A 72089-nucleotide genomic window follows, 5' to 3' on the forward strand; every position below is an offset into this window, starting at 1 on the left:
ACACGGCGGGGAGAAATGGCTTTCTTTGGTGAGAGGATTCAAGAAAGCTGTTGGATACATATCTTTTCATAGTACACTCCACCCTCCCCCCAAAAAAACTTCGCATCAACAACCTAACAGTAACAATTTGGGAAGTGCAAATTTTATTCACAGCACCAGAAAATGTTCAAAACAGCACCAATGACCTTGGCTCAAATTAATCACAGCCCGTAACCCCCGCCCCCGCCCCCACTGCCCTTGCTGTGTTGGCCTGCGCCATAGAAACAGAGGTGGGTGGGGCCTCTGGGACCTTGCTTTAGACAGGGCTGACTCATTAGAAGGAAACCAGTTTTCCTTTCCCCTTGTAACCTTCCAGAACGCAGATGTAACAGCTAGAGTCCTTGTGAGGTTATGGCATGATCTTGAGGAAGAAGCCACAAGTTAGCGATGGAAGAACAGGAAGGCAGTGCCTGGGTTGCTATGGAATCGTGGGCTCACGCATTTAGCCCTGGACTGGCTACATCCAACCTTCACACCCACCGAAAGGTGAACAAGCTGCCTATCTCATTTGAACCACCAGGTGTCGAGAGTTCTATTGAGCAGGTGTCTGCAATTCCCCATTGGCTGAGAGGGCTCTGGGGACCCATGGAGCTGGGTTAAGATTTTCATGGACTCCCACATGTTTACGAAAGTCAAAAGCAAATACATTAAAAAAAAAAAAGCCAATACGTTTTATAATGAGAAATGCGTTGGAAGAACCCACCTGGCTACTTGGATCTTTTCTTTCTCATGAAGTCACATTAATTATACTAATAAAGTGTACCCAATTTTTTTTTGTCAAAATCAATTCTTATTTCTAAAGCCACTTCTACACTTGAAGGTGGGATTTAAGAGATGGTATGAGTTTTATAAGAAGCTAATTCCAGCTTTTAAAATCTAGCTCCACAGAAAGCTCGGGCAACAAAAGAAAAACTAAATAAATTGGATTTCATCAAAATTAAAAGTCTTGCGCATTAAAGGATTATTAAGAGAGTGAAAAGACAACACACAGAATAGGGGAAAAAATGATTGCAAGTCATATCTCATAGAAAGGCTTAACATTCACAGAATAAAGAACCCACACAACTCAACAACAAAAAGCCAACAATTCAGTTCAAAATAGACAAAGGGTTTGAATAGACATTTCTCCAAAGGAGTTAGAGAAATGGCCAGTAAGTGCATGAAAAGATGCTCAGCGTCACTAGTCATCAGGGAAAAATAAATCAAAACCACAATAAGATACACTTCACACCCATTTAAATGTCTAAACAGAAAGGAACAGGTTGCCAAGGATGTGCAGAAATCAGAACAAACGCAAAAACGGTGCAGCCACTGTGGAACGTGATATAGCAGCTCCTCAAAAAGTTATCACGAAACTATCCTGTGGTCCAGTCAGTCCTCTTCTGGGAATACAGGAGAAAAGAACTGAGTGCCATGACTCTAACAGACACTAACACACCGATGTTCACAGAAGGATTACTCACAATAGCCAAAAGGTGGAGACAACCCAACAAACCCAAGATACACTGTGATATCTGTCAGTATTTCATTATATGCTCAGGGGTGGGCACAAAGTAGGTTTACCGTTGTTCCTATGGAAACCAATGCAATAATTAATCACAATACAAGAGTGTTCTGCGTACTTCCCACTGTGGCCCTCCGTTTGCCCACCCCTGTACTGTGTATGATGGACTAATAAGATGCCAGAGGGAAGGAAATGATGACATGAGTGAACTCAGAAAACATCGTGCTAGGTGAAATAAGCCAGACACAAACGGACAGCTACAAAGACTGCGAATCCATTCACACAAGCATGTGTGAAATGAACCTAGATGTGACGTCATCTCTAACCACAAGCACCAACCTGGCTGGGCTGAAGGGGGCGCAGATAACCCCGGAACATGATTTCTGAGCATCTGTGAAGGAGAGAGGCATCTCAATTGGTGGGCTGAGTAAAGAGGACCACCCCCCCACACAAGGGTGGTGATGTCACCCAGTCCACTGGGGGTGAACAGGACCAAAAGGCAGAAGAAGGGGATCCACCCTCCCTACCAAGGCTGACATCAATCTCCTCCCTCCCCTGGACATGGGCGCCCCTGATTCTCAGGCTGCGGGACTCGGAACAGAACTTACACCACAGACCCCTCTAGTCTTAGCCCTTTGGTCTTGAACTGAATCACACCAACTGAATTATACCAACTGTCCGGGGTCTCCGGGTGGCCAGCGGCAGGTCACGGGACTTCCTAGCCTCCATAATCACATGGGCCAATTCCTATTACACACTTACACACACACACACACACACACACACACACACACACACACACCTCATTGGTTCTGTTTCTCTGGAGAACCCTGCCTAATACACAACAGCAGCGATTTTCAACCTTTTTCATCTCATGGCACACAAACTAATTACAAAAATTCTGCAGCATGCCAGAAAATTTTTTTTTTTCCCAATCCAACCACTACGACAAGAACCCGACTGAGGACAAACAGGAAGCACCTCCTTTCTTGGCTCTCCCGTTCCCAGTTCTCTCTAGTGCCTTTTGTCAGAGTCTAACAACCAGCTGGCCAGGAGGTCCCATTTGCAGACTCCAACCCTGACATCACAAAGCTCACCCTGGCCGGATGGTTCAGTTGGTTAGAGCTTCGTGCCATAGCCCAGAGTTTGTGATCAATCCCTGGTCAGGGCACAGGCAGGAACAGATCGATGTTCCTCTCTCTCTTTCTCTCTCCCCCTTCCTCTCTTGCTACACAATCAATTTTTTTTTAATTAAAGCAGCAGGAAGTTGAGAATGAGCAATTTCTGTACAAATAGACGTTGTTGACATTCTTAAAACACAAACTAAAAGCAGACTACAGGACTCGCAGGAGTAGAGTGACTGGTGCAATCTAGCCCTTTGGCTACGTATCATCCACTCAACATGCTTTCTACACACACTCGGACTTTCCTGAGTGACAAGAGGACTCCAGGGTCAAGGCTGATTTACTTCTGTAATGGGCGCCACAGCCCACACAGCTGCCAACTGAACTCAGCGCCTGATTACACGGAGGGTAGTCCATGGTCGTTCTCCAAGCTCCGCACACTTCTACAGAGTCCAGACCAGCACATTAAGCAGAGATGAGATTTGTATAACTATACCGGTCTCCTCCAAGTCTCCAATGGTGGTCACAGTCCCTGGCATCTATCCAGAGATGCTTTGTTGACCTGCAGGGAGGGGGACGCTCCAGGGGCATCTGCTGGGTCCTCCCTACCTAAGGTATTAACTGCGTGGGTTCTCAGAACCTATGTGACGACTCTTCCAATTGACAAGTGCCCGTCTACCCAAATTATATGTTCAGTGACCTAGGAAATAAAAACAGGAGTCTGCAGAAGTACTGAGCCCACGGTGATTTAACTTGAGGTCAAATGACCACCGTGGCACTTGGGTTCCCCTGGACTTTGCAACAGTTCAGGGCCAGCATGTGGCAACCCTCCGAAAGTCTGGGTAGTTCCTTTTTCCCCAATGCTCATCCCTGCTGGTTGAATGCCACAGTTCTCTGTGGAGAAGACTAAGAAGAAGAATTACAATACCTTTCTGAAAACTTTTCTGACATGATTGGATAGCTCAAAAATATATGGTTTGTTCATTTGTTTTTGTAAAAGCATCTACAGCAGAGCAAGAAAATGACAAAATGCTCATTTCCTTCCATTCATTCATTGATTCATTCATTCAAAAAACATCACTGAGTGCCCAGTCTGCGCCCGCCCGTTTAAGTTGGTAGATAGAAAGAAATACCTTCAACGATCTTCCTGAACAGGAAAAAAAAAATCATCAAGTATTCCAGATACTTGCAGATGGCGGTAAGTTCAACGAAAGGCATGAACACGGTGATAGGAGGGATGGGGGACCAGAGGGAGATCTGAGGGGCGTAAGGTCAGAGAACAGCGTTGCCATGCATACACAGGCCAATCTAGAGAAACGTGAACTTGAGGTTAGAAGGTGAGGAAAGCGATAGAGCCTGCCCGGGCGCGTCTGGGAGGAATGCACACGGTAAGTTCTGCTACAACACGACCCACACGTTTCTCAAACCCACTGTGCGACCTCTCACAGGTGATGCCTCCCCACCTCGGCCCAGGGCGGACCGACAGGAAAACCAGAGCCGAGTGTAACGCACTCCACAGTTTCCTAAGCAACGCCCCACCAAATGATAGAAACCTAACAAAACAGCACCTGTTTGCACTTGTGAAGTAATGAAGCCCATAAAAAAGACAATGAAATAAGGCACTTTACCTTACCAGGGCCTGCAGGGTGCTGGCGGACGGGCGTCAGGAGGCCGCTGCTCCGAGCTCGGACGGAGGGTGATTGGGAAGCTCCTGGAAAGCTAGCACACTTGGCGGACAGGTGCGCCCGGGTGCCATGGGTGCTGGGGCTGCGCGCATACACGTGAGCATAGCAGCGCCACGCGGGAGGGGCTGGAGGCGGGGATCTGTCTGCCTGTGAAGCCAGCGGTTTTCACGCACAAGCAACGGGCAACCACCGGTGCTCAAGTTGCTCCTTCACGTGTCAGTCACTTTTTCCATCCGGCATGGTGGCAGAAGGGACTGTGTTTCATTGTCACGGTCAGGGGAACCGTAGGAAGGCTGTAACATGGCCAAGTGACAGGATGCAACGTGCATTAGAAACTCTGGTGTCTGTGGCGGCCATCCGTTAAGAGAGGAGCAGGTGCACAGGGTGGTGGGCTTGTGGGGACAACGCGTGGGCAGGTGAGTCCAGGCTGGTCCCACCCCCAAACCCTACCCACCCACCCCCACCCCCGTGGGGAGGTCCGGAGATGGAGCAGCAGCCAGCACCTGGAGAGCCCTGAGTGATGGGCTGCCCAGAGGACCCAGGAGGGCACAGCCAGCCCAGCCTTTCTCACCACCACAAGAGTGAGTTTGGAAGCCCAGGCAGGGCTAGCTAATGTCTTGTTCTGGTTGCAGTTTCTAAAGGCATGAACATCTGCAGGATTTGTCCAATGCGCCCTGCCTTCCGCACAGTTCCTAGCCCTTCATTCTGCCTGGGACCTGTCCTGGGATTCAGAGAGAAAGAGAAGTCCACGCGGTTGCTGACTAAATGGGTATCTATTGTCGTGGACACAGGCGGATTCAACTGAGCCTCCGCAAACCTTTTCTCATGCAGGGATCTACCCCAAAGTAATCACCTTCTAAGCATTAAAAATGTCTACAAAGAGTGCAAGGCCAGCCACCTAGAGAAGTAATTTGGAAAAATGCTCCCCTATGTCCCCAGGGTTAAGAGTTGAATAACATATAAAGACACAGATTTCGTAAGTGGTTTCAGGAGGTCTTCTGTCACAAAAGCGGCTGCTTTTCCTCTCCAGCAGCGGGGCACCGTGTGTACCCACTTTGCGCCTGTCCCCTTCCCGTTCCTGGATCCACCCCATCCCAGCCCGCCCTCTTTTCAGTCCTGATGCTGGCGCTTTTTTAATGTGTAAAATCTACTTATTTTTTCTTAACAGCTTTCTTTTATCTCAGAATAGTGCTAGTGTTACAGAAAAAAAAAAAAAAGCTTATCCCCATATTCTGGGGGAACCGAGCTTCTCATTTTATTAATGTCTTGTAGGGTTCGCTACCTATGACTTGACTTGGGGTGCTGAACACACAATACGGTGCACAGAGATGTGTTGTGGAGTCGGGCACCTGAAACCTGTATAATTTTGTTAACTCACGTCACCCCAAAACATTCAATTAAAAAAAAAAGAATGTACATAGAATCAACCCTGGCCATTTGAAAAGCTCAGCCTCAGTTGACAGGCGTGGGCAGAGGAAAAGGAGGATGAGAAATGCAGGACAGAGTCCCCGTGCCCTGTCCTGTCCACCCACAGGAGGAGTCTAGAGATTGTTCCTAGAGTCAGAACAAGAACGAAACATGTTACGGTGGCGGGAGGAGCTAAGAAGAGTGACAGGTGTGTGGAGAGGCCCGGAGATGGAACAGGAGTGGGAAACAAGCTTAACCGGCATCCACGCATCCACGGCAACGAGAACTCAACGGGGGACCTTGAACTGAATGAGTAAGGGAGTGGTCTCTCTGTTCCACGCACATCGCTCGGAACTGTGGATGGATCTGCCCGGTGAACATCCAGCTGGAAAGTGGTGAAAACGTGTAACTCTGTGACGCCCACCCCAGTGGGGATGCCGTGGGTGGGGGACTGCGGGGACAAGGGCTTCCTGTCTTTATACTTTCAGGCTATTTGACTTTGTCCACTGGTGTCTTTAGGGCTTTGATAAAAATAAAGATTTTTTGTTTTTTCCTTTAACAAAAAGAAGTCATTTGTGTGTAGTCCAAATGAGGTCATTCAGGACACAGGCCCATAGCAGGGACAGGAAGGAGGGGGCGGATGGGCTAGACAGAATGAGGGAAGAGTGTCTGGACTTGGTCATTCCTTTAACACGAGGGACAAAGAAAGGGAGCATATGCAAACATTCCCAAAGCTTCAAGACCGAGAAGCAGAAGGATTTTAGAACCACTACCCAAAATAGGGAATCTGGGAGGGCAAACTTTTCTGTGGGAAATATGGTAAGAGTCATTTTAGACATTTGTGTGTGAGAAGATAACTGGGGGGGGGGGGGGGGGGGTGAATTTTAATTTTTAAAACATTCCTTCATGTCACATATCAAAAGCCCAGAAGGCAACTTCATTCTGCACCATCGGGGTTTTTCTCCTCCTGTGCACCTTTAGGTGTGTATCTAATTGCTCTCAGGTTTTCCAAAGGAGAGAAATGTACCTCATTTGTAAAAAAATACACAAAGATTTCTCCAAGTAAGGAAACACGCTGTGTGCTCAGTGCTCCGTCAGGAGCAGGAGGGAAGGTGGGAATTCATTAGACTGTAAAATATCACGGGGGGGGGGGGGGGGGGGGGGGGGGTAAACCAGCGCTTTCGGAAACAAAACTGAGTGTCCTGCACCAGGAGTACAGATGAGTAACTAAGTACAGGATTAAGATTCAGACCTGCTTTTTGTTGGAGGGACAGGGTGAGGGAGGCAGTTGCAGTAGGAATGTCCTCTGATGCTGAAAAATGCTTTAAGTTTCCATGTCAACCAAGTGTATGTAGTTGGACCTTCCTAGAAGTTAAGTCTATGCCAAGGGCACCATCTACTGGGCACAAGAGGGACGGCCGCAGACTTGGCCGGAGAATGGCGTCATGGAAATTAGGTACTAGTACACAATCAGGTAATGAAACATTTTCTTCCCAGTTTATGGGAGCTAGATTAACTGCTGAATGGTCTATTGTTTGGGAGTTCCGCTTACACCTCGGGTGCAGAATATCACCTCTACCCTCACGAAGAGAAAATGCTGTGTATCTTATAAACACATTTTCTTGAAACCATCTGGATTGCAGTAGGCAGGGAAATGCCTCATCCCAACCCTCTAAAAAGGATGTCCATGTCTTCATCTCCGAGATCCATGAATATGTGGCCTTGCATGGCAAAAGAGAATCTGCAGATGTGATCCTCAGATGAAGAGATTGCCAGGGTTATCCAGGTAAACCCAATGGAATCAAAGAGGTTCTTAAAAGGGGCGGAGTTAGAGAGGTGCGGGGTCAGGAAGCAGACCCTGGAGTGGCTGGATGGCTGGCTCTGAGGGTGGAGGAGGGGCCCAGCGCCTCCAGCAGCTGGCACAGGCCAGTGAGTGGCCTCTGCCCCAGAACCTCCACAAGGAATACCATCCCACCTTGCCGACCCAACTCAAGCCCACTGAGACTAACTTTGGACTTCTGACCTCTGGAGCGCTAAGATAAATAATATGTGTTATTTTAAGCCAATAAGTTTGCGATCCACAAATATACATATTTGATGTCTATATACAGGGCGTGGCAAAAGTAGGTTTATAGTTGTTTCTGTGGAAAATAATACCAGAGTTAATAAATAATAATACAAGACTACCCTCTGTGTTTCACAAAAACTTGTAACTGTAAACCTTTTTCCCCACCTTGTGTTTAAAAGTGTGTGTGTGTGTGTGTGTGTGTGTATACATTTGTAGTTGAAAATTTTCCCCTTCCAAAAAAAGAAAGTTCATGATTGACTTCACTGGCAAGCCTACCAGACATATAAGAAATTTTCAGACCAAATCTATAGAAACCTGTATACAAAATAGAACAGGAAGAAATATGATTTTATGAGGCCAGCATTACTCTAATACTAAAACTAGACAAAAATATTTAAAAGAAAAAAATTTAAACTACTAGCCAACATCCCTCATGAATACAGCAACAAAAATCCTCAAAAACATAGTGGAAAACAAACCCAATGATACATAAAAATGATAACACATCATGACCAAGGGCAGTTTACCCTGGGAAGGCAACATTGTTCAACACTGGAAAACCAGTGGGTGTAATTCATCTGATCAATAGAAAAGTCAACAGCTCTGCCCTGGCCGGATGGCTCAGTGGGTTAGAGCATCATCCCGAGGCACAGAGGTTGCTAGTTGCACATGCAGCAGCAGATCGATGTTCCTGTCTTTATCTCGCTCTCTCCCTCTCTCTCTCTCTAAAATCAATAAACATTTTTTAAAAATAAAAAAGACAAGAAAAAGCAAGAGTCCTGTTCAAGATAGTGACGTGCAAGGAGGACCGTGTGGTCACCTCCTTCCACGGACACATTGCACCTACCGCGAGGCACAGACCAACGTCTTCTGAAATAAAACTACACCCCAGATGAACAAGAGAACCCGCATCCAAGCGGGTCGAGGAGGCTGAGATACACAGCCTCACGGGAAACTCCACTCCCAGCACGGTGACTCAGTCAGGAGGGGATGCCAGTTTCTCCCTGAGGAGGGAAGGGTCTAAACCCCATGTCTGGAACCCCAACTTTTAGGACCTGCACCTGATCCAAGCCCCCAAAACATCGAGCTTTGAGAGCGCACAGGGCTCGCGTCCACAGGACCCACAGGGCTATGGCGAACTGAGAAACAGTTCTCCACGGGCTGGCGCAGACCACCCGGCCTGCACAGAGGCAGGAGACTGGAGAGTGCCCCCACATTCTGGGAAAAAAGGCTTCTATGCTTATGTTATAGTGTCAGCATGAGAGGCAGGCTTCTGACTGACACATAGCTCCGTGCTTCTGAAACCTCCCTTCACACAGAACCTCTGCCTCTCTCCTGGCCTCTGGAGTCTCCCAGAACAGAGCCGGGGGCCCTGATTTTTGTGGCTGCCACCCAGGAGGTGCCTGGACATCACCTGGCTCTGGTGGCCAGCGAGCTTATGCTCATGGGTCCCACAAAAGTGTTAACAAAAGAAGAAAGAGTTCCCAACTGGCCACCTTATCTTCACAGGGCAGCCCAAGAGGCAGGCTTCTTACTAAACACCCATCAAAGGCTGGCTACGTGCCCCCAGAGAACTGGGGGATGGCACCATCCTCATGCTCCCTCTCAGAGCTGGCGCAGGCCCCTGGGTCCCCTGTTTCTGTGTGGCTGCGCCCAGGAGACACCCCTTGATTGCCTGGCTCTGGAGGCCAGTGCAGCTGTATTCCTGGGTCCCCAGGGACCATCATAGATGAAGACAGTTCTTGGCAAGTATCAGCCCAGGACACGCACAGACATCAGACAGAAACACATGCAGTCCTGTGAAAACGTGTTTCTGTGAAAGGGGCCTATTTGCTTTCCTTGAGGTTTGCCTGAGTTAGGCACGCTTCTGGTTAGGCACGGGCACACAGGACTACTGGGGTGCTGTCAGGGGCGGGGGGCCAGTGGGCTGCATCTTCTCACTCGGCCTCCACCTTGCTCCAGGTACCACTGCCTCTCCTGGGAGCTTGTGCACTTGTGTGACACACAAATTTTGCGCCTGCGACCCAGGGGACACCTCTTCATCACCTGCCTCTGGTGGCCAACAGGGTGTGCTCCTGGGTCCCGCAGGACGGTTACAAACAGCGGACACTTCTTCCCCAGATCCCCCCCCCCACCACCACCAGAGCACAGCAGAGACAACAATGCACTAGGATGCATCCCTGGTGCTTCCATGAAGGGGGCCTATCAGCTTATCTTCACAGCTGTGCCTTGATGGCCAGCCTTCTAATTAAAGAGACATCTAGGGGTCAGTGGCAATCCTCTCTAGAGACCAGGGAGGCTGGTGGGTACCATCTTCATCTTCACACTATCCTTCTCATCTGCCCGAGGTGGCCTCTAACTCTTCGAGAACACATCTGACACCCTGGCCTTTGTGGCTACCAGCCAGAGGATACATCTTTTTGACAGCCTGTTTCCGGTGGTCAACGGGAGTTAGGTTCACAGGTTCAACGAGATGCAGACAAAGAAACAGTTCCTAACTGGCCATCACCCCAGGACCTGGGGCGGAGGGAGCAGCCAGAAATGCCCATCTCCCCGTCTCCTCCTGAAAGCAGTGTGCCTGCATACTTTAAAAGCTGCTGCCTGAGAGTCTGGCTTCCAGACAGCCGGGGCCCAGGTGCCGACTGAGGCCCTCCTCTTTGGGGACACAGAGTTGTTGGCACACTCTCGACGACTGGGAGCCATCGGGAATAAGGTAGGCTGCTAGAACCATCACAAGGGTTTGAGAAACGAGCAAAAGCAGAGTCCCCTACGAATCTGGGAGGGGTGTCTGTTTTATCTAACACAGAAACCAGCACTGGGAGGCAAGGAAGATGAAGACTACAGCCCCAACGAGAGAGAACAAGATGAACCGTCAGAAATCAACCTTGGTGAAATGAAGACAAATGATTTACCTCATCAGAAGTTCAAAACCCTGTCATAAATGTGCTCACCAAACTCAGGAGAACAACAGATAAACAAAGTGAGGATTTCAAAGAGATAGAAAATAGAAGGAGGTGCCACACAGAAATCACAGAGCTGAAGAATACAATAACTGAAATTAAAAAAAAAAAATACAAGAGAGGAGTTCAACAGCAGACTAGGTGAAGCAGAATGAACAGTATCAGTGAACTCAAAGGCAGGATGGTGGGACTCAGCACAGCAAAAAGAAGAAGGAAAAGGAGTAGAGAGAGTTTAAAGGACTTACGGGACAATATCAAGCAGACCAACATTTACATGAAGGAGCGGAAAAGTTATTTGAAGACTACCCTAACCTGGAAAAGAAACAGACATCCAGGTCCAGGAAGCCCAGAGAGTTCCAAATAAGATGAACCCAAAGGGACCCACACCAAGAGACATTGTGATTGAAGTGTCAGAAGTGAAAGACACACAAAGAGAATCTTGAGAGTAGCAAGGGAACCCCCTTGCTTGTTACAAACAAGGGAGCCCCCATGTGACCAGGAGGATTTTTCAGCAGGAAGTTTGCAGGCCAGAGGAAGTGGCAAGATACATTCAAAGTACTGGGGGGGAAAAACTGTCAACCAATCATGTTCTACCCAGCACACTGTCCTTCAGAATGGAAGGAGAGAGAAAGAGTTTTCCAGACAAGGAAAGCCTAAGGAGCTCATCACCACGAAACCTAACTTAACAAGAAATGTTAAAGAAACTTTGTTAAGCTGAAAAAGAAAACACTAATTAGTAACAAGAAAACATATCAAAGTTTAAATCTCACTGGAAAAGTAAACAGAGAGTAAAGGTAGTAGATTAGCAAAACTCAGCAATCCCACTTCTGGGTGTTCATTTGAAGAAATCCGAAACACAGATTTGAGAAGACAGATGTACCCTTCTGTTCCCTGCAGCACTGTTGACAATAGCCAAGATATGGAAACAACCCAAGTGGCCCACTCACAGACCACTGGCTAAGAAGACATGGTACGTATATAGAGTGGAATACTACTCAGACATAGAATGAAATCTTGCCTTTGTGACAACACAGATGGGCCTAGAAGGTATGATGCTTAGTGAACTAAGTCAGAGAAAGACAAATATCAAATGATTTCACCTGTGCATGCAATCTAAAAAACAAAATAAATGAACAAAAAGAAACAGACTGATGGATACAGAGAACAGATTGACGGTTGCCAGATGGGAGAGGGTTTGAGGGCTGTATGAAAAGGATGAAGGGATTAAGACGTACAGACTGACAGTTACAGAACAGGCACGAGATGTCAGGTACAGCACAGGGAATACAGTCAAGAACACTGTCATGACTATGGATGGTGCCAGGTGGGGACACTTATTGGGGGGATGGCCTCGTAACTTATATGCATGTCTAACCCCTATGCGGTACTCATATAATATTAATGTCAACTGTAACTGAAAAGAATTTTAAGTAAAATAAACTAAAAAGAATGTAGCAAACACAAGTTAATAATAGGAAAAAGAAGAACACTCCCCGTTCTTAGGAGAAGTTTTAAAAGTAGCTTTTCTACTAAGCAACGTAAATGTCACCCAAATGGATGCCCACAGGAACATGCAACCAATAAATCAGAAACACCCCCCCCTTAATCTCTGCTCCCACTGAAGAGGAACTTCGTAGTTTGTGGTATTATTGCATTTCTTTCTTTTCACCCAAAAAGCCAACTATACAAGTTGTCAACGGACACCATGGTTGATTGACAGCTTGAATAAAGATGCCACTATTAAATAAACTTTCTAAACACACACCCACACATAATGCTGGGGGAAAGGAATGTTTATTTTTTTTCGTTCATCTCTTGAATGCAACTATCCTAATTTTTCAGGTTGAATTTGCTAGGAAACTTGATTACTGAGGCTTTCTAGGTTGTCACAAGTTCAAGGCTAAGCTTCCAGTTAAGGTTACACGGTTATCAAGGTAACATCAAGGACGTGGTTTAAAAGGCTAACAGCAGTCTGACCTCTTAAAGGGACATGTAAGTGACATGGACTTTAGTCTTAGCAATGTAAGGACACTTCGGATCTACCACAGAGAGAAAGCGCTTGGCCAGAGGTCAGAAGGAACCTCCGCTATGTGCCTGGGCAGGTGGCTGGTCACTGGCATCTGAGCAGGAACAAGGCGGTGCAGCGAGTGTGGAGAAGGGAGGCGGTGGAGGCGGTGGCAGTGGGCATGGGGCAGGGTCCTGGGGGGGGGGGCACCTCAGTCATCTTCTCCCCCGCAGAGCAGCAGGAGGGCCTTCTTATAGTCCCCGGATGTATCGCCCTGGAACCGAAAAGTTCCCGTTACTTCTGTGACTCACAGAAGCCACGGGAAATAAAAACTAACGAACTAGCTGGCCAGAAATTGCATCTACGGGACTTTTCTCTCCCCAGGGTGCCATCGCTCTGGGACTGTCCCATCAGGAATGCCTGCCACTATCACGTCTAACTCCCCTAGCACGTCTAACTCCCCTAGCACGCCAGGGGAAGGTGCAGTTCTCCCTGAGACAGCGAGGTGGTCCTTCCCCCAGCATCACAGGGGACAGGGAAGCGTTAACAGCTACATTCAGAGTCCAGCCTCCCAGGCAAACTCTCTCCTCTGTGCCACCCGGGGGGTGGCTCAGGGGGGCAGCACTGGGGGCTGCCTGGCTGCCAGAGCTCGGCCGCAAAGGCTCTGCTTTCCCTCTGCCAGGGTCGTGTACAGACGTGTGACACAAATCAGCGCTCACTTCCAGCTGTGAGAGTGAGCGAGAACCTGAGGGTCCTCCAGCCCTGACAACCCAGACACTCCACTCCCAGGAAGTCAAGAGCCAGCTCAACTGAGAGCTGCAGAGCACACGCCCATGTTCCTTCCCTCTATTGGAGGGGGGGGGGGGGGGGGCAGCAGGAACCAGCTGGGGGGAGGGGACAAAGAAGAGGGGGTAGGAGAGAAAAGGGAGGGGGCAGGAGACAGCGGGGAGGGAGTGGAGGGAAGGGGAGGGGGGAGGAGAAAAATAGGAGGGGGTAAGAGACAGAGGGGAGAGGGGAGGAGGGAAGGAGGGGAGGAGAGGGGGGAGGGAAGAGAGGGGGAGGAGACAGAGGGGAGGGGGAAGGAGGGAAGGGAGAGGAAGGAAGGGGAGAGCAGTAATAGGGGAGGGGGAGGGGAGGGGAGGGAAGGAAAGGTTGAAAGGCCTTAAGCCAAGTTGAAGGATCAGCCACAGTGTCCCAGGGCTGTTAACAGAACAGAAACTGCACTAACCCCTAAGCTCTCCGATTACCGCTGCTTTGTATGACCTGGCTGGCTCTCCCCTGAACTGTGGACTGGAGATGAGGTGAGGTGGTGACAGACAGAGAGGAAAGGAGGACGGGTATGAAAGACAGAGGAACTTATCCAGACAGTGGGAGCTGATAAGAGAGAGAAGGAACAAATGCATTATTGTCACAGGCAAGGGGTGCGCCTGTTGACCTGTCTGTCGCCACTACTAAATAAGGCATCCGAGCTCATCGAAAGCCTCAGCCTGGCCAGACGCCAGCCCTCCCCCGGGAGTTGTCACCAGACCTCAGGAGACCTCAGGACGGCGGGCCCAGCTCTGCGTGGCATGGCTCTCTCACCCCAGTACCATCTGAAACGTGAGTACTGGTCCTCCCAGCCTGGTCTCGTCCACCGTGGGTTTCTGAACAGAACCACAAAAGTTCTAGTACCTTGATCATGGAGTAGAGCGAGGTGGCGAAGTTCTTCCTGAACTCCTTCCTGATGTTGAACAGGTCGATCTCACTCCGGGACACCACCACCCTGATGAGGGTGTGGTCGTCTGTCCCAGCGCCCTTTGGGAAAGAACAAGGGACAGGCCATTGGGACTTCGGACTCCCGAGCTGGGATGACTCGATCAAGTAGGACCCTTTGGTAGGATGGAACCCCACAGATTTTAAGGAGGAAGAGGAAACCCTAACCCATCAGCTGAAGCACGATCATGCAGAAAAAAAGGACGGCCAGAGAGGGAGACAACTCAGACAGACGCGAGGTGGGCACTTGCCTTCATGGCGTAGTACAGGGTCTCCGCGAGGTAGGCGGGGATGCTCCGGATACACTTCACTGGGGAAACAAGCAGAGCCATGTCAGACGCTGCCCCGGTGCGGAAAGGGTCAGGTCGTTAAGAGCCACAAGCCGCCTCACACTGGCGCCTTGACTCATCTGCGGGGCCGTGAGGCGCAGTGCGTGGTGAACTGAGCTGACCTCCCCAGGCATGCACTCCCACGCACGCCGTCTGCGCAGTGGGCCCGAAGCCACACCGTTCCACAGCACATTCTCGCCCTCGCCGTCTGGGTGGCTTTGGTGGTTACGTCACAGCTTTCTTCATCCCGACAAGTTACACAAACACGCTGGCGGCTGCATTCCAATGTATAAGCAAGTAACGCCAGACAGCTGCTGTCTAGTCTCTGACAAGACCTGTCTTCCTGGAACAGCAACCTAGGTGTTCTGTCCGTGTTTTTTTTTTTTTTTTCCTGTATTTTTCTGAAGCTGGAAACGGGGAGAGACAGTCAGACAGACTCCCACATGCGCCCGACCGGGATCCACCTGGCACGCCCACCAGGGGCGTCGCTCTGCCGCGACCAGAGCCACTCTAGCACCTGGGGCAGAGGCCAAGGAGCCATCCCCAGCGCCCGGGCCATCTTTGCTCCAATGGAGCCTCGGCTGCAGGAGGGGAAGAGAGAGACAGAGAGGAAGGAGGGGGTGGGGGTGGAGAAGCAAATGGGTGCTTCTCCCATGTGCCCTGGCCGGGAATCGAACCCGGGTCCCCCACACGTCAGGCCGACGCTCTACCGCTGAGCCAACCAGCCAGGGCCTCTGTCCGTGTTCTTTAACACCCACGATGCACACGCAGCGGTGTGAGACGTACCCACTTCAGCAGAAACGCCCAGGTACACAAAGGGCAGAAAAGGACACCTGCCCTAAACATGGACTGTCGGCTGTGAGGGCTGCTCAGACTTCTCGGTCTGCTAAGCTTCTATTACATGAAAAGTCCTTACTGTAGAAAAATAACAACCCTTCACTGGGGGGAGGGGTGTAAACTCCTTTTTCTGATGCTTAAAACAGACAGCCACCAATGACTAATAATGTTATAATTTTTATGTATATTCTAATCACAAAGATGTCCAAAAGACTTCTATTAAAATTCACTAACTGTGACCTGACTGGTGGTGGCGCAGTGGATAGAGCGGCAGACTGGGACACTGAGGACCCAGGTTCAAAACAAACCCCGAGGTTGCCAGCTTGAGCACAAGCTAATCCGGCTTGAGCACAGAGGGGTGCTGGTTTGAGCGTGGGATCACAGACCTGACCCCATGGTTGCTGGCTTGAGCCCAAAGGTCACTGGCTTCGTTGGAGCCCCTGGTCAAGGCCCATATGAGAAGCAATCAACAACTAAACTGACGCAACTACAAGTTGATGCTTCTCATCGCTCTCCCTTTCTCCCTCCCCCTCTCTCTTTTCCTCTCTCTCTCTCCTCTCTGGCTAAAAAAATTAAAAAAATAAAAAAGAATGCATTAACCGTGGGCCCAGATGAAAGGCTGCGGTCAGTGCTGGTTCATGCACGTCCTTAGCTTGTTCTCCAGAACACAGAGGCACAACACAGTAGCTCAGCACCAAGGACTCGGAACAAACAGCAGACAGACATTCATGGCAAACCTGGGTGAGCACTGGGACCTTTGGGCACTCACCAACTAGACCAGGGGTCCCCAAACTACGGCCCGCGGGCCGCATGCAGCCCCCTGAGGCCATTTATCCGGCCCCCGCCGCACTTCCAGAAGAGGCACCTCTTTCCTTGGTGGTCAGTGAGAGGAGCATAGTTCCCATTGAAATACTGGTCAGTTTCTTGATTTAAATTTACTTATTCTTTATTTTCAATATTGTATTTGTTCCCATTTTGTTTTTTTACTTTAAAATAAGAGATGTGCAGTGTGCATAGGGATTTGTTCATAGTTTTTTTTATAGTCCGGCCCTCCAACGGTCTGAGGGACAGTGAACTGGCCCCCTGTGTAAAAAGTTTGGGGACCCCTGAACTAGACTCTCCCTCCGCTTGGAGAGCACCCAATACTACAATAAACCACACAAGCTCAGTTCTCCAGTTTTTTCCAGATTATTCTGTATTTCACTAAAATAAAATTCCAAATTATTCACTCTGAAAACAACCTGGTCACATCTCCCAATAGATGAAACAAACTTTTCCTAAATCAGAGGCCAAGTTCTCCGTCTGCCTCAATGCTGTGAGGATGGCATTGGAAAAGATACTGAAGTTCCACATTCAACGCAGAACAATGCCCACATTTCAGGTCCCTCATGAAACAGTGATAATTCTAATGCAGCTTCAAACTGATGTTTAAACAATTCTCTTTGTACTTCCATAGGGTTAGACCAGGGGTAGTCAACTTTTTTATACCCACCGCCCACTTCTGTATCTGTTAGTAGAAAAAATTTTCTAACCACCCACCAGTTCCACAGTAATGGTGATTTATAAAGTAGGGAAGTAACTTTACTTTATAAAATTTATAAAGCAGAGTTACAGCAAGTTAAAGTATATAATAGTAATTACTTACCAAGTACTTTATGTCGGATTTTTGCTAAGATTGGCAGAATAAATCTTTATAAAACAACTTACTATAGTTAAATCTTTTTATTTATACTTTGGTTGTTCCACTACCATCCACACCACGAAAGCTGGAACACCCACTTTCCACTACCACTAGTGGGCGTTAGGGACCAGGTTGACTACCACTGGGTTAGACGAACTAACCGGATGCTCATGTATGTCCAACCCCAAAACAGGCACTGAACTGAAAATTTAGGAGGTGGGCTTTACCCAGACACCACAAGTTCTTCACCAAGATAAGAGGTGGTCATTTTCAGACACAGCTTACACTAGGTAAGAGATTTTTTGGCTCTTCGTACCGTGAATGTTATACATATTGTAAAATTACCTACCAACAGCAAGGAGTAGTTGCTCCAAATTACCGGAAGTCTCTCGGTCAATGGTCTCCTCGATTTGAAATCCCGATATAGTCATGTATTTGTCAAACACTGGAGAACAGAAAAAGGATTGGGCTAAAGAAGGATCCCTCTCCCCAGAGAGAAGGTATTTTGTGTTTGGAAGGTACTGTCCTTCCGAACACAAGTCTCCCCTTCCTCCATACTGATGGAAGCCCAAGTTTGTTCAAAGACTCAGTGTGCCAAGCCTTTGACGACTGATGATACAGGTTTTTCTCACTGATTTTCCAGCCCTCCCTTACTACTTATAGCTGACAGAGCCTAAAAAGTGGTGGGATTCAGCCGGTTCGCACCAGTTCGGCAGAACCGATACCTAATTTTTTGAGTTCAGCAAACTGGTTGTTAAAATGGCCCTTGTCATCAGGGTTCTCTCTAAGGTGGGCACCTGGGCAGCCGCCCAATGTAGAAATCACACATGTACACTCCTTACTCTTTGTTAACCGTCATCTGCACAACAGCGTATTCTAAGCACCCGTGGTCATGTTCATTCCGTCCACAGGTGAAAAAAATTGCAAGTGAGGATGCCAAACAAGAAGCAATATGGAAATATCTCAAATAACAGGGTTTTTTTTATTTTGTTAGGTATTATTTAATATTTTTTCATTAGTATTTTAAAACTCATAACATCATCTAGTTTTGTATACCACTTTTATTATTATTTAAGTATTAAATGCATAAAATAATAAACTACCTTTTGGTATATCATTTTTTTGCACTTAAATTGGTCACTACGGCAAAGAACCAGTTGTTAAATTATCTGAATCCACCACTGGACCTAAAGGTAAATCTTTGGGGAAGGGTTCTGAGAAGTCTTTCTCCTTCCTTACTAGAAATCACAGATGGGACTAGTTAACCTCTGTCTTTCCTTCTTGCTGTGAACATGGTTGACATGTTTGGAGCCACCGCAGCCATCCCATGACAATGAGGTACCAAGCACGAGAAAGTGCACTGAAGTGCTCAGGACAGTGGAGAGAAAAACAGAAAGAGCCCAAGTCCTGCCCCATCAGCCGAGGAAACCCACAGCAGTTTTTAAAGCCACCATTAGTGGGGTTTTCTGTCACTCGCCACTGAACTCATTCCTGCCCAATACCACAATTGCCAATGGATATCCAGGGCAGAGGCCTCGGTGACCATTATCTAAGGAGGAAATGCTTGTGGTGAGCCACGTCTCAGTGACTTGGGACTGAGAGTGACAACCGGGAGGCCTCCCTCTCCCTCTGATGGTGATGGGTGAACGAAGGATCTCTAGTTCCCGGAAAGCGACAAGAGCAGTGCAGAAGATCGTGAGATTCCTCGAAGTCACCAAAAAGAAGAAACACGAACACGGTCCCCGTTGGGAAGGGCCTGTGTGCGGCAGGTGAGCTGGCTCCGCCCCTGCACACTGCCCGAGCATCTGTAGCGCACATTGTATTGTCCACTCACCCCTTCGCAGATGAGACACGCTTCGCGTTCCGAAGATGGTGATGAACTTCTCTTCGTCCGTCCCCCATTTCAGCTCCCCGGCCTGGAACAACGCCTGTGAGGATGTCAACCCCAGTGAATACGCAGCTCCCTCCTCCCACTTCCAGGCTCTTGGTCACACTTGGGTTTTACTCACTGAATAGTAATCTGCCCCAATCATCCTCTGACACTTTGTGACTCTAAGGCTTCTGGCTCTGAACCTTGGTGAGCTGAGTCCGGGGCTACCTGGGAGCTCACCACGGAACTACGTCCCAGGACACACAATGTGTCAAAGCCCAGCGTGTAGCACCGGCACAGGGCGGATGTTCCCAAAGTTTCAGTGTGACTTCCTGTCTTTCAGGAGCGAGGGTGGGGTTGGCAGAAGGTTCTGGGCAGCTGCTTACAGATAGGGGAAGGAATTAACCAGCAGCTACGCAGTCTGCCGTCTGTTTGTCTTGCTCTGTGGCTGCCCAGGGACACCTGATAGAAAATAACTTTGTTGGCCCTGGCCGGTTTGCTCAGTGGTAGAGCATCGGCCTGGCATGCAGGAGTCCTGGGTTCGATTCCCGGTCAGGGCACACAGGAGAGGCACCCATCTGCTTCTCCACCCCTCCCCCTCTCCTTCCTCTCTGTCTCTCTCTTCCCCTCCCACAGCCAAGGCTCCATTGGAGCAAAGTTGACCTGGGCGCTGAGGATGGCTCTGTGGCCTCTGCCTCAGGTGCTAGAATGGCTCTGGTTGCAACAGAGCGACGCCCCAGATGGGCAGAGCATCGCCCCCTGGTGGGCGTGCCGGGTGGATCCCGGTTGGGCGCATGCGGGAGTCTGTCTGACTGCCTCCCCGTTTCTAGCTTTGGAAAAATACAAAAAAAAAAAGTAACTTTGTTTCTCTTTACAACTGGAATGTAACCAAAGCTAGCTCCAGAACTTCTCCATGTTTCTAAGAGCTCAGGAGGAATTTTCTCCCTGCCTAACACACACTTAATAGGTACTTGTTCGAGTACCACATTAACTTCCTCACATGGAAGGAACGCATGCATGCTTTCTAGTACCCAAGGCATTACTGAGAACATGGAATTATGTACAAACATCATCATTAACACTGAGTCTGCTTACTGAGATGTGAATAATTTAGTAACTCCCAGGGAAGCAATCTTTAAAACGTCCCTACTACCCTTTCTACATATTCATTTCAAGGTAAGTGTATCTGTTTAGCCAAGTGAATACAATTTGCAGAGACTGCTACTTGGAGCTGGCCCGCCTTGCCCCTCCCCCACAGACAAGTGGCAAACCAAACAGAGGGGCAGTAATCACAGCACGTGTGTGTACACGTGGCAACTGTAATCACAGTGTGTCCCAGAATGTAGACTGTGGCAGCACAGGTCCGCTTATCTTTCCAGGGACCGAAGAGAAAGGAGTTGTTACATCTTTGCACTCGATTCTGAAACTCCTCGAATGATGACAGTAAAGAGTTATCCATCCCGGCCGGGTGGGCGCGCTCTTCCAGAACTGGAAGGAGCATCCCTACAGAGGCCACGCCAGGAACTCAGGTTTCGAGCCACCTCAGTATCGTAGACCTCTCTTAAGACGGCCTTTGACATTTCATTACGCAAATAACACACATTCAACTGAAAAACTCTATAAAACACAGGAAGACATACATGAAAAAGAAAACAAAACTGCAAACAGCAACGTCGTAGAGATGTTTCTTCCATCCTCCACGCAATGATACCTGCACAGGACCCTCCAAGGAGGGGGGTGTCCCGTGCAACACCGCCCCACTGACGCACTCCTCCCTGACCGAGGGTCCTGCATGGCTAAGACTTTTCTCCCTGGTAGGGACAGCAGTGCTGCCTCCTGTACGGGAATAGCGGGTGAAAACAGCTACTTTGACTATAACCTCATCTTCCTGGAAGAACTGTGTTTGGTTTCGACGTCTATTCTAAAGCTGCTGCTCAGTGAATCGTACACAGTAATGACGATGGCGTCTTCGTGGAGGGCAAAGCCACTTCAAACCTTCGTGCTGTCCTGCCCAAACGTGAGGGTACTCTCTCCTACGTGAGGCTGCCGTATCCATGGAGCTGTCCGGAGGAGGAACCCCACCCCTCCTCCACCTGTCCCCTCACTCAGAGGGGACTTCATGGTAAGCCCAAGCCCACCGTCTGAGAACCTCTGGTTCAGTGCAAAGTTTCGGAGTCAAAAAGGACAGGAGTCCCTGTCCTTGTCCGTGAATCTGCACAAGGTACTCCATGCCCTCCTGAGCCCCAACAACCTCACTTACAGAGCGGGACTGATATTTCTGCAGGGCCATGAATGGAAATACCTTACATAACGAATGCACTGGACAGGGTCATGTGACCAACAGCAGGTGCTCAATAAACACCTTCCTCCTCCTCCTTTGAGGCCAACGTTCCCTCCAGAGAAAGCACAAGACCAGGATGTGACAGCGGAAGGGAGTGAGGTGAAGTCACTTCAACCCATTGTAAGTGTTAAAAAAATAAAGTGGGAGAGGGTTTTTAATTTTATGGTTTCTGGGTGGTAGTGTTCCTTTGCTGATGGTTCTATATCTGGTTTTGGAGCCGAGAACTCTTGCACCTAAGAGGTGACGTCACGGAAATGGCGCCGTGAGCAGCGCGTCCGACAGATCTCCCCAAAATCACAACAAATTTATCAACTAGAAACAGGAAAATTTATCTTCGGAGCATTACGGAGTTCCACACAAACTGAAAGCAAAAGGACTGTTATCACTTGAATCTGAGAGACGAGGGTGTGGAGGAAGCTACCGCAGGGACGTTCATTCAAGCCGCGAGGAAGTGCGCCTGTGGTAAGTCATCCCGCCGCCGCCGCGAGCCGCCGCGAGCAGCGCCCGGGTCGGTTGCAGAGCGAGCACCGCCCACACTCCGGAGCGGCGAGCAGCCGCTGGCGCGCGCCTGGTCTGGTTGCAGACAGAGCATTGCAGACCAAGCACCGCTAACGTTCCCAGCGGCCCGCGCACGGGGAGCGGGAGAGGCCCCAGGACAGTATTCCCTACTTGGGAGATTCTCTCCGCGGGCGGGGCACCTCACCCAGCCATTCAAGCTAACAATCAAGCGTTGGGGGAGGGGCGCGCACAGGCAGCCTGAAATACCTTCGGGAGCACAGCTGCGACCCAATTACTAAAATTAACTTAACCCGTGAAATCTGCGCACCCTCGGTTCTAATTGATAAGATCTCTCTCAGTTCACCGACCCAAGACAAGAGGCGTGATATTTTTTAGTGCCTCTCGCTAAAGGGGCGGGGGCAACTTCTGATTGATAGAGCCTCCATATTCAGGGATAAACGCTAACAAGAAGGACTTGGCAGATAATAAGATCTATACCACACTAGTCGCAAGCAGAGACTAGTGCCTCTTCTTACCAGCCAAAACAGGCTACAAAGTGGGGAAAGCCTGGGTTGAGAGGTCCAACTGAATGCTAGGCGCTGAACAGTCACCTTGACAACAATTGACTCCCACCCCCGCCTGATTACACTGGAGGCCCTGACTTCCAGAGCCCTTCCCAAAGTCTTGCACTGAGTGGGGATAGAGTGGGGATTTCCCAGCTCTTTGAGCCTCTTACTCCCCAGGCAGAAGCAGTGGCAGCCTTATAGCTGGATCACCAGGCTGCTAATTCAGGAAGGGGGGACTAGGAGAGAGAATCCAGGAAAGCAAACTCTCTCATCGTTGGACCCTGCAAACGCCAACAAGCCTTGACTACCAGCAAGACTAAAGCCAATTATATGACATTGCCATAGAATCCCATCAACTGCAAATCCCTACCTAAATGTGACACAGGGGCAGAGCCTGGGGTACAGAGTCACCGACCAGGAAGAGGGAGAGAAAAGAAAAAGGAAGAAGTTAACATCTCAAAATCAAGAAAAATCCACAGACTTTACAACTTGTTCCACTAATTTTTTTGTTGTTGTTGTTGTTTGTTTCTTCTATCTTATTGCCTTTATTTCCTCCACCTCGGTCCTTCTATTCTCTGCCCATCTTATGCTTCCCTTTTCTTGAACTACACTACCCATAAGTGTTACATTTTATTTCTCTTCTTCATCCTCACCCTCCTTTGGGGTTATACTCCAGGACACTTAACTCTCACTCTCTCCTCTTTTGTTTTTTTTTTGTTGTTTTATTTTGTTTTTTGCTTTATCTTGTTTTTTTCTCTTCCTTTTTTATTTCTTCCTTCGTTTTTCTCTTTTCCTTATTCTTTCCTTTCTATTCGTTTTTTCTTTTCTCGTTTTACTTTCCTCCCATTTAATCCTCAATCACGAACAAATTAGTTAATTTGGGACTCAAGGTTTTTTTTTGGCTTTATTTTTCTTTTTCGCTTTTGTTTTTGTTTTTTTCTTGTTAGTTTATTTTTGTGGCATTTTGGGTCCTCCCAACCCAAGGTCTCCATTGTATTTGGTCTTCGCTCCACTTAATACAACAGATTTTTACTTATTATTTTTATTTTTTTCTTCTTTATTATTCCTTTTTTTGTCCTTTTTTCTGGTTCCCTCTTATCCCTCTCATTATATCTCTTAGTTGACCATCACCCGCAGGCAGATCAACTTATGCTTGTCTAAGATTTTCTTCCCTTTTTTTTTTTTTTTTGCATTTAGTAGGTCCCTACTCCCCTTTTTTTTTTGCCCCTTGAACTCTTCACCGCAAACCAGGCCCTCCATTATAGGCACGATATTTCCCTGAGGAGGGGAGAGGAGGGAAGGAGAAGAAAGAAAAAAAAAGGAGGAAATAATAAATTATTACTGCTTTTTTTTTGTGGGGTGTTTTACCCTTTGGTTTTTTTTTTTTGGTTTTTTTTTTTTTGTTTTTTTTTTACTTTTTACTCTTTATTAGTTCTAATTAGTGCTATCAACAAGACCACCCTCAGATGCCAATAAGAAAGAGGAAATCGAATATTATGGATACAAAAGAAAGAGAGGTAACACAAATAGATGTGGAAAAATCTATGGAGAAAAGACTTAACATATTGGAAGCCTTGGAGCTAAATGACAGAGAATTTAAAATAGAAATCTTAAAAATACTCAGAGATATACAAGAAAACACAGAAAGGCAATATAGGGAGATCAGAAAACAACTCAATGAACACAAAGAATATATTACCAAGGAAATTGAAACTATAAAAACAAATCAAACAGAAATGAAAAACTCAATTCACGAGCTGAAAAACGAGGTAACAAGCTTAGCTAGCAGAACAACCCAGATTGAAGATAGGATTAGTGAAATAGAAGACAAACAACTTGAGGCACAACAGAGAGAAGAAGAAAGAGACTCAAAAATAATAAAAAACGAGAAAGCCCTACAGGAATTATCTGACTCCATCAGAAAGAATAACATAAGAATAATAGGTATATCAGAGGGAGAAGAGAAAGAAAATGGAATGGAGAATATACTCAAACAAATAATAGACGAGAACTTCCCAAGCCTGTGGAAAGAACTAAAGCCTCAAATTCAAGAAGCAAACAGAACACCGAGTTTTCTTAACCCCAACAAACCCACTCCAAGGCACATCATAATAAAGATGACACAAACCAATGACAAAGAAAAAATTCTCAAGGCAGCCAGGGAAAAGAAGAGTACAACATATAAAGGAAGGCCTATTAGATTATCATCAGATTTCTCAGCAGAAACTCTACAAGCTAGAAGAGAGTGGACCCCAATATTTAAAGCCCTGAAAGAGAGGAACTTTCAGCCAAGAATACTATACCCATCAAAGCTATCCTTCAAGTATGAAGGAGATATAAAAACATTCACAAATACAGAAAAGATGAGAGAATTTATCAACAGAAAGCCCCCACTCCAGGAAATACTAAAGGGGGTTTTCCAACCAGATTCAAAGAACAAAAGAAAACAACACCACAAGTAACAGCTCCACCAAGAACACAATAAAACCAAACTTAAACTGTGACAACAAAGGAAAAAAAAGGGGGGGAGAGAATGGAGATTAACAGTAGCAAAGGACGATGAAGTGCAGAAATACTTATAAGATAGGGTACTGCAATGAATATGGTAGGTACCCTTTTCATTACTTAATGGTAACCACCCTAGAAAAAACCACCACAAAAACACATGACTTAAAAAAGGTAGCAACAGAGGAAAGAAGTATGGAACACAAACAAACAGAAACAAATGATAGAAAAACAAAAGAGAAGAATCAAACTAGATACAAAACTAACAGAAAGCAATTTATAAAATGGCAGTAGGGAACCCACAAGTGTCAATAATTACACTAAATGTAAATGGATTAAACTTACCAATAAAAAGACACAGAGTAGCAGAATGGATTAAAAAAGAAAATCCAACTATATGCTGCCTACAAGAAACACACCTAAGCAACAAGGATAAAAACAAATTCAAAGTGAAAGGCTGGAAAACAATACTCCAAGCAAACAACACCCAAAAAAAAGCAGGTGTAGCAATACTCATATCTGATAATGCTGACTACAACACAGAAAAAGTACTCAGAGACAAAAATGGTCACTTCATAATGATTAAGGGGACACTGAATCAAGAAGACATAACAATCCTTAATATATATGCACCAAACCAAGGAGCACCAAAATATATAAGACAGCTACTTATTGACCTTAAAACAAAAACTAACAAAAATACAATCATACTTGGAGACCTCAATACTCCGCTGACGGCTCTAGATCGGTCATCCAAACAGAGAATCAATAAAGATATAGTGGCCTTAAACGAAATACTAGAACACCTGGATATGATAGACATCTACAGGACACTTCATCCCAAAGCGACAGAGTATACATTTTTCTCTAGTGTACATGGAACATTCTCAAGAATTGACCATATGTTGGGCCACAAAGACAATATCAGCAAATTTAGAAAAATTGAAATTGTACCAAGCATATTTTCTGATCATAAAGCCTTGAAACTAGAATTCAACTGCAAAAAAGAGGGGGAAAAACCCACAAAAATGTGGAAACTAAACAACATACTTCTAAAAAATGAATGGGTCAAAGAAGAAATAAGCGCAGAGATCAAAAGATACATACAGACAAATGAAAATGAAAATACGACATATCAGAATCTCTGGGATGCAGCAAAAGCAGTAATAAGAGGAAAGTTCATATCACTTCAGGCCTATATGAACAAACAAGAGAGAGCCGAAGTAAACCACTTAACTTCACACCTTAAGGAACTAGAAAAAGAAGAACAAAGACAACCCAAAACCAGCCGAAGAAAGGAGATAATAAAAATCAGAGCAGAAATAAATGAAATAGAGAACAGAAAAACTATAGAAAAAATCAATAAAACAAGGAGCTGGTTCTTTGAAAAGATCAACAAAATTGACAAACCCTTGGCAAGACTCACCAAGGAAAAAAGGCACAGGACTCAAATAAATAAAATCCAAAATGAAAGAGGAGAGATCACCACAGACATCATAGATATACAAAGAATTATTGTAGAATACTATGAAAAATTATATGCCACCAAATACAACAATCTAGAAGAAATGGATAAATTCCTAGAACAATACAACCTTCCTAGACTGAGTCATGAAGAAGCAGAAAGCCTAAACAGACCAATCAGCAGGGAGGAAATAGAAAAAACTATTAAAAACCTCCCCAAAAATAAAAGTCCAGGCCCAGACGGTTATACTAGTGAATTCTATCAAACATTCAAAGAAGACTTGGTTCCTATTCTACTCAAAGTCTTCCAAAAAATTGAAGAAGAAGCAATACTTCCAAACACATTTTATGAGGCCAACATAACCCTCATACCAAAACCTGGCAAGGATGGCACAAAGAAAGAAAACTACAGACCAATATCTCTAATGAATACAGATGCTAAAATTCTAAACAAAATACTGGCAAACCGAATACAACAACATATTAAAAAAATAATACATCATGATCAAGTGGGATTCATCCCAGAATCTCAAGGATGGTTCAACATACGCAAAACGGTTAACGTAATACACCATATCAACAAAACAAAGAACAAAAACCACATGATCTTATCAATAGATGCAGAAAAGGCTTTTGATAAAATACAACACAATTTTATGTTTAAGACTCTCAACAAAATGGGTATAGAAGGAAAATATCTCAACATGATAAAGGCCATATATGATAAACCATCAGCCAACATCATTTTAAACGGCATAAAACTGAGGACTTTCTACCTTAAATCAGGAACAAGACAGGGTTGTCCACTCTCTCCACTCTTATTTAACGTGGTGCTAGAAGTTCTGGCCAGAGCAATCAGACAAGACAAAGAAATAAAAGGCATCCATATTGGAAAAGAAGAAGTAAAGGTATCACTTTTTGCTGATGATATGATCCTATACATCGAAAACCCGAAGGACTCCACAAAAAGATTATTAGAAACAATAAACCAATACAGTAAGGTCGCAGGATACAAAATTAACATACAGAAGTCCATAGCCTTTCTCTATGCCAACAATGAAATATTAGAAAACGAACTAAAAAAAATAATCCCCTTCACGATTGCAACAAAAAAAATAAAATACCTAGGAATAAACATAACAAAGAATGTAAAGGACCTATATAATGAAAATTACAAAGCATTGTTAAGGGAAATCGAAAAAGATACAATGAGATGGAAAAATATTCCTTGTTCTTGGATAGGAAGAATAAATATAATCAAAATGGCCATATTACCCAAAGCAATATACAAATTTAATGCAATTCCCATCAAAATCCCTATGAGATTTTTTAAAGAAATGGAACAAAAAATCATCAGATTTATATGGAACTATAAAAAACCCCGAATAGCCAAAACAATCCTAAGGAAAAAGAATGAAGCTGGGGGCATTACAATACCTGACTTTAAACTATATTATAGGGCCACAATAATCAAAACAGCATGGTATTGGCAGAAAAATAGACACTCAGACCAATGGAACAGAATAGAAAGCCCAGAAATAAAACCACATATATATGGTCAAATAATCTTTGATAAAGGGGCCAACAACACACAATGGAGAAAAGAAAGCCTCTTCAACAAATGGTGTTGGGAAAACTGGAAAGCCACATGCAAAAGAATGAAACTCGACTACAGCCTGTCCCCGTGTACTAAAATTAATTCAAAATGGATCAAAGACCTAAATATAAGACCTGAAACAATAAAGTACATAGAAGAAGACATAGGTACTAAACTCATGGACCTGGGTTTTAAAGAACATTTTATGAATTTGACTCCAATGGCAAGAGAAGTGAAGGCAAAGATAAATGAATGGGACTATATCAGAATAAAAAGTTTTTGCTCAGCAAGAGAAACTGATATAAAAATAAACAGACAGCCAACTAAATGGGAAATGATATTTTCAAACAACAGCTCAGATAAGGGCCTAATTTCCAAAATTTACAAAGAACTCATAAAACTCAACAACAAACAAACAAACAATCCAATAAAAAAATGGGAAGAAGACATGAATAGACACTTCTCCCAGGAAGAGATACAAATGGCCAACAGATATATGAAAAGATGCTCAGCTTCATTAGTTATTAGGGAAATGCAAATCAAAACTACAATGAGATACCACCTCACCCCTGTTAGATTAGCTATTATCAACAAGACGGGTAATAGCAAATGTTGGAGAGGCTGTGGAGAAAAAGGAACCCTCATTCACTGTTGGTGGGACTGTAAAGTAGTACAACCATTATGGAGGAAAGTATGGTGGTTCCTCAAAAAACTGCAAATAGAACTACCTTATGACCCAGCAATCCCTCTACTGGGTATATACCCCAAAACCTCAGAAACATTGATACGTGAAGACACATGTAGCCCCATGTTCATTGCAGCACTGTTCACAGTGGCCAAGACATGGAAACAACCAAAAAGCCCTTCAATAGAAGACTGGATAAAGAAGATGTGGCACATATACACTATGGAATACTACTCAGCCATAAGAAATGATGACATCAGATCATTTACAGCAAAATGGTGGGATCTTGATAACATTATAAGGAGTGAAATAAGTAAATCAGAAAAAAACAAGAACTACATGATTCCATACATTGGTGGAACATAAAAATGAGACTAAGAGACATGGACAAGTGTGTGGTGGTTACCAGGGGTGGGGGGAGGGAGGACAGGGGGAGAGTTAGGGGGAGGGGGAGGGGCACAGAGAACTAGATAGAGGGTGGCGAAGGACAATCTGACTTTGGGCGAGGGGTATGCAACATAATTTAATGACAAGGTAACCTAGACATGTTTTCTTTGAATATATGTACCCTGATTTATTAATGTCATCCCATTACCATTAATAAAAATTTATTTAAAAAAAAAAAAAAAAAAATTTAAAAAAATTAAGTGGGTTACCAACAGCATGTGCAGTCCCCAGGCAGATGACTCCGGTGACTTATCAAATCCTGAACTAACAGGAATGCTCTTGGTGTCAGGTATCAGCAGGAAAAAAAAGTCAAAAGCTTATGAAAGGGCCCTTAGGCTGCCCGGCTCACTCTCCATAAGGAAATCTTAAATTCCCGTTAGTGACAAGAGTCCTCCCGCTCTCAGGAAATGGGTGTGTCCCCATCTCTGATGCAGAAAGGAAGGCTGTTTGTTTAACAGGCTGAAATGACCAACAGCCCTGTTTTCAAATCAGACACTAGCAGGTAGTGCCACCTGCGCTGGGCTGCTCCTGGTCACTGAGAAGCAGAGTCGGGGTCTCGTTCCGGGGGGCAGTCCCAGGTAACCGCCTATGATAGTGTCAGATGCAGAGTCTCCCCTGTGGGTTCTGGGGGGGGTCATAACCCCCGCGTGACAGGTAAGTGACACATGTACAGCCTCAGCACTCAAAGTACAGCCCTAGGATCTGCACAGTGAGGAAAGCAGAAAGCCAGACCCACCGGACCCTCGAGTCAGAACCTGCAATGGACAGACGGAGGTGTCCAGGTGACAGCGAGCGCGCGGAGGAGGGAAACCACTGAAAACAAGGTGAAAATGGACAGTTCTCGCTCAGCTGCCTTGCCCAGCATGACATCACCCTGTGCTTCCAATGGGCGTGTAATAAATAACCCTTCTCACGGCACAAGAAGTGACAAAGAGGACACAGGGACTGTCCTCCAGTGGAAGAGAGAGGCCGCGGGGCCACACAGACCCAGGTGGGAACACACTGCGACTCCCAGAGTCACAGGGCCATGGGCTTGCTTCTCGACCCCCTGAGCCTCAGTTTTCACATCTGTGAAAGCAAAACTGTCCATCTGCTTTAGAGTCATGGCCCAGTTCACTCGTGAGCCGTTCCCTGGGTGCTCGCATGTGGTCCAGGTGCTGAGGGTTTGAACAGACAGCTCAGAGTGCCCTGGGCCGGCAGCTTCAAGATCACGTGACGAGTTCCGGGGCAGGACACCCGATAAACCCTTGGGGGGTCAGGCAGGGGATACGTGAACAGGCGCTAACTTGGGACTGAGCCCGGAAGAGGAGCTTGTAGGGTTGGATGGGGAGGAAGACAGGGAAGGAGGAGGAAGAGAGGGCTGGAGAGAGCCTGCTGACACAAGGCACTGGGGACAGAGACGGTCAGCCCTGACCACGCGGGGTTTGGCCTTTACCCTGAGGACAGTGACACTCACTGAAGGTCCTTAGGGTTTCTAGCAGGGATGCGACACAACCAGTCCACCCTTTAAAAGACACTGAGGGGCGTGTAGGTGCACAGACAGCCTTCAGTACCCATCGCCTCCTTTCCACTTTCTCCCTCCAACGAGAAAAAGAGACACCAGCATTCTGATAGCCACGGTGACATCAGCCCGCCCCCAAAATAGCGCCGCTCCTCTCTCCTGTGGGCAAAGCCGATGGCTCCCACATCGGTGGTGCTCTGCGGAGACCAGTCCTGTTTCCGTGGCACAGGAGAAACAATCTGAGCCACAGTTCACTCACTGAGACGTGGGACCAGAGACAGAGCTACCAGCTGGGACTCTAAGAAACCAAGCTCTTCTCTGCTACCAACGTCCAGCTCTCAGGTCTTGCGTCCCAACATCCCCAGTGCTTATCCGCGACACCTGATGGCACAGTCCACAGATGAACCGTGCTGCGGCTGCAGCGGGCACTGACGCCACCTACGTGCAAAGTTTCACTGGGGGGTCACTAAAAGTCAGCCAACACAACAACAACGCCATTTAGAATTCCACTGGAGGACAGGTGGAGGGACTTCCAAAGCCTACAGTTATCTGTCATCCATTATATAACAGGACACCCTTTATCAAGAAACTACCTTCTTCTTCTGTAGCCTCTGCTGCCCAGAGGCCTCCGGCCTCCTTAACGGAATTAATGAACATCTGTGGGTTTTTAATTTTTTTTTTTTTGGGGGGGGAGGGTAAATTCTCCATTCTGTGAATGTTACAAAATCCCAGAAAAACAGAGAAACAGCATACCGAGGGGGAACTCACTACTGCTATGTAATTTATATGACTGCACTTCAGCTTTGGGATCAAGCCCCTTGTTGGCTACATCAAAGCAGGAGAAATGTACTTCCATGGGCCTTGCGCTGTGTAAGCTCATCCTGCTGCCATTACAACATTCCCACTAAGACTGTTCACGGGTGTGGGTTCTGTCTGCACCTGACATAACGCCACCGTCGCACACTCAGTCTCACCCACCTGAGCATCCTGTTCGACTTGCGCCTCGTCGATCGCAGTGTCAGGGTCTCTGTTAGCCTATCAGAGAGATTGCCTCACGTTAGCGAGTTACGGGGCGTTTCCAAACAAAAGGAGAAATGGATGGTCCCGCCTGAAGGCTAGGCACAGAAAGCTTATTTTTCTTTAGAATCATGTACTTTTCTTAAGATCCTCTTGGGCCCCAGACTACATACATCATCACACAGCACTGTCCAAATCTAATCCGATCCTTTTGATTTTAAATTCTATGAATAAAAGAGGATAATGATACCACCCCACCCCACCCCATAAAGAAATTTGAGTTAGATAATAAAGGTTCCGGTCAGGTATTCTGAAACACAGGCACCACGCAACCGGAATCAAGCAAGTCCCAAGAAGGACTGAAAGAAAGCTGACATGACCTAGATTCAGGCCAGGCCAGCTTCAGATTTTTAAATCAAACCATCCCCAGGCAGGTACCTGAAGGAGAACCACCAACATCCTCTGGTAGTACCCTGAGGTATCCCCCACCACGTCGTCTTCCAGGTTGGAGCCATATTCTGCAACAGAATAAATAACGTCCAACTTACTGACAGTGAGTTCCTTCCCACTGCGGGAAGAGACGTCCTGCCCCACTAATGCAAATGGGAGAGACGCAGAGGAATATTGGATTAGCACAAATGATCTCTGCTCTGTCCCAAGTGCCCTACAGACCGTAAAAGCAAGTAAATGCTCTGAGTGAGCAGCCAGACGAAAACAAATTAAGAGCTTCCCAGAAGCACTCAGCGCAAGCCTGGATCGTGACTCAGCCACTTAAGAGATGCTCTCGACCAACATGGTCCTGAGCCTGCAGACACAGGCCGGCACTGGGAAGCCTCCAGAACACAGTCTGTCCTGACATTAAACTTTGCTTCACATTCTTTCAAGTGGTTTACATGATTAGTCTCCAAAGGTCTTCTACCGTCTAGTCTGAGCTTTCTTTGGGATGGAAATTCCTGGCACTGAAAAGACAGTCTTTTGCAGCAAACGAAGTTAACCCTGAGGGACAGCAGTGACATTTAATCTATGCTCTTTCCCACCACGGCTTCTGGCTCCTCCACAAGAGACCACGGGCAGGGGAGACCGGACTACAGGAGTCCACAGCCCCTTCCAGGAACTCTCAGAGATCTCCTGAAGGAAGGCCATAACCGCTCGAAGGTATTTGAAACTAAGGTATTTGAAAGCAGACCACATTTAAAACCCTGAGGGTCACACTGTTCTGACCTGCTGGGTTCCAATAGCATTTCCAAGATGAACAAATACTGAGATAAGGACCCAAGTTCCTGGCTGAAGGCAGTGGGCATGGAGGCTTGTGGACTGAGCTGACAACCTGGATGGTGTGAGCCCCTCAGCCAGGCAGGGACAGACAATCTGCCACAGGAAATCTGTCAAGAAAAGAACTCACTGCTCCCCTGCCTTTTTATGTCATATTCTTGGTTCCACTCACAGAATATGCTTCAGATGGCAAGACAGACATTTTTTTCCCCTCTTCATAAGAAAAGTCAGGCACACCAAAAAGAAAAAACAGACCACAGAGTGCTCACACACCGCCACGTCATATCGACCCACACATCCCGAGCAACCCTCATTCGGACGAGGTCTCTGCACCACAGATCATTCTCAACTTTGCTAACACACAACTGAATCTTCGCAAGGAAGAAAAGCCACTTATATTAACGTGGATGTCAGAGAAAGACTGCCTGTTGACCCCTACGCAGGCGGCAAGTCCTATTAAAAGGAAACCCTATGTACATGCAAAGCTCCTTATCAGCACTAACCTCGTCACGGGTCAGGAGACAGGCGGTCTCTCCCATGCCGAAGGAAAACACCAGCTCAAACTGTTGCTCACTTATTCCCTCACCTGAACATCCGGCAGTCACGCTACATCTGCCTCCTGCAGCTACCGACCTGCCTTCTCTCTCCAGAGGGGACAGGGGACGGAGGGAAATGCATTGGAAACCTATACCTTCTTCGTAAACGTTCTTTATGGCCGTCAGCTCTTCTGGGGTCCTCGAAGCAATAATTTCCGTCAGTACTTTTTCATTGGTCCCAGCTCCCTGTGGGGAGATGCACTGTCAACACAGGAATACACATCAACAAGACTAAAACGAAAAGGACATGCCCAGAGAGTAGACGTGACCCAAACGGCATCATCGTTTCAAGTGTGGCTTCTTGGTACGCGACGTCTGTGAGTTAAAGCAAGAAGAAATTTCAAATTAAGTTTCTTTCCCAAGAACAATCTCATCCCTTTTTCTCTAATGAAAAAAATAATGTTCCTTGTACATATACATGCATACATACATCGAACGGATGATACAAAGTTGTGCTGTTATTGGTTTAATTCGACACAGTTTAAAAGTAAAAAACATTTGCTCGACCATGAAAACAATAAAAAAAGGTTGAAGTCGGTAAAAAGGTAACCTTTAACCGATAAACTTCTGCAGGTTTATACAGAGGAGCGCCAACACTTAAACATATCCGCACCTCAATCAGAAGCCCCATCCCCAGATTAAGTTGTCCCTGGATGCTGGGTGCACGGAAACCCTGCAGCCTAGGTAACAGCAAACACAGCCCTGGGCAGCGAGGCACTAAACCAGGAAAAGGAATGGGCGCTTTGCTCTCTGGACTTCCGGGAAATCATTTTAGCTGGTTTTCCTTTTTCTGGTGACAAAAGTCATATCCACAATGATGAATGCAAAGATGCAAGCCATGGAGCGGCCGACCTTCATTTTAAAGGACAGCACCGTTAAGCATTATTTTCTCCCAATTTGTTTCTTTACCAAACCAGCAAGTTTTTGTTGTTGTTGTTTTTGTATTTTTCTGAAGCTGGAAACGGGGAGGCAGGCTGACAGACTCCAGCATGCGCCCAACCTGGATCTACCAGGCATGCCCACCAGGGGGCGATGCTCTGCCAATCCAGGGCATTGCTCTGTTGCAACCAGGGCCATTCTAGCACCTGAGGCAGAGGCCATGGAGCCATCCCAGGCCAACTTTGCTCCAATGGAGCCTTGGCTGCAGGAGGGGAAGAGAGAGACAGAGAGGAAGGAGAGAGGGAAGGGTGGAGAAGCAGATGGGCACTTCTCCTGTGTGTCCTGGCCGGGAATCAAACCCGGGATTCCCGCACTCCAGGCCGACACTCTACCACTGAGCCAACCGGCCAGGGCCACCAGCAAGCTCTTGACAGACCCAGATGTGTGTGCTTGGGCAGAACCCTCTTCCCTCCACTCCTGAGAACCCGTGAGCCATGTGATCTCGGTGTTTAGTCTGTTCCCTTTTTCTTTCAAACTCTAAGTGCTAATGAGGGCACAGCTTCCTGTCTGGTAAGTACGGTTAAGTGGAAACAAATGCTTCAGTGTAGTCATATTGATACAATGTTCCCAACATCAGTCAAGGGAGTACACAGTCTTGTTATCTGGTACAATAAAGTTATACCAAGTCTACCTGGCTACTTCTAGGAAAGGGTATAAAAACACCTTTCTTATCTGAAAGTTCTCTGAGGCTTTACTTTTTTTTTTTTTTTTTTTTTCATTTTTCCTTAGCTGGAAACGGGGAGGAAGTCAGACAGACTCCCGCATCGTCCGACCGGGATCCACCCGGCATGCCCACCAGGGGGCGATGTTCTGCCCATCTGGGGCGTCGCTCTGTTGCATCCAGAGCCATTCTAGTGCCTGAGGCAGAGGCCACAGAGCCATCCCCAGCGCCCGGGCCATCTTTGCTCCAGTGGAGCCTTGGCTGCGGGAAGGGAAGAGAGAGACAGAGAGGAAGGAGAGGGGGAGGGGTGGAGAAGCAGATGGGCGCTTCTCCTGTGTGCCCTGGCCGGGAATCGAACCCGGGACTCCTGTATGCCAGGCCAACGCTCTACCGCTGAGCCAACCGGCCAGGGCCGGCTTTACTTTTTTAACCTATAATGATTAACAATATTACAGTTCCCCAACCATAATGGTTCGGCCACCTTTATATTTCAAAAAGATAAAATACCTGATCTGTAACAATTTTTCAAGCTACATCTCAAAAATCAGAAAACAGGCATGAAAATATTAAAAGCCTGTAAAACAGTAACAAAGTTGAAACAGTCACTCTCGCTGAGTTAAGGACACAGAAAGAATTACATGTCATTTTCTCTCTCCTTTTGTTCTTACCGCCTCCCACGGTTTTGTTCTGCTAAACGCAGACAAGGTGATGTGACTGCTGACACACAACCACCCACGTTACCTTGAGCGCATGCTTCAGCTCATAGGCATCGTAGAGCCAGGAGGGCTTCATCAGAGCCACGATCAGCTTCTCAAATTTCCCGGTCAGCTCAGATTTAAGGTCATCCAGGAGGTCCTGAGGCACAGGAAACACAAAGACCACAGAATGACAGCCCTCTGCCCTCAAGGTTTGTGCCTGCTGCCATCTCTCAGAAGTGAGGCTCACTATCGAACCAACACCCTGCAGCGCTGGGTGATGAGCCTGAATGACCCCGACCTAACATGCAAGGGACAGCGAGTCACTTATGTGTCAAGGTCGTTGTCTTCAAGAGATGTTTTTCCTACCTCAAGAGTTAAAAAAAAAAAAAAAAAAAGATAAATGAGTCGTTTAAAAGTACTCTAAAAATTCTATTTTTAAAATACTGTTCTGCCTGCCCTGGGGTGACGCAGTGGATAAAGCATCGACCTGGAACACTGGAACACTGAGGTTGCCGATTCAAAACCCGGGGCTTGCCTGGTCAAGGCACCTATGGGAGTTGATGCTTCCTGCTCCTCCTCCCTTTCTTTCTCTCATTTCTCTCTCTCCTAAAATGAACAAATAAAATATTTAAAAATAAAATAAAATAAAAATACGGTTCTGCCCTGGCCAGATAGGTCAGCTGAGTAGAGCATTTTCCTGAAGCTCAGACGTTGCTGGTTTGATCCCTGGTCAGGTCACATACAGGAGCAGATGGATGTTCCTGTCTCTCTTTCTCTCTCTTTCCCTTACCTCTCTCTAAAATCAATATAATAAACATTTTTAAAAAAATAATAAGGCCTGACCAGGCAGTGGCGCAGTAGATAGAGCATCGGACTGGGATGCGGAAAGACCCAGGTTCAAGACTCCGAAGTCGCCAGCTTAAGCGCGGGCTCATCTGGCTTGAACATATAGCTCACCAGCTTGGACCCAAGGTCGCTGGCTCGAGCAAGGGATTACTCGGTCTGCTGGAGGCCCACGGTCAAGGCACATATGAGAAAGCAATCAATGAACAACTAAGGTGTCGCAACGAAAAACTGATGATTGATGCTTCTCATCTCTCTCCGTTCCTGTCTGTCTGTCCCTATCTATCCCTCCCTCTGACTCTCTCTCTGTCCCTGTAAAAAAAATAAGAATACTGTTCTGAGAAATAAGTGTAGCTTAAAAACACTTTCTCCCCAAGAAATTATAAATGCATTTTTACAAAGGACAAAATCTGGCCTATCCTCCCTAAACAGTGCTTTGATTTCTCTCAGTGTAACAGCTTACGCTCTCTGTGCCCCTGACCACTGAGGTCAACAGCACTGTGGGAAACTGTGGTCAACGACATGGAGGGGGAGCACTGTTTCCCACTCACGTCGGCCTGAGCACACCAGACGGCTGGAAACTGTCTCGATCTTCTCTCTCATTTTCTGGGTGGGTTTTTTTGTTTGTTTGTTTTTTGCTTTGCATTCATTTCTCAATAAAATCATGAATGAAAACTTTCGGACAAATGAAATGACACAAGTTTTTCATGTAGGCGCACTTTCACTGAGCAACACATTTAGTTTTTACTTTGAATTGTTCATCAGAGAAAAGCATTTACATGGATGAATTAAAACCTCACTGATGAAAACACTGGTCCCAAAGGTACTGAGTCACCACAGAACACACAGCAGGACAGGCCGGCCGCTGGGGGACAGACTCTGGCCCCCTCCCGGGGAAGCGCAGCAGGGGCAGTCACTTGGCTACTGGGTAGTTCGGGCCCTCCACACAGTCAGGCAGAGAAAAGCAGGTATGGGAGGACAAGCAGAGTGAACGCTGCCTACCAACAGCGGGTAACTAAGCAACCGGGAAAGAAAAAGGAGGAAGGGCCGGGAAGTCAGAGTCATGAAGCCCAGGATGTCGGCGCAGGAGAACAGAATAGCAGTCGATGTCAAGCTCATCCTGACGTGGGCGAGGCGTGGCCTTACCCTGCCAAACAGCGTCTTGAAGGCAGCTGTGATTTCCTGGCGTTGGGCGTTACTGCGGGACGTCAGCAGGGTCAGGATACTCTCCTCGTCGGTGCCTGCAGGTGCATTCCCCTGTCACACTGAGGCTCCCCCGGGCCACCCCCTGCCTCCGTGCCCAGTGCTGCGATGCCTGGCCTCACAACACACGCTGTCATGTAACTGGCTGGACTAGAAAACGGACGACGGTCAACCCTGCCGGCATATTCGACCCTTATTCCTGCTGCACCACAAGCAGGTGGCAGAACAGTCCCGATTTTGTTGAGACTCCGTGCACACCCGGTTTTTCTTGCCACAAACAGTTGCTCAAACAAGTGACTCTTCACAAGGCAGACGGTGCTGAGAGTTACAGGGGACGGAGCAAGGACAAAGTTGGGGACCCTGGTTTCAAGTGACAGACAATTCAGGGTAAAAAGTAGAGAAACCCACACAAATGACGGCGAGCTCGGGCAGAACGCGACAAGGGCACTCGGGGCGTCCAGGTGTAGAGGGGGCTGGCAAGGGGTCCCTGAGTGACAGGACCTGGAAGGGTGTTTGGGAAAAGCTTCACGGAGAAGGGCACCTGAACCGTCTTGAAGGATGGAGGGACCCCAACAGGGACAGGGGAAAGAAAGGCGGCCGGGCGGCCACCAGAGCGGGAGGACGACTCAGCCGGAAGGGGACACGGGGCTTTCGTGAAGAGCGGGCACAGAACACGGCCGGCTCTGACGTCACAACCTGGGGGGAGCCGGACAAGGCAGGCCAGGGGGCCATGGGGGTGCCAGGAAGCCCGCCCTCGCCCGCTCTACAGGGACCCTCACAGGAGGTGCAGCCGCACCTGAGGGAGGTGGGCTCTACACACGGGCCAGGTGGGTCCTACACACAGGCGGAGCACAGCCTGGGGTCGGGGCTGAGGAGATGTGGAAACTCCCTCACACAGAGGCTTCTGCGTGGCTGGAAAGGAGGCTGGGGGCAGAGGAGACCAGCAGATGTGAGGGACGTGAAGAGCCGGGTCTCAGCTTGGGCACAGGCAGCAAAGGCTGCCCAGGGCGGCTGTCAGGAGTGCCTGGTGCCCCCGACTCCGGCATCTGCCGCACAGGTAACGCTCCCAGCCGCTCAGTCCCAGGTGCTGTGCACCACGGGGGGCCAGTCACGTCACTCTGTCATCTCAGGGAACCCTTTCTCTTTCTCTTTCTCTGTGGGTCAAGATACTCTAAAACTACTCTCAGTGACAGTCAATGACTCTCTGGCTGGACAAACAAATGCCCCGCGGTTGCGGAACACAGAGGGGGCCGCGTTTACCCAAGCCCTTCATGGCCTTCCGAAGAGTTTCCGCATCCGCCCGCTCATCAAATCCCGGGAAGTCGGTCACAGTGCCTCTGAGTACCTGAGGGGGGAAACGGTGACATTACTCACAGCCTGACAGGGCAAAGCAAATGACACGCACAGTGAGTCACCAGTCTGCACTGCATCCATAAGTTAACCTGATCAGCGACGTAACCCTATGTGAAACGGGCCACCGGACCAGCAGGACCAACTCAGTGCATGAGCTACGGGTACACCTGCAGTACCCACAGGACCTTTGGTGGGACGGCTGGCTCACAGGGCCTCTGCCCCTGGGCGTGGCCCCTGTGATGAACCCCCCAGCACCCCCCCCCAGACCCACCTCCTCTCGGGCTTCCTTCCCATGAAGCCTCTCGCCCCTCTGACCCAGGAGCACACCAAGACCGCCCTGAAACCTGATGTCCTGAGCCGGGCCCTTCCGACAGGACACTGCTCTGCATCGAGCCATGTCTGTGCACTTACTGGGGACTTTAAGATAAACTGGCAACCCCTGAAAAGGTATTTGGAAATTCATGTGCGAGAAGGGACACCATCTTTGAATCCAGAACTTCACAGAGGGGCAGCAGGAGAGTCTTTGTAATGTTTCCTGCTCCCGTGTTTTGTTACATACATACCGTACTTCCCTGTGTATAAGACGCACCCTTTCCTAAAAAAATTTGGGGTCTAAACACTGGGTGCGTCTTATACAGTGGTTGTAGTTTTTTTTAACCTGCATTTCCTGCTTTTTCGCGCTTGTTTTTGTGCTCATTGTTGAAGACAGTGATTTGTCATCAGCCACAGGTGAGGACAAGCTAGTGGAGTGGAGTTCTGACAGTGCTGAGGAGTTGTGTGAATTTTATGATGAATAAAAATTGAGCTCAATCACTTTCTGTAATACATTTTTTTTTTCAAAGTTCGGGCCCCCAAATTAAGGTACGACTTATGGAAATACAGTAATGCTAACAATCACCAACACATTTTAATGCCTGTAATATCACGAGATCTCTAGCACAAGGAGGCTTCACGAACAATGAGTCACACGTTTATCTTATGATAAAGGGAGGTTCCCAGCACTTACTTTGACCAATAAATGTTTTCTACACCCCTCAGGCCCCCCCCCCCCATGAAGGTTCCGACCTGAAACAGAGAAATAGCTCCGAGGGGAGAGGGGGAACGCCCGTCAGGTTCACAATCATCGGTGTTTTACTGCAAATGCACGGAAGCGCCGTCACCTGAGAGGGAAACACTCTCTTCCACCTCAGCCTCCAGCTGCCGCCTGTGCCCACAACGCCCTAACACCAACCACACGAAAACCGAAAATGAGATGATGAGAGAGCAAGAGCCCTGGGAAAGAACGCCCACGGGAACCGCGCCAACGACCCGCCTTCTCGCCCCCACGGCGGCGCTAAACTATGCCTCCCGACAAAGCAGCTCGCCCGGACCCAGTAGACAGACTCTCTCCTTGACCGGACTTGGGGCCGCTCCTCTGAGCCCTCTTCATGAGGAGGTCTGGTCCTGGCCCAGCGAGGGCAGGAATCCTGCCGAGTCTGATTAGGGAGAACGCCCAACCCTGACATCCGGTCACGTTCCGCCTCCCCGACCTCTGATGGAGAAGCCTGTGGGCTGCCCTCAGCACTAGTGGGCCAGTTTAGCAGGACTCCCTGCCCCCGGATGTCCCCTCTCAGTAAGTAAGCTTCCCTCCACTGACTGCCCCCCCCCCCCGCTCACCGGCAATACATGGCCAGGGTCTTTGCTATATTCGAACTTGAACCTCATCTCTCTCCCCTATGGCCCTGGCCTTCAACAAAGTCCTCGTTTCCACGTTAACACATGCAAGAGTAAGTTCTCCTGCCACGGCAGTCTCTCCTCTCATTCAAGGAAAGAAGAAAGATCCTCCCTTCCTCTCAACAGCAGAGTCACCGTGAAGAGAACCGGCAGGAAGACCTCAGTGCTGTGACCGTGGGGCCAGAACACAACCCCAGAGATAAGGGGGTTCTCCCCAGAGTGACTGCCCAGCCATCAAGCGTGTCCGTTGATCGCCGCTCTCCTTCCCTGTCCCCAATGTAAAGAGGGAGAGAGGAGGGTGGCTGGCGACGGGAGGGGAGGTGGAGTCCCATTCCCCCTTATCTCCTTGGGGAGGTCACGAGAATAAGTCAAAGCTCTTCAACCAACCAACTGGGAGACCCGCCCGCAGCTCATCCCACGTCCACTCAAGCGATCTAGAAAGCACAGCTGCGCCACAAGCAACTGATTCCCTTCCGTGGCTTCTACGGCGTTGTGAGCTCATGAAACTGGAGGGCTGAACACTGGCCCTTTCAGGTGGCTCAGCATAGTTCAAAGGAGCAACAGCTTGGGGGTTAAATGGGTAAGAGGTGAACAGGCAATCGATCAAAATAGGCACAAGGTGAGAAAGTCCCAGGCCCTCTTAGTGGGGCCACTGCAAATCAGTAGGAAAAACGTGTCCGTTGCATCATGAAAACAAAGACATACCGTGCGTCCTCGCCATGTGGGAACTTGGGACCAACATGATTTAGTTCACTAGTCTGGTTATTCACTCACTCAACAACCATTTTTGAATGCCTTCCACATACCAAGCATTGTACTAATCAGTAGAGGAAGAAGAGCTGTGATCTCTAAAGCCCAGAGAAAGTGACAGACGTGAAATCAAGTACGGAGTGGGCAGAGCTCACACGTGTATGCACACACATACACACACAGGTCTCTCAAGAGCGATATGAGCACACAGGGGAGGGACCCAGTGGAGAAGAGAGGAAGGAAATTAGAAAAATTTCCCAAAAATGCCTTGAAACGTGCCTGTGGTACAACCAGGCAAGTTTGGGGAAAGAGAGGTATGCAGGGAGGTATCTCAGTGAGCATGAAAACATGGGAGAAGGTCCTGGCCGGCTGGCTCAGTGGTAGAGCATTGGCCCAGCATGCCAGAGTCCCAGATTCAGTTCCCAGTCAGGGCACACAGGAGAAGCGCCCATCTGCTTCTTCACCCCTCCTCCTCTCCCTTGTCTTGCTCTTCTCCTCCAACAGCCATGTCTCAAATGAGCAAGTTGGCCCCAGGCACTGAGGATGGCTCCATGGCCTCCACCTCAAGTGCTAGAATGGCTCAATTGCCTAGTGATGGAGCCGCAGCCCCAGATGTGCAGACCATCAGACTCAGATGGGGGGTGCCGGGTGGATCCTGGTTGGGGTGCATGCAGGAGTCTCTCCTCCTCCCTGCCTCTCACTTGAGTAAAAAAAAAAAAAAACAACATATGGAAGAATGCAACAATCTGGTGAAGGGGTATTTCAACAGACCAGTGAACATCAGGAGACCTGACAGGCTGGAAAGCTCTGCTAAGAAATGCTGACTTCATCCTGTCCTCAAAGGAAGCCCTGAGAGACACTGAGCCTGGAAAAACAGTATCCACTCTGCAATCCTGTTACCAGGGCAGCAGGGGAGACAATAAAATAGATGGTTTATAAACCACTAACCCAAGATGAGAAGAGCTGAGGTCAGGAGCCGCTGAGGTGGGAAGGACAGGACAGGAGTCGGGTGGAGCATTGGGGAGGGCTCCCTGTTTGCACAGGAAACAGGCCTGCTGGCTTTGCCTTCCCCACAGCAGGCTTGTGCGTTACTACCAGGCGCGGGGGACAGGACAGAAACAAGAGCCCGAGGGGAGAGGCCAGTCAGGACAGCGGGGAACACCTGATGAGACAGGGATGTGCTTAGGGCTTCACAGGTGTCACCCTCACGAACCCTGTCCTCCAGGTAAATGCGCTCACTGGCTGGACAGGTCTGGTGAGGATCACCCAAGTGACCAGCAAGCAAGTAGCTGAACAGGGCTGTGGGGTCATAACTACCATACCACCCAGCCCTCCAGAAGCAAAGAGAAAATCCAAGAGGGTGGCAGGCTGAGAGTTGATGGAGGAAAGTGTCCAAGAGGGAAGGAGAAATGGCATGTCCGAAACCACAGGCAGTCAGCGGGGGGGGGTGGGGTGGGGGGGGGGTGTCAGACAGCAGGGAGCCCGCTGGGTGCGGTTACCAGGTCCTGGGTGGTTGGGGCCTGAATGAAGGACACTGAGTGTCCCTGGGAGATCCTACTTTGCAAATGATGGTTTATTAGAACATGCTTTTAAGAACACACTTAAAAAATACTTTACCCAGTTTACAGGTTCTGAAAAACTTGCAAACAGAGAAGTTAGAAGCTGGGGCAAGGTGAACGACCTAAAAAGAGACATGTGAACCCTGAGATGAAGGAAACAAGGTGACAGATGGAAGGAAAAGAAGTATCCTCAGGATCTCAGCCACTAACGCTAAATAAGAAATAACCGCCCTGGCCAGTTGGCTCAGTGGTAGAGCATCAGCCTGGAGTATGGAAGTCCTGGGTTCGATTCCCAGTCAGGGTACACATGAGAAGCACCCATCTGCTTCTCCACCCCCCCTTCTCTCTCTCTCTCTCTCTCTCTCTCTCTCTCTGTCTCTCTCTTCCTCTCCTGCAGCCATGGCTCAATTGGTTTGAGCAAGCCGGCCCCAGGTGCTGAGGATGGCTCCACTGAGCCTCCACCTCAGGTGCTAAAAATGGCTTCAATGCAAGCATGGCCACAGATGGGCAGAGCATCAGCCCCAGGTGGGTGTGCCAGATGGATCCCGGTCAGGGCACATGCAGGACTCTGTCTCTCTATCTCCTCTCCTCTCACTTGGAAAAAAGAAGAAAAAAATAATAATAACTGCTGGCTGCATTTTTGAGAGCTTTCTAGAAAGTGGGAAAGACGAGCTACATTCCATACGATCAGAGTCACAGTCAAAGCTAGCACAGCCGCGTAGTGGTTCTGGGGACCAGACGTGACTCACAAGCGTGAGTCAGAGGGCAGGACCTCGTGTGGACATCCTATCCACACCCCCACAGAACACTCTGCGGGTAACTGTGACTGTACATGACTCAGACAGAGGGCTTCCCCTCCTTCCCGTGGCTCCCTCTGCTCGGAGGTCCCACATCCACGCCTACCCTCAGTGAATTCCCACCGTAGCAGGCACTGCTCCCCTCGGCCACCCTCAGTTCACGCTCCATCACCTTCATCCCCCACCGCCAATGCCTTTCCATGGGGACTGTATGTGTCCTCAGACAAGACCTGGCCAAAACATGTAATTCACTCATTTAACTTTCACCTTCAAAATGATCCATTCTCTATCATTTCCTTGGCTTTTTTTTTTTTTGGGGGGGGAGGGGGGGTTGTTTGTTTGCTCTAAGTGAAAACATTCTTTACCTTCCAAGACCAAGTATACCAAAATAAAATGGATAAAATTAAACCAAAAAAACAAGTGGCAGGGTGCTTTTCTATGTACAGAATTTCAAGATGCAAAGGCTGGGTCCAAAAAAAGAAAACACTGAGAGCAAAGAAAGGTCTTAGAAGCACTAATTTAAAATTTTATATATATGTAGATGTATAGATATAGACATAGATATAGATATGTCAACTAATGTGTTTGTGAAGTTTTAGAATAGTATACAGGTTATATGAATAAAATCTATTTCAGAAATGGGTCTTTGATTTAAAAATATTGTTTCACTTCTACCACGTTGAAGCTCTAAGTCACTATAAGAAGAAAACCACAGACTGCTCGCCTCTGCCTAGCTTACCACCTGTGCAGGTCTTCCAAGGGGCACCAGAGGCTAGGTAAGGGGCGGAAGGTTTGCTGACGGCCAACAAACATCTAGGCAGCTCTCATGGCAGCCAAGCCATTTTGATTCTAGTTCTTTCTCAGCATCCCGAACAAAGACAAGAGCCAAAGGAATCAGGAACTGAGGGAGACAAGCCCAAAGCAGCAGAGGCCTAGGGTGATGGGTAACCCTGATCTAACTTCCCAAGAGGAAACTGTTCACTATGGAGTGAAATGGTGTGAAAAGATGCGGCCCACACGCAGTCAACTCCTCTGAAATGAACTTCATCTCAAATTCCACTCACTCACACCCACTCTGCCCACCCACCCGCCTGCCTGCCAACCCAGGACCTTTGGGAAGCGTCCTAGCACAGAGCTGTCAAGCCAACCAACAGCGTTTCTAATCCAACCTGCTACACTGTATCTGCCTATCAGGGAGATGCCGCTGAAGTGCATGACCTTTCTAGTGAAAATTTAGGGAGCCTGATTCTGCCTTTAGGACAGTCCTGCTGCCCTGAACACATGAATTCCTTACAAACAATCCTTCTACATGAAACTAAGTTCTGACGGCCCCAGTATAATGTTTGCAGGTTGCATTACCTTAAAGAAAAGTACAGATATCAAAGCCTTACACTGAATGAAAATGTGTTCAAGGATCATTCCTCTATCAAATACAGCCAAGTCTTGGTTTTCCCCAACCAGGAACCCAGAAAGTACTTCAAAGTACTTACATAAAATAAGTTAGCCTCGCCGTGGACACATTGGCTCTAGCTAACCAGTGAGATGGAAAATCTATGTGAGCAGGAGGTCCCAAGGTCAAGTAAAAAGAGAAAAACCACTAGTATGGAAGATAGTTCGTGACCTTGAAGAATTACCGCTGTGGAAGGCTACACTTTTTTCAATAAATAAGAGACAATTGATTTTTAATAATACATTTTAAAATGCCAAAATGTGCACCAGTAAGACCCAGGAACCAGATCCCATGAGTCTACGATGGCCGCAGAGCAGAGGTCTCTGGTTCCTACACCCACAGGTCAACAAAAGATACCACCACCACAGGAACCATCTGAACCCTAACACTGAAGCTTCCCTCCAAGGACACTGGGGCCCAAAGGAAACTGTAGATCAGGGGTCCCCAAACTACAGCCCGCGGGCCACATGCGGCCCCCTGAGGCCATTTATCCAGCCCCCACCGCACTTCTGGAAGAGGCATCTCTTTCATTGGTGGTCAGTGAGAGGAACATAGTTCCCATTGAAATATTGGTCAGTTTGTTGATTTAAATTTACTTGTTCTTTATTTTAAATATTGTATTTGTTCCCGTTTTGTTTTTTTACTTTAAAATAAGATATGTGCAGTGTGCATAGAAATTTGTTCATAGTTTTTTTTATAGTCCGGCCCTCCAACGGTCTGAGGGACAGTGAACTGGCCCCCTGTGTAAAAAGTTTGGGGACCCCTGCTATAGATAGTCCAAGTGCAATTCCATAAGGTGGGCAATTCTGCACACCATCTAGTGTAAGCACAGACAACAAAACTCCATCCCAATAGTAAATATTTTAACAAAATGTTTTATTTGGAGGGCTTCCAAGGGAAACTATATAGTAACAAAGCCAGTGCCAATTCAACACTGTATCAAACTACTTGTAACTTCTATAGCTAAAAAGCAGTGATTGTGATTGGAAACACTCCTGGTGTTATGTTGTGATAGAAATCACATACCTAGTTTTATAATATGAGCCACCATTCTCCCATGTCGTGTACATATAAGGGCCTTTGTGTTATTTTCATTCTGTGAAGTGATTAAAGTCCACAACTGGAAATAATGTGTTCCCTGAAGCTCTCTTGGGTACAGTGTCTTCATAATGAAAAGGAATTGATTAAAACACCACAGACATCACTGGGCAAACAAGTGCAAGAGATTCAAGAAACAGCCAAATGAACAAGGATAAAGGGAATTATTCTGTGAGGCTTCATCATTTACATCACCACACCAGCATATGGAGATAGGAAAGATAACCCTCAGGCAAGTTAATTCCACACAAAAGTATCCCTTACATGGGGAAGAAGGGAAGAGCCTAGAGGCCCAAGTTTGCAATTGAAGTAATATGAGAGCTGGTTTGCTGCAATCCCTCTTAAGTGCACAAGAGGAAGTAAGAATGGAGCCCTGTATAAATGTCACAGTTACCAACGCATCTTAAATCCTCCCATTCTTTCTTGGAAAGGACCCTGAAACCTTATGCGATTGTGATATCAATCGGATTAAAAAAAAAAAAAAAAAAGAGCTCTCTCTACATGAGAAAAGGCATTGTTTGAGTAGTTGAAACACTTGTTTCAAAAAATGATCTGGGCTGTGACAAGCCTTTTAGACGGATAAGATCTGTAAAATTAGTTTTGGGGTGGAGCTGTTAAGGAGGGATGTCTTATTCACAAACGAGTGTACAGCATGGTCAACGTTTAAAGGTCGCTACATATGAATCAAACGATTTTCCTTCCTACATTTTTGATAAATGTGAAGAACAGCAAAGAAAGCCAGGCCCTGGCCGGTTGGCTCAGTGGTAGAGCGTCGGCCTGGCGTGCAGAGGTCCCGGGTTCGATTCCCGGCCAGGGCACACAGGAGAGGCGCCCATCTGCCTCTCCACCCTTCCCCCTCTCCTTCCTCTCTGTCTCTCTCTTCCCCTCCCGCAGCGAGGCTCCATTGGAGCAAAGATGGCCCTGGCGCTGGGGATGGCTCCTTGGCCTCTGCTCGAGTGGCTCTGGTCTCGGCAGAGCGACGCCCCGGAGGGGCAGAGTATCGCCCCCTGGTGGGCAGAGCGTTGCCCCTGGTGGGCGTGGGTCAGGAGCATGCGGGAGTCTGTCTGACTGTCTCTCCCCGTTTCCAGCTTCAGAAAAATACAAAAAGAAAAGAAAAGAAAAAGAAAGCCAGTATTAGGTCAGCCAGTTCTGAAACAATCTCAAGACAAAATTCAATTCAGCACTCGTCTGGCGAGTTCATTTCTTTAAAAAAAAAGGTTAATGTTTTGCATGAAAAAAAAAGTCAGTGTGCCACCAGGGTTGAGCAATTGGGAAGTTACGCCGAACGCTGCGCAGGGAATAAGCCAACGCCCACCCAACCCAAAGTATTAAAAATGCTGGACCTAGGCGGAAAAAAACGGAGGAAGCCGGGGGGGGGGGGGGGGGGGGGGGGGGGTGCGTTCCCTCACGTGACCACGCTGAGCTGTTCCTGCCCTGGTTCTAATTTTAGTGAATCTTAGGATTTGGGGGAGGTCCCCCTCCCCACACTCACAGGCAGAAAGGCAGAGCGCAGAAGCCGGGCCACGTCACCGCCGGCCGCGCCCCACAGACCAAAGCTGGTCCCGGGACGCCCGGCGGGGGTGAGGGGAGCAGGGATCAGCGCAAGGACACATCGCCCGTCCGCACTCCTTTCACTCCTCAACTTTTCTGGCTTTCAGACAAATCCTAGCGCTCCCTGGACGCAGCGGACAAAGTTGGAGAGCGGGGCGCAGCGCAAAGCGCACGGCCTTACCTGTGCCATGGCGACTGCTCAGTTCCGGAGAAGGGACGCGGACCTGCAAGAGAAGGGACAGCGCTGGTCCCCAGAAAGGTCCACCCCGCCACCACGCTCGGACCTTCCCTGCCCCGCGGCGGGGCACCGTTCTCCGCCCGGCATCCGCGCCCCCAGTGTCCCGCGCGCCCCTCTGGAGGGACCCCTCCCGGGTCAGGCAGGCGTGCACTCACCAGACAGGGACCAAGAGGGAGTGCGGACAGCAGGGATACAGGCCGAGGAATCCGAGAGCCACTCCCGGCCAGCTCCAGGCAACGGAAACACCCTGGGCCGCCCCGCCCCCGCGTCCCCTCACCCGCCTGGCTCCAGTGCGCTTGCGTGGGGCACGCTGGTCCCTGGCGGGGCTGCCCGGTGGGGCGGGGCTGTGGCTGCCAAGGAACCCAGAAAAGGCGCGGCTCCCCGAAAGGAAAAGCGGGGCGGGCGTGTGGAGCTGTCCGGGCTCTCTGTGCTCAGCGGCCTCTAGAACCGTGGCCACAGCCGGCTGCTCGGACAGAGCGGTGTGTGGGTGTCTTTGCAGGAACAAACAGCGCTGAGTCAAGGACGGCTTTGACCTTGACAGAAGCAGCATGAAGCTTTCAGAGTTTGAGTTTGGGGGGATTTTTTGTTTTGTGGGGGGTTTTGTGTGGGGTTTTTTTGTTTTTGTTTTTTTTGAGAGAGAGACAGACAGACAGGAAGGGTGGGAGATGAGAAGCATCAACTCATAGTTGGGACACCTTAGTTGTTCCTTGATTGCTGCTCATGTGTGCCTGGAGGGGGGGGACTCCAGCTGAGACGTGACCCCTTGCTCAAGTCAGTGACCTTGGGCTCAAGCCAGCGACATGGGGGTTTCAAACCTGGGTCCTCAGCGTCCCAGGTGGACACTCTATCCATTGCACCGCCACCTGGTCAGGCTGTTTCTTTGTTTGTTTGTTTGTTTGTTTGTTTTTTAAGTGTCAGTGGTGGCTTCCTCGAATAGCCCCTTAGGTAACTTAGGTGGGAAATTTCAAAACCTCTGCCTGGGGTCAGTTTCCATTTTCAGAACCCTCCTGGAAATGCAATGTAAGTTACACTTGATCAATGCCCTGTGTTCATTCAGCAAAAAAATGTGCATACAGATGAGAGAGAGAGACCACAGGACGCTGTATGCGAGGCTGGGCAGAAGGGGCAAAGCTGGAAGGACAGCGCCCCTCTCAGACTCAGGGAGGGAGGTGCCAGGGCACACAGCAAGGCCCTGGGACTGATGCTTACAACACTCGACCCAGGAAGGCGTCCTGGGACAAGCGCAAAGCCCGCGGCGATTCGGGATAAGAAATAAGAATCTAGTCTGCCTTTGGGAATACAGAAGAGGTTTTGTCATAATTTCAATGGAAAACTAGCATGGCTCTTTGTCTAGAGCAGTGGTAGTCAACCTGGTCCCTACCGCCCACTAGTGGGCGTTCCAGCTTTCATGGTGAGTGGTAGGGAGCAACCAAAGTATAAATAAAAAGATTTCACTATAGTAAGTTGTTTTATAAAGATTTATTCTGCCAAACAGTGAAAATTTGACATAAAGTACTTGGTAGTAATTATTATTATATGCTTTAACTTGCTGTAACTCTGCTTTATAAATTTTATAAAGTAAACTGACTTCCCTACTTTACAAATCGCCATTATTGTGGAACCGGTGGGCGGTTAGAAAATTTTACTACTAACAGAGATACAAAAGTGGGCAGTAGGTATAAAAAGGTTGACTACCCCTGCTCTAGAACTTCTCACTTGCTTATGCATGTGAGCACATGCTTGATCAGCCCCTGACCAAGTCACAGCAGAAAGGGGCTTGCTGCAGGCACACACACCCCTGTTCCCTCCAAGCCCTCTCACACCCAGTCCCACCTCTCTACCTCCTCTGCTTCCATGTCCTCTAAGTCCCAGCAGTGATAAAGGGCGGCAGCTGGCATTCTACTGCCTCCCCTACTTGCCCTTTAAGAGGGTATAGTGCCCTGAGGGCCACTGGGTCCAGACTTACTTCCGAACCTCGTCCTGCACCAACAATGCTGAATTACAAGGAGGCAACTTAATCCCCCCTTCCTGACACCCCTGTGCTCGCCAGAAATTAAAAGCAGAGACTCCTCAGATTTTCAGCTTTAGATGTCCTGCCCCTGTTTTTATTCAAAACAACACTTGTATTGATCCAGTAAAATATAAATCCACTTCCCTAGCAGGAGACTGGAATGTCTGTCTTGGGTAAATAGGTTAAAAAAATATATTCTCGTAAGAATCTTTCAGAAGGAATGTTTATAAGCTTCATGAGGATACTCAGAGCTGCGAGTAAAAAGAAGCTATAAAAATACTTAGCCAAAATGTAAAAAAGGACAGGCGGCCAGCTTCATGTTCACGGCAGGCCGCAGCCCTGCACCCAGCACCTAGCCCAGCATGGAGTCACTGCTTCCTGAATGTTTTCAATGGAAGAGTGATGGCTGAATGTCCTCACTGTGGTGTGGGGTTATTTTTCACAACTGCAGCTATTAACTGCAAACCACTGATACTCATCATGATGAGAAAAGTATGAAGATGAATTCAAAGAAAACCCTGTGAGAGAGAATTGTGCTGGAAGAGATGTCTGTCCAGACAGGGATTCTGGATGGGTGAAGTTTTGTGTTCTGATCTTCATCAGTCTGCGACCTTGGACAGTGGTTGGATTTTTCCTTCTTTGAGGGTGGCGATCAGGAGGAGAAGAGCTCACTTATTTCATGCCCAGAAATAACAAGGGGAGACTGGTTTCAACTCCTCATCCCAGTCTCTCCGGCCAAAAACTCTCACCACTAAACCCCACCTTCATCTTCCACGCTGGTGAGTCAGCCGCCACCCCTCCCACTCAGAAACCAAAGTGCAGTCGCTGTGAGCCCACTGCTCTGTGTGGCAGGCCTCACCCATCCCACACAGCCTGCTTCACAGCACCTGCCCACCCCCCACCCTACCAGCCCGCTGCTGCCTCTGCAGAGCCAGCGTACAGTCCTCTGAACATCGGTTCTTTACCTGGGCTCTTTCTTCCATAGACGGACTCTGTCCAGCGAGAGCACCCAGTACACAGAGTACACAGGGTGACAGCAGAATTCTATGCGCTTTTCCAAAAGGCCGCTTGCCGAGCCGCAGAGCTACGTAAGCCTTCTCTTGGTGTACTGCGGCTGCCGACTGATTTCCTTTTTAATGATGAAACATCTTAAATGATGGAAAAGTGGAAAAGATACTCTGTTACCAATGAAGTCATCTTGCAATTAATACCTCGCTAATTAAACAGGTTTAAAAATAAAGAAATACAATCTAACAGACACAGAATTATATTACTGTTGTTATTCCTTAAGTGGCTTAGTTATGTATTTAAAAAAAACAATATGTGTAGCATTGCTTGGTATGTTTCAAGTTTAGTATAATTAGTGATGTGCTGTGCATACTCTTTAGCAATTCTTTCACTCTACATTGTGTTTTGATATTGCATGAGTGAAGAAATCAAGACCACAAAGAGCAAATCATAGAAGAAACAAACATTTGACTGCATTAAAATTAAAAACTTGGGAGTGATAAAATGTTATCTGGATGAAGTTAAACTACAAGCTGCTGACTGTGATTACGTCATTTAAATATATATATTATTCTTTCAAAGCTATTCGTGTCCATAATGGTAAGTCAAGTTTTTAAAAATACATTTACAATTTCAAAAGTCTCTCACCTTACTTGATCCCGCTATTAGTTTCCGTTCTCCAGAAGTAGATTTTCTCAGCTTTTTAAACTACTTCTCTCCTGGAATTGGCCTCCATCTTTCCAAATAGCATGCTTTTTCTTTTTCTCTGTAGGACAGCACCTCACGGCCCCACATCATGGGAGATAATGACTCGTGACAATGACTTACGAGCTTTTCTTCACACACGCCCTCCTGCCGCCTTTCTTAGTCATTTCGACAGTCATCATCTCTGTTTGGAGCAGTATTCAATGTGGGCATTATTATGACCATGTAAATGAACATTCACAGAACAGCCATGTCCATTTACTGTCCTCTGACCTCATGTCCATCTACGACTCAGTTTCCCCTGTTGTCCCCACTCCCCTCATTGGGTTCGTAGCCTGTGTGCCTACATAGTATTTATTCCCAAACTCTCCCCACAGAGAGGAATTTCTTTTACACTCAGAGTCACCAGGAAATAAACAGAGACCTGTATGAGTTTTCCCCTGAAGGCATTTTCTAGACTTCCTTCTGGAGTATTCTTTCCTCTCTGCCTGGTCCAGTTGTCCCATATCTACGGCCACCTCTCCACATGGGAGTCCCCTCACTGTTCTCCTGGACACTGGAGACCAACTCATCCCATTTGCCAGGGATAGGCCCAGCTTTAAAGCTGAAAGTCCCCCTTTTAGCCCCTTTCAGGGCCAGAGGGACTGGAACGACCAGTCGACCTACTTGGCCAACCTTTTGCCTCATTCCTGTTTTAGGTCCTATTTCTTGGATCCTCTTTCTTCTTGGTTTATCTCTTTATTTTTGTGGAACCCATTTTCCAGTATTTTTCTGAAAAGGAAGGTAAAAATTTTTTTTTTCTTAACTTGGCCTGTCTGAAATGTCTTCAATTTGCCTTCACACTTGTTAGAAAATCTGAAAGAGCACAGAAACCAAGATCTGAAATCATTTTCCATCTGGACTTGTAAGGGACTGCGCCATGTCTAGCTCTCCGTGGTGGAGAGGTGGGGTGGGGAGAAGCCTGGTGCCCGTCTGGTCCCCAGCATCCCACGCTCTTACCCTCCAGGACTCTGCAGGACTGCTTCTTTGTCTCCAAGGTTCTGACATTTCACAACGGCCTGCCTTCGGCGACTTTTGTCCTCACATGCCTTGTGCAGGGCACTAGGTGAGCTCTCTCACCTATAAACTCCGGTCCTTTCTGTTCAGGGAAACCTTGATTATTCTTTTAAAAAATATGGGACCCTCTCTGCCTGTATTCTCTCAATTTCTGGAGCTCCTGCTTATCAGGGCGCTGGGCCTGCTGAAAACATTGACGTGCTCCATTTCTCCTCCCTTTTCCCGTTTCTCTGTTTCTGATGGACTTTTGGAAGATTCCCTCCACTATCTCCCACACTTGCTTCTGGAATGTTCTATTAGATTTGACTTCAAAGAGCAATTTTTTTACGCTCTGAATAGTTCTGTGCTATATAGCCTTCTCTCCTCTTCTCCCAGATGTGTCTCTCTTCTTACCACACGAGGACATTAACCATAGGGCGGGTTGGCTGGTTGGTTGGTTAGATTATTTTTTCCCACCTTCTGCTCCATACAGTGTTTCTTCTCTTCTTCAGCTGTTTGTCAGATTTGGTTCTATCTGTCACGGCACAGACTTTCCTTAAATGTCTGGGAACCCTTTGCTTGTCTGTCTATATTTTAAAGTAAGGCAATATAAAAAAAAGCGCCTGGGACAGATCGGCACCCGCCCCTGTAGGGGGCTCTGCCCAGTTGTGTCTCTGCTTATCATTGGCTCCTCTGTTCCTGTTTTTAGCTAGCTCCCCACAGAGGGGAACAACGCCACACTCTCACCTGGGAGGCAACAGTTTGGCTGCCAGCTTGTTCCTTTTGCAGACTGACAACCACGTGCTCCCTACTCCGCTGTTCCTCAAGTATTGCCGAGACCTGTGGTTCAGCTCGGCCTCCGCCACGGCCTCCCCCACGGGCTCCCTCATGGCCTCACTCCCCACAGCCCCCCCCACAGCCTCTCCCCCAGCCTCCCCTACAGGCTCCCCCATGGCCTCCCTCACGCCTTCCCCCATGGCTTCCCCCCACTACGGCTTCCCCTGCGGCCTCCCCTGTAGCCTCCCCCCTCCCCGCCTCCCCCCACGGCCTCCCCACCACGGCCTCCCCCAGGGCTTGTATTGGCTTCAGCCAAACTGGGAAGTCCATTTGATCACTCGTGATCTGCTTCCAACACTCCGTGGCTGCCACGGCCTCTACTTAACAAGTATTTCATTGTTTGCCTTTAAAAAAATAAACCAACAACCCTGTACTGTCACTTCTATATAATTTTGGGAAGGAGGGCAAGGTAAGCATGTGTGTTTACTCTGCTGTATTTAACCAGAACTGTGAGATGGCGTGTGTGTGTGTGTGTGTGTGTGTGTGTGTGTGTTCCCCGTGTGCGCTGTAGGCAGCTGAGGTGAGGGCCACACCTGGTCATGCCTGTCCAGTGTCACGTATACTGCCCGCATATGTGAGAAGCTAATTAAGGTTTTGCTTTTTTTTCCTCTCCAGTATTTCACTGTCCCCTTTTCAGCTAGACCAGGGGTCCCCAAACTATGGCCCAAGGGCCGCATGCGGCCCCCTGAGGCCATTTATCCAGCCCCTGCCGCACTTCCAGAAGGGGCACCTCTTTCATTGGTGGTCAGTGAGAGGAGCACATTGACCATCTCATTAGCCAAAAACAGGCCCATAGTTCCCATTGAAATACTGGTCAGTTTGTTGATTTAAATTTACTTGTTCTTTATTTTAAATATTGTATTTGTTCCCGTTTTGTTTTTTCACTTTAAAATAAGATATGTGCAGTGTGCATAGGGATTTGTTCATAGTTTTTTTTATAGTCCAGCCCTCCAACGGTCTGAGGGACAGTGAACTGGCCCCCTGTGTAAAAAGTTTGGGGACCCCTGAGCTAGACTGATCTGTTATCATTGCTTCGGGGGACGCGTGGGACAACAGAAAGCAAGCTATTCCGGAATTTTGAGTTTCAAAATCTTAGGTCTCTAGTAAAATGGAAAGGACCTGTGACAGAAGGAAAACACTGAGGCAGAATTCTGTGACAGCACAGTGATGCAAAGTCTATCTCTCCCCCGGCACCTGGAAGGCCCAGACAACAGCAAACCAGAACTTAGTTCCAGGGAGGCAGCTACGTGTTATAGAAACACAGAGAGTGTGTCCAGACACTCGGGACCATTTCAGCCCGCTAGGATGATGGCTCAGGAGCACCTGGGAGTCTCCGTGTGTTCAAGAATGGAAACAGAGTAAAGTGGGTGTAAAGCAGCCCCGCAGGGAAGAATGAGGGTCTGGAGAAGCCAGACTGGACCACTGGACGGGGAGACAACACGTTGCTCCCGTCGTGGGCACAGAGAGAGGATACTGAGCCTCAGGCCCCTCTCTGACCCTGACGTTGGCACTAGGTGAACCCCTCAGTACTTGAAGACAATTCTCAGGAAATCCCCCAACTGACTGAGAGTACGTTTCTGCCACTTCGGCAAAATGGGAGCTAAAGGTTGAACCTGAGTTATCAAAACGTAGAATCACATCTCCCCAGTATAACTGGTGGTTAGTTGAAACTCATATAAACTGCACTCATCTGGTGACTATGACCAGAGAGTTCTTATAAAATGTATTACAAACATATAAGCACTTACTCATCTGACGGTCAGGGAGGTTCATCTAGGCATGCGCACCTGTGGTCAAGCATGTGGTCAGGGCAGTAGGTAACCTGCTTGACTAAACCGCTTATAGCATTTACTCATCTTAACAGAGTAAATAAAAACATATGGAAACGCCTGCCAGGAACGTCTGTCAGGAGCCCTGCTCTCAGCGAGGCAAAGGCCCAGGCCCTCAAGAGAAGGACCAGAACAGCTGGACGGACCACACAGAACAGCACTGGTTTGGCGGCCCCTGAGGGCTGCTGGGAAGTGGGGGCAGAGCAGCCGGATGCCGGAGAAGAAGGGGATGTGGCGAGGATGGCGGGCGTCCTGCAGCAGACTTTCCCTCCGAGGCACTGGCCAAGTCTGGGTGCCAGATCTGGGCAAGAGGTCAGGAAGGGAAGGGGCAGGTGGAGGCACGTTTGGAATCCCCGAGAGCTGGAGAGGAACACTGGCACCGGAGAGGCTGGGATGCCAGTGATAAGGGCGAGCGGGACCCCCACCTGCCCCTGGCCCTGGGCTCCCCCATCCTCACGCTGTCTGCAGCCAGGTGGAGAGCTCCGTCTGCCCCGACCCTGGGGTCCCCCATCCTCACGCTGTCTGCAGCCAGGTGGAGAGCCCCGTCTGCCCCGACCCTGGGCTCCCCCATCCTCACGCTGTCTGCAGCCAGGTGGAGAGCCCCGTCTGCCCCGACCCTGGGGTCCCCCATCCTCACGCTGCCTGCAGCCAGCCAGGTGGAGAGCCCCGTCTGCCCTGGCCCTGGGCTCCCCCATCCTCACGCTGCCTGCAGCCAGCCAGGTGGAGAGCCCCGTCTGCCCTGGCCCTGGGCTCCCCCATCCTCATGCTGCCTGCAGCCAGGGTGGGAAGGGACTGAGCAGGGTCCTCAAAGCGGGGCTGGGGTTTGGCCATCTCTGCCTATGTGGTGGGCAGGAGGAAGGGGTCCCGGCCATCAGGCAGAACCCCGGGACGCTGGTGCAGTCCTGTTTGGCCGCTGTAACAAAAATATTATGCTAAGCTAAATAAGCCATGCAGAGAAAGAAGAAAAATCATATGATTTTACTCATATGAGGAATCCGATGAACAATGAGAACTGAGGAAAGGAGGAGAGGCAGAGAAGGGGTCAGAGTCCAGAGGGAAAGGGGAAGAGAGGGGGGATCAAAGGAAGGAAAGAGATTGATGGAAGTATATACACATAACACAGAGAGAGAGAGGGCAGGACAGTGAGTTATGGAGGAAAAGGGGGAAGGCGGTGGGGGGAGGGAGATATATTTGGGGGTAACCTTGTAACTATGTAAACACAACAAATTAAAATCAATGAAAAAAATATATCGCGGAGAAAGACAACAAGCATTTACAGCTCACAGCTCTGGAGGCTGGAAAGTTCAAGATCCAGGTGCCAGCAGAGGCAGGTTGAGTGTCTGATGAGGGCTGGCTTCCTGGGTCACAAGTGGCCACTTCCTGCTGTGTTCCCACATGTGCAGAGGGGCACAGGAGTGCCCTGGGGCCACTTTGCTAAGGACACGGGTCCCATGCATGAGGGCTCCGCTCTCCTGACCGCATCACCCCCCAAGGGTGCTCGCTCTGTCACACTCGGGGCTAGGATATCAGCACACGAATTTGGGGAGGAACATGGACATTCAGCCCACAGCAGAGGGCTACTCTCTAGGAACAGGGATGGATCGGGTAGGGAAGAGCCTCCCGTTCTAAGTGATTTCTGGATTTCTCACGACCTTCCTGTGAAACAAATGCTATTATTGCCCTCCTGCCACTTTGCATTTTCTTTTTTTAAATTTATTGATTTTAGAGGGAGAGAGGAAGGGAAGAGGTGAGGAAGAGAGAGAGAGAGAGATGTTAACCTTGGCCCATCAGGGTGATGACACTCTAACCAACTGAGCTACCTGGCCCGGCACCCTCCGCCCACTTCGCAAATGAGGACACGTTTGTACAAGACAGTTAAGAACATGTTTACAGTTAAATAACTAGCGAACACAGAGCTGGAGTTTGCCGCTCAATCATAGAGCCCTCACATTTCACAACAACGCCATTCTGCGGACCACGCATCGCACACCACTGTGATAGCCACGGATTGATCGTGTTCTGGTTAGGGACGAAGAGCCCTGACGGTTCAGGTTCTTGAGGTCACCAAAATGTTTTCTGTGTCCTCACGAGACTGTGAGAGCATCCAGTTCAGCCTCAACGGCACAGAGATGGACCCCTGGGTCCATGCCGCCCAGGGTTGGCCAGAAGGTACAAGAGGCTGAGAAAAGTGTCTAAGTTTCAATAGACTAGCAACAGAAAGTAAATACAAGTATGTAAACTCTGACCAACAACTGTGCTGCAGTATGAGCCACCCTCTGAGTTACCTCTGCACACTTCCTCCTGAACACTCTCTAATTATTCTAATTGCCACCTGCAAATTCTTAGCTGCAGAACGGACAGTTAACTCACCTATCCCGCCAGCTGGGTGGATCCCTGGGACAGAAATTCCACCACATACATGATGCCTCCTTCCAGCAGGACTCCCACAGCGAACCCAGTCTCTGTCCTCAGATAGGCACAGTTCTTGTGGAGGAACACACACACCTGGTTTGCAGTCTCGCCAGCTGAACATCCAAGACATGACTTTGAAAGGACAGTGGTCTCAACAGGGGGACAATCCCTCCCTGTCTCCCATGCTCCCTTTCCCAGCAACATCTATTTGCTGCCAGGAGAACTGACCCCTAGATTTGATTTCTCTTCAGTCTCTTTTGTAGAGAGAAACCGAATGTGTCCTCATGTTTCCCTGAGTATGAATTGTTGAAATGACCCGATCCCATGGGCAGCTAGCTGCCTGTGCTCAGGGACATTGGAAAGTGGAAGTTTTGACTGAGATGTGGTAAGGACAAGTCCTGACTCTTAGGTCGCCAAAAGAGGAACGGTTGAGGCCGGAGGAGTTTTATGAGAAATGCATTTACACATCTGCGGACAGATGGCCCGAAATGGGGATGACTAGCTGTCAGGATGCCCCAGGGTCTGGAGAGGCAAGATGTCAATCAGGATTGCTCAGGTGCAGACTTACAGGAACTGCCTTGGCCCTGGGTCACCTGAAGTTCAACCTGGTCCGTTGGGGCTTTTGTTAGGCATCCCTGGACAGGAACCTAACAATGATGTGTTTTTTTGTTTGTTTGTTTGTTTGTTTGTTTGGCAGAGACAGAGAGTCAGAGTGAGGGACAGATAGGGACAGACAGACAGGAATGGAGAGAGATGAGAAACATCAATTCTTCGTTGTGGTTCCTTAGTTGTACATTGATTTCTCATATGTGCCTTGACCTTGGGGCTACAGCAGACAAAGTAACCCCCTTGCTCAAGCCAGCAACCTTGGGCTCAAGCTGGTGAGCTTTGCTCAAACCAGATGAACCTGTATTCAAGCTGGCAACCTCGGAGTCTTGAACCGAGGTCCTCCGAGTCCCAGTCCAATGCTCTATCCACTGCACCACCGCCTGGTTGGGCACAATGACAGTTTTGAATGTGAACTACAGCATTGCTTTTGTTCTCTTAATCATCACAGAATGACAATAGTGCTCTAATCTACCTCATAGGAGTACTGGAAGATTGCATGAGAATCATGGGCATAAATGTGCTTAGGATAATGTTAGGTACACCATAGGTGCTTAATACGTACATGATGGCTTTAGAAGTGATTGCCATGACTTTGGCCATCCTGGAGAAATTTAAAGGCATCAAATATATTTTGCAAGAACTGGCAAGAGCGTTATGGTAGTAGATCTGAATAAAGTTAGTAAAGAAATAGCAGTGGATAGAGCGTCGGACTGGGATGCGGAGGACCCAGGTGAGAGTGGGCTCATCTGGTTTGAGCAAAGCTCACCAGCTTGGACCCAAGGTCACTCTTATGAGGAATGCCATTTATGCCTCAGATAAGTGACTTTGTATCAGAGACTTCCTTATTTGTATATTGGCTTAAAGGCTTTAATTTTCTACACTATAAAATGAGACAGACGGGGAGGGGGCTTTCTCTCATGGTTCCTGCTATCACCAATGCAGAGGCCTCCCTAATCCCTTGCCCTCTATAGGAAAAGCAGGTTTTCTGCTTTTCCCTTGGCTTTTCTTGTGGCTTGCCTGTCTTGGTGAGACACCAATAAACAGAATGGCCCATCATCCTCTGACTCCACCATTTCTTTACCATCTGCCCAAATTCAATGAGAACCTACATGTGAATGGCCATGATGGTGGCCCTTGGCCATACACTCCAGTTTCTGTGTGATCCACGAGCACTCCACTCATTTACCTGAGAACACAGTGGTCACATAACATGATGCCCAGCACACAGGGGTGGGTCCCGCAGATGGACATGGTCTTCCGGGCCAGTACCCACGGGACATGCCTGTGGAGCAAGTTTTCCCCAGCCCAGCAGTGGATGGCACACGGAACTCACTCTCTCACTGTGCTTCTTTTGTGACTAGAAGCAAATCTATCCAAGCTGGGGAAGAGGTTTTACAAGGACAGCTTGACTGTAGTTCAAAAGCAAGCCCATTGTCTCCCAGGACAAAGAACTCAGGAGCTGGGCTAATGAGTGCCCTGCCTTTAGCAACCCTGCTGGTCCCCGGGGGCAGGTTTTCCGGTAGCCTTGTGAATGGCACAAGGCTTAGTCACCCGAGAAGGAGAGACAGCTACCAATCAGTGCAACTGGAGAGAAAGAGATAAAAAGGCAGAAGCCTCTGTTGAAACAAGGCACCCTGCGCAGAGGCAGGGCTGGCGGGATTCCTCTGTAAGTCACCATCATCCTCCACTAGTGGTCCTATCACTTACCAGCTCTGTGACCCTGAGCCGGTCATCTACGGGCATCTGGCCTTTGCTCACGGAGCGCGTGCGTTGTTAGAGTTGAAGGGCTTCTTGAACGCCCTTTCTCACGGTAGTCTGGTAATCTTACTTTCAGAAGGAGAGATGGGAGATTTTTTCTGCTTCTTTGGTAGGAGTACCACTTCCAAGGGCTGAGATGGTAGCTGCATACGTGGAGGTAGATGATATTAATAAAATTAAGTGATAGAAACTAGGGAAAGTCAAGTCAAAGCCCACTCATTTTCTTAAGAATCACTCCTCAGGGTGCCTTCAATGTCAAATGAACTGCCTGCACAAATACAGTGGCCTGATCTTGACAAGGCCACAGAGGCGATTCAATGGAGAAAGGATAGTCTTCAAAGGGAGCCGCAGTTGTTATACAGCCATCTGCAAAAATGAATAAATAATCCCTGGCCAGGTAGCTCAGTGGGTTGGAGCATCGTCCCAATACATCAAGGTTGCAGGTTCATTCCCTGGTCAGGGTACATACAAGAATCGACCAATGAGTGCACCAACAAGTGGAACAACAAATCAATGTTTCTCTCTCTTCCTCTCCTTTCTAAATAAATAAATAAATAAAAATAGGCACGTTTCACAAAAAATAAATTAAAATGGATCACAGGATCACCATGCCTTAAGCGCCAGGTACATATAGCGACTTCCCTCTACAGAATATGGAAAGGGTGGAACGGTAGCTTCATGGTGGAAACACCTGACCAACAGGACCTTAACTAGGGGTCCAAGGCCCATATCAACAGCTATGGGTCCTGGTGACAGCATCACTTTTGCTACAATTTAAGGAGCCTGCTTTTCCCCTGGGGTCTTCCACCAACAGACCCATAAGCCCAGTCTAAATCACGAGGGAAAAATCAGACAAGTCCCCCTGAGACACAAAACACTTGACCAGTAATTCTCAAAATGGTCACGGTCCTCAAAACCAAGGAGAGGCTCAGAAACCATCACAGCCAAGAGCAACCTAAGGAGACATGGTGACTCCGTGTGATGTGGTATCCTAGATGGAATGCAGAGACAGAAAAAGGACATCAGGTAAAAGCAAAGGAAATCTGAATAAAGAAAGGATTTTGGTGAAGAATAATGTGTCAATATCAGTTCCTTAACTGTATTGTGTATACCACCCTTATGTAAGATGTTAATAAAAGGGGGTATATGGAACTCTCTGTACCATATATATTTTTCTGTAAACCTTTTTTTTTTTTAAGCTAGAGTGAGTGGGGGACAGACAGACAGGAAGGGAAATAGATGAGAAGCATTAACTCATAGTTGTGGTGCCTTAGTTGTTCATTGGTTGCTTTTTCTCATAGGTGCCCTGACCAGGGGGCTCCAGCTGAGACAGTGACCCCTTGTTCAAGCCAGAGACCTTGGGCACAAGCCAGCAACCTTAAGCTTCAAACCAGCAACCTTTGGGCTCAAGCCAGTGACCATGGAATCATGTCTATGATCCCACACTCAAGCCGATGACCCTGCTCTCAAGCTGGTGAGCCCACGCTCAAGCCAGCGATGTCGGGGTTTCGAACCTGGGTCCTCAGCATCCCAGGCCGCCGCTCTATCCACTGTGCCACCACCTGGTCAGGCTTTTCTGCAAATCTTAAACTAGTCTAAAATTAAAGGCTTATTATTTTTTTTAATCACATGAAGCTTTAGCTATTTCCAGGCAAAATGGTCACACCAATAACATTGCTCAGAGTTTTTCTCCCTCCCTCCTTCACAGCAAATGGGACAACCATGATATCATAATGTCATCTGGTCCTTTATGAATCCTTCCATTTTGGAAATAAGGTGCCTCCATAGAATTATTATACATCTTTGAAGGTAAAATACCACCAACCAAAAAACCAAGGGAAAAAGCAGCTCGCTATTGTGTGTGAGCATTTCACCACCATCACAACAGCCCATCCTCTGAGCGATGAGAAACAGATGTCCTGCAGAGCCCCACTGGTCTGGAGATGGTCCCACTCTGAGCGATGACGTGATGGGGTGTGTGCTGAAACGGGCAGTGGGCGCCACAGGCCGACCCTTGGCAGGTTTACCCAGGTCGCTCCCGACCAGCAGCCTGTGGACGTGTGGCCTGGGGCTGCGGCCTGGCGCGTCCTGCTGTGCTGAGTGCTCAGGAACTTGCACCTGATCCTCATTTGCTGACCACCACATGGGTGACTCTCAATCCCCCACTTTTTCCCGTGCATGCACGTGGAAGGGCGTTGAGCTGAGCCTGAAGATCTCTGCCTGTCTTTTGATGCAGATGTGAGCGTTAAGTTGGGCAGACACGGGCTCATGGATTTGTTTTGCAGGTGGCCTGGCCTGGCCACGCCTGGTAGGGCACGGAGTGGGGTCCCGAGGGAAGAGCGTGCAGGCCAGGTAAGACAAAGACAGCTGTTTCCTCCAGAAAAGACGTCTGAGAGGGGATGCACTTGGAATGAGCTCTTACCGGCTTGTTTAAGTGCTTCCAGCGCCCCCTACTCATTTCAACCAGCTTCCCGGGAGATGCAGGTAAGACGTCGTCCCTAAATTCACAAACTTTGCTACTGGAAGAAGGCCCGTTATGCCCAGTGGCAGCATTAGCACTCAGAGAGCTCACTTATTCCTCAGGCAGAAAGCCACAGACACGAGATCACGTCCCTGAAGTGCTGTATTGGGTGCAAGCCACACTGGCGTTGCAGACGGGCGTTCCTGGAACAATGGCTTTTTCTGCGTGCCCACACCTCTCATCCAGGCCCTTGGTAAGAACGAGACAAGAACACCCACCCACGCACACATACACACATGTGCGCAAGCCTGTGCTTCGTGGCCAACCCTCCTTGTTTTCCCTAACAACTCAGAAAAAGAGCCCTCAACATCGGAAGCAGCCTCACATGGCAAGGAGTCAGAAACGTGTCCCCCCAGAGTCCTCTGGCTCAGAACCAAAGCTGAGATCACCCCGAAACCTTGCAATCTACCCCGAAAACACGGTCTCCTGCTGGAACACACACGCGCAAGCAGGGGGCCTTTCCTCTCGCTGCAGAACACACTGTGGATCTGCCTCACCGTTCATCAGTTCTCCTGATAAGGAGAACACGTAGAAGCCGTTGCCCAGCTTCCAAGCCATCCAGTGTCCTGTTATCGCTCTCTGCCCAGATGAAGAATATAACCCAGGTCGTAAACTGATGGGCCGAGGCACTGATGACGACCTTATCAGCTCTGAGTAGTTCTCAGATGAAGGTGGTCCGGTTACCTGCATCTGAGCAGACACAGCAGCTGCGGGCTGCACATAACCTGTAGAGGCTGTTCGACCACTTACTCATTCACGGGGACCCCTTTCTCCCTCAGGAGGACATGACCCACACTCGTGACCACCCCTCAAGTGCTCTGCTGCACTTAACTCTGACCTCTGTGGCTGTTCTTTTTTCTTTTTTTTACAGAGACAGAGAGTCAGAGAGAGGGATAGATAGGGACTGTTGGAATCCATGGGAGTCCGAAAGACCAGAGTAACAGGCTTTATTGAAAGGAAGAAAGGAACCCTGCCGGGCACTTCTCCTGGGGGAGAAGAGCCCCAGTTACAGACTAGGGGCGAGTTATATAGTGTTTGGGAGAGCCTGAGGGGATACTGAGGCAAAAGTCCTGGTATGTCCGGAATGCTCCTCCTGGGGGGCTTCGAGCATGTGGGTGTTGAATCAAAAGTCCTGGTATGTCCGGAGCCCCTCCTTGGGATGGCTTTTCAGCTTTTGGAATTCCTCTGTCTCAGGGTCAATAGTCCAGTAAGGGTGAGGTCTGACAGATAAGCGGAACATCAAGAGGGCAGTTTGGAATTCAAATATCTATCAGGGACAGACTGACAGGAAGGGAGAGAGGTAAGAAACATCAATCATTAGTTTTTCATTGTGGCACTTTAGTTGTTCATTGATTGCTTTCTCTCATATGTGCCATGACCAGGGTGTCGGGAGCCAATCAACGACTGCTGACTGACAAAGTCACAGCAGAGAAGGCCAACGGCTGCTGGTTGACAAAGTCACCGCAGTGAAGACCAATGGCTGCGGGTTGACAAAGTCACCGCAAAGGAAAGGCACAATGATACTTTCCCCTTTGACTTTTTGAATTAATCTGGCCTTATATCCCCCCTTTTCTGGGTGTGTGCTATTATTTATGGCACAGGGATAATAGTACCGTGCTTTCCCTGTAGATTCGTAGTAATTTCTTTGGAAATGAGACAGAGGGTGTGAGTTCCACAGAAAAGCCTGTAAGCCCCTTGAACTGGGCTCATAAACATAAGAGGCTGGCTATGATATCCCTCGTAAAGGGTTAAGTTTGTAGGAGAATTTCTTCTTATTAATCATGTTAGAAAGAATAGATTGTGACTTGTGAATGGGTAGAAGGCAGTGGCTGTGCACAGAGCACCTTTTGGCCTTCACTTAATTCAACATTTTTCCTCCCTAGCCTTTTCATGTGATAGAGTAGAGAAACTTTCCTTTCTTCTTGCTTACCTGACCTGCAGATGGTGGAACACTCTGAGAAGAATATAGTTAGAACTATATTAACTAGTGTGTGAATATAGTAAATAAATAAAATTTGACTAGAATAGAATCTTAGGTAAGGAGTAATGGAATGGCCCGTTGCGTGGCCTGGGATGGGAATGCAGTCGGCAAGAAAAGAATGTTTTGCTAAGAGACTTGTTTTATGACTGAAGGCAGTTGCTGGGCTTTCTCAGTGAGACACTCTCATGAGGTTTATGTACTTTCCAAGATTTTTCCTTCAGATAATGAGAGGAATGTGGGGGGATCCATAGAAGCAATAGCAATTAATGTCTTCTGAAATTATGTTGCTACTAAGCTATCTTGCAAGTGCACTCTATATATCTTTAAGTAAAAGTTACTCTTAATGTTATGTCAATTTCTTAATGGGCAAGCCTTTTGAAATCTTGTGAGAAAAATTAGGACACTGCATAAACTCAAGGCCATTTGCCTGAGCAAGCGGTGGTCCTTTGCTAGTCCTTAATGATTTCATCTGCTAATCTCTCTCTGCCCCTTGACTCACAACAACAGTAAAGTTGAGTTATTAGTTAGTACTAATCCTTTAAAAGCTTTTACCGATGTTGTTATCGCTATTCAAGTTATTTTATAGTTGTACTTTGAATGATTTGCCACCTGATTTGTAGTTTATAGATATAAATTAACTGTTATCTGGAAACATGTAAACATAGTGAAACAGAAGCAATGATTAATACCATGTAATTGTAACTTAGTGTGTGTGTGTGTAAAAAAGAAGCTATACTAGCATTTGGCAGAGATGCCTGGCAGTAAATGCTAATGAGAGAATAAAGAGAAAGAAAAGAATTCAGCTCTCTCACTCGATTCGCGTTGACGCCGTTTCTTCCTGTGGGACCCCTGGATTCCCCCCGGGGCTGGACCCCGGCACCAGGGGGCTACAACAGACCGAGTAACCCCTTGCTCAAGCCAGTGACCTTGGGTCCAAGCTGGTGAGCTTTTTTTTTTTTTCTTGCTCAAACCAGATGAGCCCGCACTCAAGCTGGCAACCTCGGGGAACCTGGGTCCTCCACTTCCCAGTCCGATGCCCTATCCACTGCGCTACCACCTCGTCAGGCTCTGTGGCTGTTCTTATCACATCGTGCAGCAATCACCTGTTGACACGTCTGTCTCGCGTCCCAGACTGTGAACTTATTTTTCTTTTTAGATGAGAGAAGGAGAGATAGAGAGGCAGACTCCCATATGCACCTCGACTGGGATCCACCAGGCAACCCCATCTGGGGCCAATGCTTGAGCACCAAGCTATTTTTAGTGCCTGAGGCTGATATGCTTGGACCAACCTAGCTATCCTCAGTGCCCAGGACCATACTCAAACCAGTCGAGCCACTGGCTGTGGGAGGGGAAGAGGAAAAGAAGGGGGAGGGGACAGATGGCCATTTTTTTCTGTGTGCCCTGACTCGGAATTGAACCCAGGACTTCCATACGCCGGGCAAATGCTCTATCCACTGAACCAGCCTGCCAGGGCCCGAGACTGTGAACTCTTTGTGACCTGGATGTGAGTCTTCTCTGTCTTCTGAGCTCACTGCCTGGAGCAAAATAACTAACTGCCCCATGTGTGTCTGTTGAGTGAGTCAACCAACAGTGAACGGACCACTGGTCCAGGAGACGTGCTCCAGAGGACAGCTGGCTGTGCTTTTTGGTTCTGGCTCCCCCACTGTCCAGTGGGGCGACATTGCCCCATCAGCCCCCTTGGTGCTGCCTGATCAGGTGGTGGCGCAGTGGATAGAGCATCGAACTGGGATGCAGAGGACACAGGTTCGAGACACTGAGGTTGCCAGCTTGAGCACGGGCTCATCTGGCTTGAGCAAAAAAGAAAGCTCACCATCTTGGACCCAAGGTTGCTGGCTCAAGCAAGGGGTTACTTGGTCTGCTGAAGGCCCGCGGTCAAGGCACATATGAGAAAGCAATCAATGAACAACTAAGGTGTTGCAACAAAAAACTGATGATTGATGCTTCTCATCTCTCCATTCCTGTCTATCCCTCTCTCTGACTCTCTCTCTGTCTCTGTAAAAAAAAACCCCACAAAACCCCGCTTGGTGCCTTGATCCATCTGCTAAGTGTGGTTAATAACAGAACCTCCCTCACAGAGTGTTGAGTTAGTTCATACAAAACATGAAGAGAAATGCAGGGACACTCATGGTCGTTGTTATTAATGGGGTTACTATTTTGAGGCAGTAGTAACACCCCCTTTAATAACAGTGGGAGCGTTTCTGACATGCATTCATGGTGCTCTGCAGACCTTTTGGTTGTAAGGAGGCAAGCCAGGTATGTGCCCCACAGTGACATTTGACATGTGCTGTGACACCCTCATTTTCTGTTCTGATGCCCCCCCCCATTGTCTCAAACGCTGGACTTGAGCTGGTCAGTGGGTGAGCACAGGTCCCGGTCTGTCCAGGACAGCCTCGGGCTGATGCTTGTGGTCCCTGTGTGATTATTAACAGCGCCCTTCCACTACTCACGACATTGACTTCATGCCCTAATCTGCTCATGTTTGGAAAAAAAAAAAACCAAAAACCCTGCTGGAAGGAACAAAGCCTCCAGAGGCAGCTGGGAAGGGACTGTTTCCACAAGGAAGAAGCCGCCTCTGGCTGAGATGGCGGAGAAGAAACAGCCAGGCGGGGAGCCGCCTTCTCCCCAAACCTAAGCCAAGCTCTGGAGCTTTGGGGACCCACCCCTTGGTCTGGGCGCCCAGGCAGCCGGGACTGTGCGACATCACCCCCAGGTGGTGTCTCGTGGGATCGCAGGTGGGAAAGAGTACCTGAGCCAGACACCCACTGCCACTCTGGGGGAAGTTTAAGGGGGGACTTGGGTGGGGCTTGTCCCACGCAGGTTGGGGCCATACATCGGGTTTCATCGGATTATTTTTGATCGTGCTTAAACTCACAGTTTGAAAAGATTAATTTCCATTAATTGTCCTAACTACCTACCTAACCAAAATACGCTAGAAATAAATGATAGTTGCAGAACGAAGTTGCCAATTGATAACAAGCTATTCAAAAGTAAAAAAAAAAAAAAAAAAAGAGTTTGTTGTCTTTAACTTAGAGGAAAAAAAAGTCATTCTCAGAGGCACAATGTTTTCAATAGCTTTCCTGTAATTAACATTAAAATTAGAAACCGGCAGCAATTAAACACTTGTAAGCACGTTTTCTCCCCCTGGCAAAGGAAACTCTTAATTACGTCAAACCCAAACCGCTCTGGATATTCAGCTATGTGAGTCTTCTCCGTGTTTCCAGTCTTAGAATATGTTTGACAGGAGGGAGACCTCGCAGGATGCCTCAGGGCACTGCCACTCAGGAGGGCGTGGTTGGCAAGAAGGCGGGCCTGCATGGTCAGACAGCAGGAAGCTGCTGACTTCACCACAACGTGTCTACACAGCCATCAGAGTCACTTCTACCCCAACCTCGCACAAAGCTCAACATGTCTGGAGACAGACCAGGGGCCAGGCCCTTCCAGCCAGACCATGGGGACACACACTCCCCTCCCTTCTCACACTGACCGCTCTCATCATCATCATCCTTCTCCTCCTCATCATAAACAATATGATCAATATTATCAATAGCATAGTCGTTCACAGCCCCGCTTTCTCCTGCACCCCCTTGTCACGGTCTGGTATGGATTTATAGGAACCATTTTATTGGATTTTCTAAAAAAATTTTCCATTGATTTGACAGAAAGAGAGAGAGAGGAAGGGAGAGAATGATCCACTGGGGATCAATCTTGCAAGTTCAACGTGCTGGTACAATGCTCAAACCACGGAGCCACCCAGCCAGGGCCTACAGGAACCATTTTAATTTTGTTCTGGAAAATCATACGTGGGGTTGCTTGTTCTATAGGTTATTTAGTGATCGAGTTATTTTTTAAAAAAACAAAACGCATCTCACAAAATGAGCAGTGAGAGTTAGACAAAGTCAAGCTGTCTCATCAGAGAGACAGGACGAGGAAGAAGCCCGGGCTTTACGCTGACCGGGACAGTGTGTCGTCCCCGGGACTGAGGAAGGGGTGTCTCCATCACAAAGGCCACAAATTGAGTCTGTGTGTGTGTTTTTTGTTTGTTTTTTTTTCTTGCAAGGCTGTCCTTCTTTGAAAAGTAACCAAAATTTGAAGTAGGACAAATAGGAATGTCCAAGATACAGAATGAAAGACAGTTGAAGCAGCAAATGGGGGTGGAACACCCGAGGAGAAAACCGCACGGGACACCTGGGAGGGATACACAGGCCGAGCCTCCCTGTAGAAGGACACTGGCCTGGCTGGTCCTGCCCTGACCTTCCAGAAATCCCAAACTACCCGTGAGACAAGCCTGTCACCTTTCCCCGCCATGGCCACGTCACCTAATGATATTTTTTAAATTAAAACCACCGATACAGCCTGACCTGTGGTGGCGCAGTGGATAAAGCATCAACCTGGAAATGCTGAGGTTGCCGGTTCAAAACCCTGGGCTTGCCTGGTCAAGGCACATATGGGAGTTGATGCTTCCAGCTCCTCCCCCGCCTCTCTCTCCCCCTCTCTCTCCCTCCCTCTCTCCTCTCTAAAATGAATAAATAAATAAAAATTGGAAAAAAAAACCCCACCGATACAGATGGTGGAACACCACGCAGAGCCCACACACCACGGGTTTTCCTGAGACTTCAAAGCCATGGTTTTCCGCAGGGGACCAGCGTTGGCAAGCCCCCCCCCCCCAGGGTGCGCGGTGACATGCTCTCCTCTGTCACCCGGAGCGGGTTGGAGAAGCGGCAGCCTAGGAAACGCGACACTAAGCATCTGCAGCAGCCATCAGCACTGACAGAAGTCCAGAATGTTTGTGCTAACCGGTGGTGGGTGCCTGCAGAGTGATAACATCCAGAAAACCTTTGAAACGATGCCATTTTTCTGATATTCCCCACTCTCTGGTACCCGGAAATAGCCAAAACGTGCTTTTACAAAAGAGGTTTAGCTTCAGATTTGAGAAGCGTGTCTGCGCCTTAAAACCACAAGCAACCAGCTGGAGGTGGATCTCCTCACGGCCCCCAGTTACTTTCTGGAGAGGTTTGGTTGTTGTTTTTGTTTTTGTTTTTTTACAATCCCAATACTGCCACCTGGTGGCCAAAGGGCTCATGTGCCGCACAAGGAGTTAAGGTCGAGTTAGGAATGGGTTCCCCCCAAACGGGCTTGCAGAGTCCTCTGGTCACAACCGTGGACCCGGGGAGGGGGCTGGCCTTCGGCGGAGAGTGAATTGGAGACAGACATCACACGCTATGGGGGAGGAGCGTGGAAAGAAAGACGTGTGGGAAAAAGGACGCAGTGTAATATTAGCACCCTCTGAGGGGTGTCACCGGACTGAGTAACCACATCAGCACGGGGCCCCCGCTGCGTGGCCAACCCTTCGTGTCCCCAGATGTTCTCATCACCATGATGGAAAGCTGAAAACACACGGTGGGTGCCGGTGGAAACAATCAAAAGCCCACCCCAAACCCCACTCCTGCAGGGAAGGGTGATGTCCGAGGGCACGTCGGAGAGGTAAGGGGGAATGCTAGAGACAGACGCCCGCTCCAGGACAGAAGTCCCTCACAAGGAAGCAGAGAGAGCAGCTTTGAACTTACTGCAGTGTAATGACTGAGGAGAGAAGCTCCCCTCCGAGGTCCGAGCTCACCTGGTGTCACACCTCATACATTCCTACAGGAGAAGGCACTCAGTTAGAGTTATGCACGTGGGAAGGTTTCTATTCTGGCTCAGGGACCCTACACAGGATGAGAGCTCTAGTTCGAGTGAATGTGAATGCACACGGCCCTGCTCCTTGGGCCCCATCCCAGAGGAAGGAGGCCAGGCCCGGAGTCTGGAGCCCCCTCCACCGCTGTGCCGGGCAGAAACCTCGCACACACAGGGCACAACCCTTCAGACCCTCCTGGGCATCAGAGAGCTCACACCAGGAACACAGGTTCCCACCGTGCCTCGCTCTCCTCCCTGACGACCCAGGTACCCACAAGCTATAGGCCCATCTATTCCAGGCTCTTGATTATGTCCAAGTCAGGTCCACAAGTCTGCCAACCTTGATTAACACCCTCCTGGTATGACTAACTTCTAATGGTTCATCTGGGCACACAGAATATAAGCGGAACCGCCCAAAAGTCTCTGTGCATTTTGAAGTTCCGGGCAGGAAGCTGAAGGACCCCAGGGCACAGCACATCTTTTTATCTTTGTTTCCAGGAAAACAGTGTGACTTTGCAAGATGAAGGAGGTTGTAAGAAGTGACATCCGGCTTTCTTCATGGGGTAGGGGGGTGGTACGGATATTAGATTTCAGGGACAGTGGACTCCTGCTGAGGCTTGAGTGTTTTTTGCATGAACTGGAAAGAATACATCTGGCCAAAGTGCCAATCTGGAATTTTAAGAGAGGGAATAACGCCCAGATAAAACTGTATACATGCAGCCTTGGCGGGTTGGCTCAGTGGTAGAGCATCAGCCCAGCGTGTGGAAGTCCCGGGTTCAATTCCCAGCCAGGGCACACAGGAGAAGCACCCATCGGCTTCTCCACCCTTTCCCCTCTCCTTCTTCACTATCTCTCTTCCCCTCCCACAGCCAAGGCTCCATTGGAGCAAAGTTGGCCCCGGGCACTGCGGATGGCTCTGTGGCCTCTGCCTCAGGCGCTAGGATGGCTCTGGTTGCAACAGGAGCTACGTCCCAGATGGGCAGAACCTCGCCCCCTGGTGGGCATGCCGGGTGGATCCCAGTCGGGTGCATGCAGGAGTCTGTCTGTCTGCCTACCCGCTTCTCACTTCAGAAAAATACAAAACAACAA

General features: G+C 48.4%; 1 protein-coding gene across 1 annotated transcript; it reads right to left on the bottom strand.

Annotated features, from left to right (window-relative positions):
* Positions 1-12562: 12562 nt before the first annotated feature.
* On the bottom strand, positions 12563-48867 carry ANXA5 (annexin A5). The gene is made up of 13 exons (XM_066384544.1): positions 48759-48867; positions 48547-48589; positions 39355-39439; positions 38038-38132; positions 36092-36205; positions 33846-33936; positions 32321-32400; positions 31844-31900; positions 19226-19319; positions 17741-17836; positions 14796-14854; positions 14464-14586; positions 12563-13066 (listed from the first exon to the last, which is right to left on the bottom strand). The coding sequence occupies exons 2-13, from the start codon at positions 48553-48555 to the stop codon at positions 13004-13006; spliced, it is 966 nt and encodes a 321-aa protein (XP_066240641.1). The 5' UTR covers positions 48556-48589; positions 48759-48867; the 3' UTR covers positions 12563-13003.
* Between the last annotated feature and the right edge of the window lie 23222 nt (positions 48868-72089).

The sequence above is a fragment of the Saccopteryx leptura genome, chromosome 1 (genome assembly GCF_036850995.1).
Source record: "Saccopteryx leptura isolate mSacLep1 chromosome 1, mSacLep1_pri_phased_curated, whole genome shotgun sequence".
NCBI classification, from domain to species: Eukaryota; Metazoa; Chordata; class Mammalia; order Chiroptera; family Emballonuridae; genus Saccopteryx; species Saccopteryx leptura.

Bases quoted from the DNA above. Each gene is read 5' to 3' on its own strand.
- ANXA5 (XM_066384544.1), bottom strand. The intron at 36,206-38,037 runs GTAAGGCCACGC...CCTGTGCCTCAG, and splicing joins TCAAGACGCTGTTTGGCAGG to GACCTCCTGGATGACCTTAA. The intron at 33,937-36,091 runs GTAACGTGGGTG...ATCTCCCCACAG, and splicing joins AGCTGAAGCATGCGCTCAAG to GGAGCTGGGACCAATGAAAA.